Here is a 62,048-nt window from a genome sequence, read left to right on the forward strand (position 1 = left end):
CAGTTGCAGCACGTGGGATCCTTCACTGCAGTGCACACACTCTCTAGTTGTAGAGCTCAGGCTCCAGAGCACAGAGGCTTCATTGTTGTGGCATGTGGGCTTAGTTGCTCCAAAGCCTTGTGGGATCTTAGTTTCCAGATTAGGGATCGAACCTGTGTCACCTGCACTGCGAGGCGGATTCTTAACCACTGGACCACGAGGGAAGTCCCCCAGCCAGAGAGACAAGTGGAATGCCTCTCGGGCAAGAGGAATGTCTCAATTCCTCTACATCAGTGGTTCTCCTCTGGGACAGTTTTGTTTCCCAGGAAACACTTGGCAATGTCTGGAGTCACTTTTGGTTGTCACAACACGGAGAGGAAGGTGCTACTGGCTTCTCCCTGTGAGTAGGGGCCAGAGGCACCTGCAAAATGTCCTCCCATATACAAGACAGCCCTCCCGCAGCAAAGAATCATCCAGGGTAGTCTGTGTTAGTCTGCCCAGGCTGCCATAACAAAACATAACAGACTGAATAGTTTAACAACAGAAAATTTCTCTGTTTTGGAGGTTAGACTCCTTACAGAGAGATGCTGGCAGCTTTGGTTTCTGGTGAGGACTTGCTTCCTGGCTTATAGGTGGCCATCTTATTGCTGTGTCCTCAAAGGGGCTCCTCTCTGTTCAGGTGGAGGGAGAAATCTTTGGTGTCCCTTCCCCTTTTATAAGGACCTCAGTCCTATGGACTTAAGGTGTTATCCTATAACCTCACTTAATCTTGATTACCTCCTTATAGACCCTCTCTCCAAACAAAGTCACACTGGGGCTTGAACATATGAATTTGGGCAGCACACAATTCAGTCCGTGTGTGCTCAGTCACTTCAGCTGTGTCCGACTCTTTGTGACCCTATCGACTGTAGCCCACCAGGCTCCTCTGTCCATGGGATTCTCCAGGCAAGAATCCTGGAGTGGATTGCCATTCCCTTCTCCAGGGATCTTCCTGACCCAGAGACTGAACTCAAGTCTCCTGTGCCTCTCTGCAGGAGACTGCACCTTGCAGGTGGATTCTTTACCTCTGAGCCACTGGGGCAAGAAGCAAGTGTCAGCAGTGCCGTGAATAAAGCAAGGATGCACAAAGGAAGAAACAGCCCAAATATTCCTAAGTGGATGGATGAATAAACAAAATGTAGCATATCTAGACAATGGGATATTATTAACCTTAAAAAGGAAACTCTGACACATGCTGCAAAATGGAAGGATCTTGAACAACACGGATGCTAACTTATAAAAGCCAGAGACAGTAAGACAAATATTGCATGATTCCTCTTATGTGAAAGGTACCTAGAATAGTCAAAGTCATAGAGACAGAAAGTAGAACAGAGATTACCAGGTGCTGGGGGAAAGGGATGATGAAGACTTACTATTTAATAGATACTGACTTTTAATTTGGGAAATTAAGTTCTGGAGGTGAATAGTGGTGATGGTTGCATAGCTGTGAGAACATATGCCACTGAATTATAGGCTTAAAAGTAGTTAAAATGGGATAGGTGATGTCAGTATCACAGTGACAAAGACATCCCTTGCTTTTATCCCTTTCCCTAACCAATAACAAAAATCTGGCATCCATCCATGGACAAAGGTACCATTGAGGGAGCAGTGGGATCCATAAGCCAACAGATGCAGGAGAAGTCTTGCCCACCTGTGCTCAGGCAATAGGCAGACAGACCCTGCTCCCAGCTACAGACCCTGCGATGGCTCATGAACTGGCTCCAGCCTCTCTCTGCTGTGGTCTGGGAGTCCCTAGAATCAACCATGGGTGAGAGAGCCTTGGCGGAACTTTCCAGAGGAAAAGTTCTAGGACATGAAAGGAGCAAAGAGGGACTCTTTTGCTCCTCTGGTGGTCCAGTGGTTAGGAATCCTCCTTGCAATGGAGGCAACACGGGTTTAATCCCTGGTCAAGGAACTAAGATCCGGGCAGAGCAACTAGACCCGTGCGCCACAACTACAGAGCCCACATGTCACAACTAGAGTCTGTGTGCCACAGAGAAAGATCTGGCATGATGCAACAAAGATCCCGCATACTGCTACTAAGACTCGACACGGCCAAATAAATATTTTTTAAAAAGAAAGAAAAAAGGAGCAAAGAAATACAAGTCTGGACACAAAGGAGAGGGTAAGAGGAACCTCTTCACTTTCCCCACATCACTCCGCCCCCAAGGCATTCCAGCTCAAGTGAAAAGAGAGGTTTTCTCGGCGGTGATTTCTCCTGCAAGGAAAGGGAGAGCGTGGGACTGAGTGCCCAGCCTTCCCAGTTGTGCAGGATGTAGGGGAAGGGGCTCATTCCTCTCTCACCCCACCCACAGTTACTGAATCCTGAGCTCCAGGATGGGAGGCCCGGAAGAAGCTGGGTGAGTGGAGATAGGATTCTGAGGGCTTTAAAGGGATGCAGAACCTACTAACTGCATTGGGACTCCATCAGGAAGCCTGCCCATGTGTCGCTGCGAAAGCCCTGCTTGCCAACTGACCCACAGGTGCCCTCAGTGCTCCAGGTGCCTCGCCCAAGCCACCCCACTCCTCTGTGGCCAGGCCCCTGTGTGTGCTCCTGACAGCAGTGGGGAGAGCAAACTGCGGCGGACAGCTAGTGAGAACACTCAGGAAGCCGGCCTCAATCTGTGGGCCGGGGACGGACGGCAAGCTTGGCGGTGCTAAAGCTAAAGCCCCATCTTTGGGAAAACAGGAGAAACTGTCAGAACTTTGCAGGATCCAGAGAAGACACAGAAGCTTAAGAATTCTGCCACAAGAGGGAGCAAGCAGCACAGAGTCGGTATACCCCTATAAGGTCTGAGAAAGCCTCAGAATCGGTAGTAGAGCCAACAGAAGGCAGTAAAAACTGGAGAAGATGACCGCTACTTTACGTGTGAAACAAGCAAAGCAAAACTCTAAGGAACAGGAAAGGTCAAGGTAACATCACACCACCAAATGATCACAAGAAACTTCCAGTAACCAAATCCAGAGACACGGAGATCTTCAATTCACCCAATAAAGAATTCAAGTAGCTGTTTTAAGGAAACTTAGTGAGTTTCAAGAAAACACAAAATGACAATTCAGTGAAATCTGGAAAACAACATACAAACAAAATGAAAGGTTTAACAAATACATAGAAATCACAAAAAAGAACATAATGAAGTTCTGGGGACTTCCCTGGTGATCCAGTGGTTTAAATCCACCTGCCAATGTAGGGGACTCAAGTTTGAGTCCTGGTTGGAAAACTAAAATCCCACACATCCAGAGGGCAATTAAACCCTGACGCAGCAACAACTGAGCCCACGTGCCACAACTACTGCATCCCACGCACTCTAGAGCCAGTGCCCCACAACTAGAGAAGCCCACAGACCACAACGAGAGAGTAGCCCTGGCTTGTTCGCAACTAGAGAAAGCCCTCGTGCAGCAATGGCAATGAAGATCCAGTGCAGCCAAAATCAATAAATACATACATACAAGTTCTGGAGCTGAAGCATACAATGAATGAAATGAAAAATGCAATAGAAAGCAACCACAGATGGATCAATAGACGATTCTGTGAGACAGAAGACAGGAAATTAGAGCTTATCCAGTTAGAGGAGATCAAAGAGAAAGGAATGAAAGGAACCTTTGTGGTCCATGGATCCACCAAAAAAAAAAGAAGTATTTTCCAAATTATTAGTTTCAAAAAGAAAAGAGAGGGGGAAGAAGACAGAAAGTTTATTTGAAGAAGTAATGTCTGAGAACTTCCTAAATGCAGAGTGATCTGGATATCCAATTTTGTGAAGCTCATGGGTCACCTAACAAAGTCAGCTTAAAGAGATCTTCTCCAAGGCACAGTTTTAAAAAAACTATCAAAACTCAAAAACCAAGAGAGAATCTTAAACACAGCAAGAGGAGGGTGGGGAAAAAAGCCTATAACTTACAAAGGACCGCCCTCAAGCTACCAGTGGATTCTCAGCAGAAAACTTAAATGCCAGAAGACAGTGGGATGATGTACTCAAGAGTGCTGAAAGGAAAGGGCAAAACAAAACCTGCCAACCAAAAGTGCTTTACTGGCAAATCTGTCCTTCGGGAACGAGAGTGAGATAAAGACCTTCCCAGAAAAACAGAACCTGAGGCAATTCATCACCACCAAACCTGCTTTATAAGAAATGCTGAAAGGAATTTTCCAAGCTGAAATGCAAAGATACTTGTTAGTAACATGAAAACATGTGAAAATATACAACATACGGATAAACGTAAGTATACAGTCAATTCAGAATATCTGAATACTGCAATAGGATGGAGTGTTAACCACTTAGCTCCTTTTGGTTGGCAGGTTTTGTTTTTTCCTTTCAGCACTCTTGAATATATCATCCCACTGTCTTCTGGCGTGTAAGTATTCTACTGAGAAACCACTGACAGATTAAGGGAGTTCCTTTGTTATTAAGGTTAAAGAACAAGAGTATTAGAAATAGCTATAACTATAATAATTTGTTAAGGAATATCCAAAATAAAAGAGGTAAATTATGACATCAAAAAGATAAAAGGGGGAAGTAAGGGGGAGAGTTTTTGTCTGTGACTGAAATTAAATTGTTGTCAGCATAAAATAGATGGTTATATCTATAGGACATTATGTGCAAATCTCATGTGCGAGCCTCACGGTAAACACGAAGCAAAAACGTACAGTAGATTCACAAAAGATGAAAATGGCTTTAGTGTAGCCAACAAAGCAGAAGCAGTCAACAAAGCAGAAGTGGATGTTTTCCTGGACTTCTGCTTTTTCTATGATCCAGTGGATGTTGGCAATTTGATCTCTGGTTTCTCTGCCTTTTGTATCCATAACGGAAAATAATATAAAATATAAAATATCTTCTGGCTCAGCTGGTTAAGAATCTGCCTGCAATGTGGGAGACCTGGGTTTGATTCCTGGGTTGGGAAGATTCCCTGGAGAAGGGAAATGCTAGCCACTCTACTATTCTAGCCTGGAGAATTCCATGGACAGTATATATATTCCATGGGGTCGAAGAGTCGGACACGAGTGAGTGACTTTCACTTCACTTTCATATACAGCAGAAATTAACGTTAACATTGTAAATCAACTACATACTGCAATTTTCAAAGTGCAGCTTAAAGTATGTCACATTACATCATGGTATATTTCTTGTTGTTTAGTCGCTAAGTTGTGTCTGACTCTTTCGTGACCCCATGGTATATTAGCACTATGTAAAACCAAAGAGAGATCAGCACCTCTCAACTAAAAGGCATTATCATGTAAAAGAAATCTATTATTTCTGAGATTTAAATCCAGGTAGTATCAGAGAAGGCAATGGCACCCCACTCCAGTACTTTTGCCTGGAAAATCCCATGGATGGAGGAGCCTGGTAGGCTGCAGTCCATGGAGTCGCTAAGAGTCGGATACGACTGAGCGACTTCACTTTCACTTTTCATTTTCATGCATTGGAGAAGGAAATGGCAACCCACTCCAGTTGTTCTTGCTTGGAGAATCCCAGGGACAGGGGAGCCTGGTGGGCTGCTGTCTATGGGGTCGCACAGAGTCGGACACGACTGAAGTGACTTAGTAGCAGTAGTAATATCATGTTAGCTACTGGAAAGTTAATAAGCAGTTGCTCATTTTTCTTCTGGTTGATGAATGCCTTCCCAGCCAATAAAGCAATCAATAAGTTAATTAAGTTATTGACTTACTAAAGAAAAAAATACTAATCTGGGGTGTGAAAATGGCTTTCTCTGAGAAACTATATTGTTATAATTACCTAATCCCTATCTCATATCAAGGACCTGCCACACCATTGATTTTTAACAATCCACTTCTGAAAGGCTTTGATCTGTGCTCCTGTATAAGAACTACTTTTTACTATCAGGAAGTAAAGCAAACATTTCTTCCATAAAAAGAATAACTTAAAAAAATTATTTCCTCAAAAATATCCTGTGGTTTGTAACTTCTCTGGTAGTTCAGTGGTAATGACATGGTGCTTTCCCTGTCAGGGTCTGGGTTCAATCCTTAGTAGGGGAGCTGAGATCCCATAAGCCCCTGGGTGCAGCTTGGGGTGGGTGGGGAGATGTTAATGAGTTACTATGTTGAAAAACTGTAAAATGAGGCAATTTTCCATTTAAAACAAGATACACTAAGAAGTGTATTTTAATAGTATTATTGTTTGTTTCCATTAAGACCACGAATGTAAAATTGTAACAAATTCTGGTTTTGTTACAAATACTCTACAATAAACTCAAAACAATGTAAATTAAATACACCCATTTTTCAAATTTTTTCAACTAATTTAACACTATAAGGAAAATTAAAATTTCCTTGGTGGTCCACTGGTTAAGACTGTGCTTCAACTGCAGGGGGCAGGGTTTCCATTCTTGGTAGAGGAACTAAGATCCCACATGCCTCACGGAGTGGCCAAAAAAAAAAAAAAAAACAACCCCACCAAAATAAAACTCAAAACTAAAAAAATTGGAAGGAAAATTAAAACAGAAGAAACTTAAAAGACGGGGGAGGGGCGGGGGAATTCATCTCTAGGTCTGCTCTCCAGGCAAGCAAGTAATCGCCCAGTCACTAGGAGGCAAATAGCTAAGATCTGAATTAAGATATCTATCAACAGACCCTTCACCAAAACCAGGGGAAGCCTTTAACTCTGAAAGTGGTAGCACCTGACACCAAGCTGCATTCCTAGCTGGGAAGTGGAAGTTACTGACAGAGTCCTTGCCCTTTGCTCTCCTTCAGGATTTCGCCCCCGTTCTAGAAGGCGGGGGCTCGAAGGAAAGAATGTAGATGTCTTCCTACGGCGGGGACACAGAGCACGTGAGGTGAACTCTTGGCTCTCCGAAGGTCCCAGGCGGCACACGCACACGCGACTGGAGCACGCCGAGCAAACACTGCGCGCGTGGGGAAAAGCGGCCCGGGTCGGGGGCGGGGCACCGCCTTGGGACGGACCGCCTTGGGGCAGACTGCGCATGCGCCCGGCTCTGGAGCGACGCCTCCCCCACCCCGCCCCGCCTCTCCGCGCAAGTGGGCGGCGGCCGAGCTTTCCCGAACGCTTGTCCTGCCTCCTTCTTGGCGCGCCCCCAACGCGTCGCCGTGGCGACCCAGCGGCCCCTGCCGGCCTGTGGCGACGCCGCTTGCCTGGTAGCTTCTGCGGACCCGGCGGCGGCGGCGACAGCGACAGTCGGGGCTCATGGAGGTTTCGGTTAACCACGTCGCCAAGATCGAGAAGCGGTCGTGCTTGGGCCGCTGCAAGCATTTCTTTTGGCTGGGCATCACCTTCGACACGGTGGGCGCGGCCATGCTGTTCACCGGGGTCTTTACCCGTATACTCTACTATGACATGTTGCTCTACCTGGGTGCCAGCATCGTCTTCCTCAGCCTCCTCTGGTGGACTTTCTGGTACAGCGGTAACATCGAACTGTCTTCTGAAGAGGCCTTCAACAGCCCCTACCGCCTGCCCTCCGCCTACACGCTGGAAGTCCTGAGCCAGACCATCAGCAACCGCTTCACTTTAACCATAGGCAGCGTTTCCAACACCTTTATGCGGATACGGCGGCGGCGGCGACAACGCCAGAGGTTCCTGAAAGGGCGGACATCTCTGGATATGACCGTCACGGGCCAGGTCGAAAGCCAGCTAGACCAAGACGAAGACCGGGCAGAAGGGGCTGCGGAGAAGGGCGAGGCTCAGGACTTTGGCAGCAAGGATCTCCCCAAACCTGAAGCTGTCAAAATTTTAAAGGAAGCTGGCTCCCAGGTGCCCGATGCTGGTGACCTGGGCCGTGAGGCTAGTCTCCCAAAGTTCGTTAAGGGACCATCGACCAATCTGGTGCAGCCATTTACGCCATCTCCTCTGGAGCAGGCTCCAACTCCAGTCATCCTGACTTCTAAGAGCCTGCCCGTAGTCTCCTTGGCCTCTATGAGCCAAACTGCCCCTATTCTGACTTCGAAGAGCCAGCCTGTAGTAGACTTGGTCTCTACGAGCCAGCCCCTTGCAGTGACTCTTGTCTCTGTGAGCCAGCTTGCAGCCCCTTTGGCCTCTACTAGCCAGCCTCCACGTCTCCTGACTTCTAAAAGCCAGCCTGTAGTTTCCTCTACAAGCCAGGCCCCTGCAGTCACTCTTGCTTCTACAAGACAGCCTGTTGTCCCCCTGACTTCTACTATTCAGCCTCAGGTGGTCTTTGCCTCTAAGAGCCTGCCTGTTGTCTCCTCGTCCTTAGCAAGTCAGCCTCTGACCATCCTTACCTCTCAGAGCCACCCCCTGATGCCTAGGACCTCTCAGAGCCAGCTCCCAGTGCCTGTGGCCTCTGAGGGCCACCCTCTGGTGCCTGTGGCCTCTGAGAGCCACCCCCTGGTGCCTGTGGCCTCTGAGAGCCACCCCCTGGTGCCTGTGACCTCTGAGAGCCATCCCCCGGTGCCTGTGACCTCTCAAGTCCAGCTCCCGGTGCCTGTGGCCTCTGAGGGCCAACCCCTGATACCTGTGGCCGCTAAGGGCCAGCCCCTGGTGCCTAGAACCTCTCAGAGCCACCCCCTGGTGCCTAGGACCTCGCAGAGCCACCCCCTGGAGCCTAGGATCTCTCAGAGCTACCCCCTGGTGCTTAGGACCTCTCAGAGCCAGCTTCCGGTGCCTGTGGCCTCTGAGGGCCACCCCCTGGTACCTGTGGCCTCTGAGGGCCACCCCCTGGTGCCTAGAGCCTCTCAGAGTTACCCCCTGATGCCTAGGACCTCTCAGAGCCATCCTCTGGTGCCTGTGGCCTCTCAAAGCCAGCTCCCAGTGCCTGTGGCCTCTGAGGGCCACTCCTTGGTGCCTGTGGCCTCTCAGCAGCAGCTTCAGAATCTTTTGGAGGTCTGTCAAACTGGACCACCACCTCTTCAGGCCTCCCAGGCCCAGAGTCTGGCCACCATCTCTCTGCTCCAGGTTCTGCCCACCGAGTCTTTGCAGACCCAGCCTGTGGACCTTCAGGTAGTCCAGGCTATTCTGGACCTTCAGGCCACGTATCACACCCAGCAGGCCTCCCAGAGCAGCTCTTTAGTCCAGGAAATTAGACCAAGCCAGCCTCCATCTGCCTGGGAGTTTCACACACAGCCAGTTGATCTTGAGACCCCGCCACCAGCGGACCAGGAGCTAAGTCAGAACCGTCCTGACGCTGCAGCCCTGCCTCCTCAGTCTCCAGCTCCAGCTGCTCAAGCCCAGCAGTCAGTGCCCTCCGGGAGGACCCCCACCCTGGCCCGAGGGAAGAAGAGTCACTCCATCTAGGACAGAAGCAGACCCCAGCCCTCTGAGTGGCCCTCAGGCCTCGCCAAGTAAGTGATTTAGAAGGAATACCTTCAGTATTCCTTAATTGTTTCCAGGTCCGTGTCCTGGTGGTTTCCTCAACCGCCTCTGTTCAGACACACAAAGTTACTGGAGGTGAACTGGCCTGTTCCTTCAGCGATTCGATTATTTGAACTTAGGTAGGTTTTTGAATAGGACTTCCCTGGTGGCAGTAGGTTTTTGAAACCTAGTGCTCTGAGTGGATGAGTTGTTGTTAAGGCTTTATGGCTCTACCAGCCGAAAGGTGTTAATTACCTTCACTCAGGAGTTCTGAGGCTTCGGGGGGTGTGAAGGTGGGGAGATTCTACAATGTTTCTGAAACAAGATGAGTTTAGGTGGTACAAGACACAGCACAAATAGCAGTGAGCCTTCCGGTGGGAAAGGTCTTTTCAGTTCTTTTTCAATCTTTTTGATTATATGAATATATTTTATTAGTTTGGGGTTACTGATCTCTAACACCTCTGTAAGGCTTTGGTAGGCAACACCGGCACCTGGCTAGGACTTAATACCATTCATATTAACAAAGTTATTTTAGTGGATAACTTCTATCTATGCCCAGTATTATAACAGTTTCTTTGTTTATGGTAGTGATGGTTGCTTTTTGAAATCCATTTACTTAAGTAAAATTATTTTACATGTGTCAACATAAAGGTTAAAATTAATCATGGCCTGAAACTTGTAAAGATTCTGAGATTTGGAAAACATTTTGTTATTTGTATTAAATCATATATGCTTATGTACCATAGTACACATGTGGTTATGTGTACTGAATCACAAGACCCTTTATGCTGACCTATGAGATGAATGTTATGGTTAAGACAGCTGAGGAGGAGGTTCATTTAACTCCCAACTGACCCCCTGTCAGTTAGAACAATAGGAGAGATCATGTGAAGGTCAAAATTGGTGACCTTTAAAACACTGCTTCTCAATGGTTTAAGTGCAGTGTGTCAGTATACTGGTCTTTGTCTCTGACCCCATTTGATAAATTCCTTGGGGGGCAAGGAGGAAGAGCATGGAGCAGAGCAATACCTTGAGATGATGTTAATGCTCCTGTTCACATGCTACCAACATATTCAAGAAGGTGTTCATATTGACTGGTTTCATCTCTGACGTGAAATACAGCTATTAGGTGGAAGTCAAACCCTTAATTTCCTTACAGTTTTCTCCAATTCACCTTTAACAGAATGTGTAACAGTTTCTAAACACACACACACACACACACACACACACACACACACATATTCTATAGATAATCATAGGGGCAAAGCATTTTAGCTTGTTTGATTTTTGTACAATTTGGACTCGTGGATTCTAAAATGAAACACACTCAGTGATTTAGGTTTCTTTTTTTTAAAGAGCAAAATAGTAACAAATTGTAATAATTCCATAAGTTAAGGATTTAGTGTTATTGAAAAAGATCATTTTCCCATTAATCGTATGATTGAAGTAATTCTCCATATAATTCTTGAAGGAGCATTTACTAAGTGCCAAGAATAATGGTGATCACAAATAAACACAAAGGTTGCAGACCTTGCCATCAGAAAGCTTAGAGACCATGTTCTCTAAAGAGAAGAACCACTTTAGACAAGGAAGAAGAAGGGGTAGCCTTGTGTCTACCCCTTATTTTTGACAGGAACTGCCATGCAGTGCCTTTCAAATAATTAATTCATTGGCCTGGCATTTGTTGAATTTCTGTCAAGTGCCAGGCATTCCATTAGGTGTTAGAGATTCAGAGATAAGGTGCCCCTGTTCTCCAAGCACTCACTGTTTATCAAGGGAGGCAGATCTAGAAATAATTACACAGTGAAGATCCCCTGGAGGAGGAAACAGCAACCTACTCAGTATTCTTGCCTGGAAAACCGCATGGACAGAGGAGCTGGTGGGCTACAGTCTATGGGGTCGCAAAGAGAAGAACATAACTGAGTGACTGAGCACACATACACACAGCAAGTGCTGTAACACAAGTCTACTCAGTCTTCCAGAATACAGGTGTGGGCTGGGTGAGGGATTTTTGATCTAAAGCCTGTGTGTAGCAACGAAGACCCAGAGGTATCCATTGGATTAAGAAGACGGAAAGAACATTGCATGCATGGGGAAAAATCAACAGAAAGGCTCAGAGGTTTAACAGTCCATGACCTGCTGGGGACACACTTGGGAAAGGATAATCTGAGGCTGTAGTCAAGAGTGCTTGGGGATTTTCGTTCCTGGTGGTCAGTTGTCGAGGTTAGTGGGCAGTAACTGAGCCAAGGTGCTGCAGTATCTGCTGGCTCCTTGTCAGATTACCCAGAGGACCATGAGTACTGCTTCACACAGGCAGTTTGAGCATAAGGTTCCAGGGAAACAAAAGCTGTTTCAGGAAGGTTAATGGCATTCCAGTGCATCTGAAAGGTGGGATAGCTGATGCTGTCCTGTATAGAGCCACCATGATTCTTAGAGTTGATGGAATGGCATATGCCATATATCAACTGACTATGACTTCATTTCCCAAGAGGCAGGATTGGCTTCAGTTTATCCTCCCAGCAGTCACTTGACTCAACTCCGTTCAGCTCACTGTGAACCAGTAATCTGATAAATAACTGAGTTTTGCGGGGATCAATATTTATTGACTTGTACTAACCGCCACCAGATTGCTGGAAGAAATATCAATAACCTCAGATATGCAGATGACACCACCCTTATGGCAGAAAGTGAAGAGGAACTAAAAAACCTCTTGACGAAAGTGAAAGTGGAGAGTGAAAAAGTTGGCTTAAAGCTCAACATTCAGAAAACGGAGATCATGGCATCCGGTCCCATCACTTCATGGGAAATAGATGGGGAAACAGTGGAAACAGTGTCAGACTTTATTTTTTTGGGCTCCAAAATCACTGCAGATGGTGACTGCAGCCATGAAATTAAAAGATGCTTACTCCTTGGAAGGAAAGTTACGACCAACCTAGATAGCATATTCAAAAGCAGAGACATTACTTTGCCAACAAAGGTTCGTCTAGTCAAGGCTATGGTTTTTCCTGTGGTCATGTATGGATGTGAGAGTTGGACTGTGAAGAAGGCTGAGCGCGGAAGAATTGATGCTTTTGAACTGTGGTGTTGGAGAATACTCTTGAGAGTCCCTTGGACTGCAAGGAGATCCAACTAGTCCATTCTAAAGGAGATCAGCCCTGGGTGTTCTTTGGAAGGAATGATGCTAAAGCTGAAACTCCAGTACTTCGGCCACCTCATGTGAAGAGTTGACTCTTTGGAAAAGACTCTGATGCTGGGAGGGATTGGGGGCAGAAGGAGAAGGGAACGACAGAGGGTGAGATGGCTGGATGGCATCACTGACTCGATGGACGTGAGTCTGGGTGAACTCCAGGAGTTGGTGATGAACAGGGAGGCCTGGCGTGCTGTGATTCATGGGGTCGCAGAGAGTCGGACACGACTGAGCGACTGAACTGAACTGAACTGCCACCAATAAAGCAGTCTTTACCATGAAAAAGAGTGCCTGGGACTCCAAAATTGAGGGGTGAGAAATCTTTGCAGGCCTTCTTTTTAAAAAATTGCTTATTTATTTTTGGTTGTTCTGGGTCTTTGTTGCCCTACATGGGCTTTCTCTTGTTGCAGCAAGCAGGAGCTACTCTTCATTGCAGCAAGCAGGAGCTACTCTTCATTGCAGCGCACAGGCTTCTCATTGCAGTGGCTTGTCTTGTTGCAGAGCGCAGGCTGTAGGCGCAAGGGCTTTGTTGCTCCGTGGCTTGTGGGATCTTCCCACACCAGGGATTGAACCGGTTTCTCCTGCATTGGCAGGTGGATTCTTATCCACCGTACCACCAGAAAGTCCCCTTGCTGGCTTTTTAAGAAGGGTAATTATGTTCGTAATTCTACCTGTGTGCTCTGTTATAAAGTAATGGCAGTAGGCCAATAATTAGCGAATAATTGCTGAATTCTCTCCCGGTTAGTTCTAAGCTGAAAATAACCCTCTTTGATGTTAGCAACAGTTTCTAACTAGAGTGTAGGCTCCATGGGTATTCATCAGGTGTTTATTTACTTGGGCATAACACTTTACTTTGGCTACAAAGATTGTTGCCAGGCCCTTTCTAGCTTCTTGGACAGTACTACCATAGAAATGAGTATCGTTTCCCCAAGGAAAGGAAAGCTTAGGCAACAAAAGCTTTTATATATATATATAATTTATTTACTTATTTCTGTATGTATTTATATTTTGGCTGTGCTGGGTCTTCGTTGCTGTGTGCAGGCTTTCTCTAGCTGCAACAAGTGGGGGTCACTCTCTAGTTGTGCACGGGTTTCTTATTGCAGTGGCTTCTCTTGTTGCAGAGCACAGGCTCTTTGGTGTGGGGGCTTCAGCAATTGTGGCTCATGGGCTTAGTTGCTCCATGTCATGTGGAATCTTCCTGGACTGGGGATCGAACCTATGTCCCTTGCATTGGCGGGTGGATTCTTATCCACTGTACCACCAGGGAAGTCCCAAGAAAAGCTTTTTATTAAAAGAGATAGCTTGTGCACAAAGGAAAAAGTGGCAACGAAAAAAACACACAACTACAAAACAAAACTCTCAGCTCCTGGAGTAGAAAGGGTGAGTTGCTTTTAGGACAAAAGGGAGGGTTTGTCTGATAGAGCACTGAAGACTTCCAGAAATTGTCAACTTTCTTTGATTATCAGCAGGTGGCTCTGTGATGGCTATCAGCAATAGGGAGTGCTTCTGTGAGGGGGAAGAAATGCATGAGAATTTTCTGTAGGAAAGCACAGGAACAGATAAGGTTACAATTTATAGTTGAGCTTCTTGTCTTGTGGCAACTAGGTATACTCCTTAGTGTAACAGAGATAAAGTTAATCTTTCGTTCCTTCCGGTCCCTGTTTTTTGTCTCTGGGCCCCAGACCCCTGGGGCCTTTGTTCTTAGCTCACAAGGCCTGTTTTTCTCAAGGCCCTTCCCGGTCCTTTTCCAAAATGGCTATGCTCTTGTCTTCCTGTCTCACGATACCATCAGGTAGCATGACACCGTTTTGATACATTTTTCTGTATTGACAGTAAGATGAGTGCTTATCTAACACGGAGCTGAGACTTCCCTGGTGGGCCAGTGGTTAAGGCTCCACGCTTACAATGCAGGGGGCCCAGGTTTGATCCCTGGTCAGGGAACTGAGGTCCTACATGCCATGCGGTGAAAAATAAATAAATAAAATAAAATGGAGGCTGGCAATATTTTTTTCTATAAAAGCCCGGATGATAAATATTTTAGGCTCGGTGAGTCAAAAGGGAAAATCTGGGCTATTACGTGGCTGCTTATATAACAAGAGAGTAACTGCTCCCGCGCACCCCCACCCCCATTCCTACTCACTGGGCGGTGGGTTGTACAGCTGCTTTGACTCCAGTTGCCTCAGCTGGAATCATCCACCTGACCAAGAGCAGCTGGCCTAAGGCAGAAGGAGACTGGCCTGGCCAGTCAGGTTCACAGGCAAAATGCTGTACTTGACTCTGCCCCAGTGACACCCAGGTCCCAGGGTGCCATTCTCTCCTCTCGGAGAAGCTGGCCCATCTCCTGGTCATCTGCTGGCTGGAGGAGATCTGGTCTGCCCAGTTCCTGACTCCCCGATTGCGATTCCACCATTGGATGCCTGCCATCTGCCGACAGTGGAGTTTAGAATGTTCAGGTGGTAATGTTCAGGCCCTGAGCAGACCGCTGGCCAGACAGGCAGGCCCTGGGAGCTCTGGGGAGAGCAGGAGTAGAAACTGAAGCCTGGGTTTGGTCTTGGAGGCTCGCAGCCACAGCCCACAGCAGTGCAGATGTGGAGAGTGGGAAGAGGTGCTGCTGGCAGCTGGTGAGTGGAGGCCAGAGGTGCTGCCAGATCCTAAACTGCTCAGTTCAGTTCAGTCGCTCAGTCATGTCCGACTCTTTGCGACCCCATGAATCGCAGCACGCCAGGCCTCCCTGTCCATCACCAACTCCCGGAGTTCACCCAGACTCACGTCCATTGAGTCAGTGATGCCATCCAGCCATCTCATCCTCAGGCCAGCCCTTTCGCAGCACAGAACTATCCAACATCATCAGTATGAGGTTGAGAAACCCTGATCTAGAATAATAATAATAAAAATTATGCTATAATTCATAAAATGCTTAAAGAAAAATCTTGATTTGATCCTCAGATGACTCATTGCCTCTTTTCTTCTTCTTTAAAAAAAAAACACAACATTTATTTGGCTGCAGGGGATCTCTAGTTGTGGCATGTGAGATCTAGTTCCCTGACCAGGGATTGATTCTGGGCCCCCTACTTGAGAACATGGAGTCTTAGCCTCTCGACCCCCAGGGAAGTCCCAGATTCACTGCCTCTTTAATATAGTAGTAGTCACTTCTCCACTAGACCATGAGGATCTCATTCACCATTGTTTTATTCATCTTTGTGTTCCCATTTTGTATAATTCAGAATCAACATACACATACACGGGGCATTTGTTAATAATAGTAGCTAGCATCAGCATTTATTGGGTGTTCATCATACATTACCCCCTGTGCCAAGTAACTTACAGGCTTTATCTCATTTGTCACAACAGAGACAGGCACCACTCTTATCTCTACTTTAAGGAAAGGAGATTTGATTTTGGAAGGTTATGTAATTTTTTCAATGTCATATAAATGGAGAAGCTGGAATTGATATATAATTAATGTATAATTTGTTATAAGGTGTATACTATACACTTTTCCTGCAAGCAGTAGTTATTAATGAGCTTTTTTCTTAAGCCTGTTAGTCATAACGAGCTGTAATACCCCAGATCAGTCTGTGGCTTAGTTCTCCATTTAAAGCTCTACTTCCAGAGAGAATGAAAATCAACAACTCTTTAATTTTTTTGTTCCACTCTCATCTCAAAATTGCTTTTTTCTTTCCAGAACCCACCAGTATTCCTTCAGATTTCAACACCAAGTTTATAAAAGCACAAATACTTACCTTAACCTCATTTTGGAAACCTCCACCCGGAGTCCTGACCTATCTTAGACCAGCAAACGTAACCAGACTGCCTCTGCCAAGTATACATTTCAGGGTTGGGGAGAATATTCCAGCCTCAGATAATAAAGACATTATCAGAATTTTAAGCTATAATAAACTGTGCCAATGAACAGTTTGTTGAACAGCCAAATGAACTTTGTTTTAAAATAAGTTGATTTTTAAAATAGATTTCTCTTGTGGAAGCATTCCAGCATTCTAAGTGGAAAATAACATCACACACTTTGGGTAAAGATATAAGTACAAATCCCACAGAAATGGACATTGAAAAATGTGGCTTCTTTTTTAAGGATATCGTGTGGCCTCATCAAGCTATCGGAAAGATTAGTACAATCAATGTATTATAATTTGTATGTTCATTTTTTAAATAGCAGGAGTTTCTCTTTTTCCCAAGGATTTAAAACTGCTGATTTGATTGCATATATTAATGATAACTTCCAGATGTTCAAGCTGGTTTTAGAAAAGGCAGAGGAACCAGAGATCAAATTGCCAACATCCGCTGGATCATCAAAAAAGCAAGAGAGTTCCAGAAAAACATCTATTTCTGCCTTATTGACTATGCCAAAGCCTTTGACTGTGTGGATCACAATAAACTGTGGAAAATTCTGAAAGAGATGGGAATACCAGACCACCTAACCTGCCTCTTGAGAAACCTGTATGCAGGTCAGGAAGCAACAGTTAGAACTGGACATGGAACAACAGACTGGTTCCAAATAGGAAAAGGAGCATGTCAAGGCTGTATATTGTCACCCTGCTTGTTTAACTTATATGCAGTGTACATCATGAGAAACGCTGGGCTGGAGGAAGCACAAGCTGGAACAAGATTGCTGGGAGAAATATCAATAACCTCAGATATGCAGATGACACCACCCTTATGGCAGAAAGTGAAGAAGAACTAAAGAGCCTCTTGATGAAAGTGAAAGAGGAGAGTGAAAAAGTTGGCTTAAAGCTCAACATTCAGAAAACTAATATCATGGCATCCAGTCCCATCACTTCATGGCAAATAGATGGGGAAACAGTGGAAACAGTGTCAGACTTTATTTTTGAGGGGCTCCAAAATCACTACAGATGGTGACTGCAGCCATGAAATTAAAAGACGCTTACTCCTTGGAAGGAAAGTTATGACCAACCTAGACAGCATATTAAAAGGCAGAGACATTACTTTGTCAACAAAGGTCCGTCTAGTCAAGGCTATGGTTTTTCCAGTGGTCATGTATGGATGTGAGAGTTGGACTATAAAGAAAACTGAGCACTGAAAAATTGATGCTTTTGAACTGTGGTGTTGGAGAAGACTCTTGAGAGTCCCTTGGACTGCAAGGAGATCCAACCAGTCCATCCTAAAGGAGATCAGTCCTGGATTTTCATTGGAAGGACTGACATTGAAGCTGAAACTCCAATACTTTGGCCACCTGATGTGAAGAGCTGACTCATTTGAAAAGACCCTGATGCTGGGAAAGATTGAGGGCAGGAGGAGAAGGGGACAACAGAATGAGATGGCATCAGTGACTCAATGGACATGGGTTTGGGTGAACTCCAGGAGTTGGTGATGGACAGGGAGGCCTGGCATGCTGTGGTTCATGGGGTCGCAAAGAGTCAGACACGACTGAGCGACTGAACTGAACTGATGAATGATAATCAAAATTAATGTGGGACTGTTCTCCTTTTATGTTCTGCCTTTGTATCATTGGATTATTTGTGCAAGAATGCTCTAATATAGGGATAGTTTCTTTTTTTAGATTTCCAATTACAAGCAAAAGTATGTGATATGGTATGTTTTATCAAATCTTCCAAAAATGTTAGTTGTTTTTATATTTCTTCCCATTTTCTGTCCCATGCTTCAGTATTTCTGTGTTCAGAATTTTAAAAAATTAACTCAAGCTGGAAGCCTATATGCATTGCAGATACTTGGAAAAAAGAATAATGGCAGGATATTAGGCTAAGTGAAATAAGCCAGTTACAACAAGACATATGCTGTGTGAGTCCACCTATATAAGATTTCTCATGTCAGAGAATCAAACTCACAGAGACAGAAGAGTGATGGTTTCCAGAGTCTGGGGATAGTTGGGGGGATGGGGAGTTATTTAATGGGTACAGAATTTCAGATGAAAAGGGTTATGGAGATTGATTGTACAACAGTGTGGATGTACTTAACACTACTGAACTGTACTTTTGAAAATGATTAAGATGGTAAATTTTATGTGTGCATGCTTGCATGCTAAGTAGCTTCAGTTGTATCCAACTCTTTGCAACCACATGGACTGTAGCCTACCAGGCTCCTCTTTCCATGGGATTCTCCAGGCAAGAATATTGGAGTGGGCTGCCATGGCCTCCTCCAGGGGATCTTCCTGACCCAGGGGTAGAATCCGTGTCTCTTATGTCTCCTGCATTAGCAGGCAGGTTCTTTACCACTAGCACCACCAAAAATTTCTGTGTATTTGACCACAATCCAAAAAGAATAATTGGATTAAACCAGCAATTTATAAACCATTTAATATTTATAGATTTATTTTTAACTAATAAATATACGCAACTGCTGAGCTTCTGTATATAAAATGTACCAGGTAAGCACAGTTGTTTTGTTGTTGCTGTTTTTAATTTTATTGATTGTTTGTTTATTTGGCTGCACCAGGTCTTAGTCGCAACATGTGGAATCTAGTTCCTTGACCAAGTATCGAACCCAGGCCCCCTGCATTGGGAGTGTGGAACCTTAGCCACTGGACCACCAGGGAAGTCTCAGCAGAGTTGTTTTAAGAATTGAAGAGCTATAGTTAGGAAGTCAGAGAAAAATCAGCTTTAATGTAGTGCAGAATAAGGGACCAAGTAAGTGCAAAGGACATTCTTGGAGGGCAGAGGGTGTGTACATATGCACGTTTCAGGAACCTGCAGAAGAGCCTTTTATCTTGCAGAGGCTAATCAATACTCGTATGATTGGATTTTATCTTGGGTAAATAGAGTTGGTTCTTAAGAATTGTGATTAGTGAACCTCAAGCGTCACCAATGCTGAGCAGCAGATAGTCACCTTGAAAGAAAAATAGAAACAACTTTATAATCATCTTAGTAAATATAGGTACTTTGGTATTTTACAAACACTAGGTCCCCAAGTGACTGACTACCTAGAGCAGAGCTGCACCCCCAGCCAGGACTCCGCACAGGCCTTGACATGAAGGAAAAATAAATATTAAAAACATAAATGTATAAATCAATCAATCAATATATAATAAAGTAAAAAACACTAGACTCTTCTGGTTTATCTTACCCTCAATTTAAAAGAAGTATTTTTATACTATTCAGCCATTAAGAATAAAATTTTGCCATTTGAACACCATGGATGGACTTGGAGGGCATTATGCTAAGTGAAATAAGTCAGATAGAGAAAAACAAATGCTGTATGATATCAGTTGTATGTAGAATCTAAAAAAAACACAACAAACTAGTGAGTATAACAAAAAAGAAACAGACTCACAGATACAGAGAACAAACTAGTGGTTACCAGTGGGGAGAGGCAAGACAAGGGGTAGCGGAGTAAGAGATACAAATTATTATGTATGAAGTAAGCCATGAGGCTATGTTGTACAGCGCAGGGAATATAGCCAATATTTTATAACAACTCTAGATGGAGTATAACCTTAATTAGGTACCACTATACTGTACACTTGTAACATATCATATCATATATCAACTACAATTTTTAAAAAGTGACATAGAAATAAAACATTTTATAGGATGAACACATTTTTAAAGTTTAAATCTTTGACTAGGTAATGTAATTCCATATTGCAAAATCCAAAAAGCATAAAATAGCACATATTAAAGCCTCCCTTCAACCTTCAGAACATTGTTACTGATAGACATCAAAAATGTTATTAGGGGCTTCCCAGGTGGACCAGTGGTTAAGAATCTGCCTGCCAGTGCAGGGGAGATGAGTTTGATCCCTGGTCCAGGAAGATCCCACATGCCACAGAGCAACTAAGCCTGTGCCACAACTCCTGAAGCCCTCACTCTCCAGGTTCAGAGCTCGGCAACAAGAGGAACGACTGCAGTGAGAAGCCTGAGCACTGCAACTAGAGAAAGCCAGTGCAGCATCCATGAACACAGTGCATCCAGAAATAAATACATAATTTAAAAAATGTTACCGATTTCTTATAAATCCTTTCATTCAAGCACAAATATATAATGATTCACTGTATACATATCATTTATATATGCAAAGTGCTTATACATTCTGATGTTTCTTTACAGGCTTTTTTAAACTTAATATGTATCTCAGAGATCTTTCCATTTTGGGTGTCAAAGAGCTTTCTTATTTTTTTTTTTTATGAACACAGTATTCCATTGAATAGATGTATCATAAATTCACTTGTTTCCTATTCATGGACATTTTTGTGGTTTCCATTCTAATAAATATTTAAAAGCAATAATAAATTTGGACCTAATAAATATATATTGACCAATCAGCCACTAGTGATTGAGCGTTGACTTTAACAATTCCAAAGTTTGTTTAGTCCATTCCCTGCCCCAAACAAAAAAATGAAAATCGTAAGTGATCTGTCTGTACCTAGTTAGTGGCAGAGACTGGACTAAAATCTGACCGCCCTGAGTATGAGTCCTCCTCCTAGCAAATCAGTATAATTATTTCACTGTGTTGTAGTTTCCTTAAAAAATACATTATCTCAGAGATTTGAAGTTGAGCTCAGAAAGGACAATGAATCTTTTTACTTTATTACCAGAAATTTTAATTTTTTTAAGGATGGAGTACATGAACATGGTTAGCAAAGAAAAAGGGAAATAGTACTAAAAGCTATACAGCGAAAAGTAAATCTTCCTTCAGCTTTTGAACCCCACACCCCTGCTCCCCAGTCCTTAATGGCCCTTTCCCAGAAGCAATCATTGTTTTTAGTGTCTGGAACATCTATCCAGAGTGTCTGTGCAAAACCCAGTATATATTTTTATACAAGTCTGTGCGTTTTTAAAAAGTGACTAGCAGGATACTATGCATCTTTTTCAATACCTTCCCTTTTTCTGTCCCCCTTCCCTTTTAAAGTTTCTCTAAAGTTGTTAACAAAGGTATGTATGATCAAAGCTATGGTTTTTCCAGTAGTCATGTACAGGTGTGAGAGTTGGACCATAAAGAAGTCTGAGCACTGAGGAACTGATGCTTTCAAATTGCAGTGCTAGAAAAGACTCTTGAGAGTCCCTTGGACTGCAAGGAGATCAAACCAGTTAATCCTAAAGGAAATCAACCCTGAATATTCATTGGAAGGACTGATGCTGACGCTCCAATACTTTGGCCGCCTGAAGTGAAGAGCTGACTCATTGGAAAAGACTCTGATACTGGGGAAGATTGAGGGCAGGAGAAGAGGGTGGCAGAGGATGAAATGATTAGGTAGCATCATTGACTCAATGGACATAGATTTGAGCAAACTCTGGGATTATTTTTTGGTTCATGGGTCTGCCTTCTCCCCAAGATTGCCATCCTCCTCGATAAAGCTGTCTTTCCTTTTACCTGACACTTGTCTCTTGGTATCGGATTCTTGAGCAAGGAGCAGGTGAACCTGAGTTCAGTAACAGTATGGAGAAGATTTTCCAGTACCATTATCGTATTATACTATGGTGAAAGTGAAAATCGCTCAGTCGTGTCCGACTCTTTGTGACCCCATGGACTGTCCATGGAATTCTCCAGGCCAGAATACTGGAGTGGGTAGCCTTTCCCTTCTCCAGGGAATCTTCCCAACCCAGGGATCGAACCCAGGTCTCCTGCATTGCAGGTGGATTCTATACCAGCTGAGCCACAAGGGATGCCCTATATCATGATGAACTGCTATTAAATAATACATTACTTCTGAAATTTAGCATTCACTCAGCTTAGATTTTTGTACTTTGTGTCTTGCATTGCAAAAAGCTAACATATTTGAATATTAAGAAGGGAAAGGAACACATGTTTGCATTACAAAAGGATTCCCAATCATTCATTTATTTCAAGATTCCAATTTTGACTGTTTTCTCAATGGAGTCTCTTCTCAACCACCACCACCTTCCTCCAAAGGACTATTACCTTAACCCTGGACTGTTAAACTCAAATCCTAACTCATATCCCCTATTCTACTCTTGCCATGGGGTCTTGCACACCTTTCTCCTTGGTTTAAATGCACTATCCCCACATAGCCTGTTGACCCTTTCACCCTTAGTGATTTTTAAAATTTTGATTCAATAATCACTTTCTTAGGGAAACTTCCCAGAATGCCTCACAGATGTAAAGTATGCACTTTATAGAACCCAACAGCAAGTACCATGTTGTCTGCTTTAAAGGACTTAATAGATTTGTGCTTGTGTGCTAAGTCGCTTCAGCCATGTCTGACTCTTTGCGACCCCATGGACTGTAGCCCACCAGGCATCTCTGTCCATGGGATTTTCCAGGCAAAAAAACTGGAGTGGGTTGGAGATCTTCCCAGCCCAGGGATGGAGCCCACATCTTCCAAAGAATATTAAATGCAAAAATGGAAACTGTATGACTGTTTATAATATAATTTTGTATATTGTTTTACCTCTTTGTCCTCCAGTTGTTTCATACATGTTTTGTGTCTTCAACTGGACTAAAAGTTCACCTCATTGTTGTTCAGTTGCTCAGTCATGTTTGACTCTTTGCAACCCCATGGACTGCAGCACACCAGGCTTCCCTGTCCTTCACTATCTCCCTGAGTTTGCTCAGACAGATGTCCATTGAGTTGGTGATGCCATCCAACCATCTCATCCTCTGTCAGCCCCTTCTCCTCCTGCCTTCAATCTTTCCCAGCATCGGGATCTTTTCCAATGAGTCAGTTCTCTGCATCAGGTAGTCAAAGTACTGGATCTTCAGCTTCAGCATCAGTCCTTCCAATATTCAGGGATGATTTCCTTTAGGATTGACTGGTTTGATTGCCTTCTCCAACACCACAGTTCAAAAGCATCAATTCTTTGGTGCTCAGCTTTCTTTATGGTTCAACTCTCACATCCATACCTGATTACTAGAAATACCATAGCTTTCACTATATGGACCTTTGTTGGCAAAGTGATGTTTCTGCTTTTTTCCCCCCTCCAAATTCCTGGTTAAATAAGGACTTGTTTATTTTGAGGGAAGAAAAAGGCCCCAAATATCAGGCTGTTCACAAAAATAACCCACAGTATCAACTTTAAAAAACAAACCTTAAGACTATTACACTAGTTATTTTTCTAGAGGATGCATTTAACATGCCAACTCTCATTCACAAAAGTACATTGTTACATTTGTGTTGAACAGCCCCACATAGCACTCTTATGTGGGGTGTAACACACATACCTCTAACTCAAAGCTGCTCTCAGGTTCTGCTCAACTAATGAGATTGCCTTTGTAGTTAGCGAAGAAGCTACTGTATGAATGGAAAGAACTGTACTCCCTCTATAGCAAGAGATTATTTTGGAGACAGTTGATGCTGCTACTGCTGCTGCTGCTAAGTCGCTTCAGCCGTGTCTGACTCTGTGCGATCCCATAGACAGCAGCCCACCAGGTTTCCCCATCCCTGGGATTCTCCAGGCAAGAACACTGGAGTGGGTTGCCATTTCCTTCTCCAATGCATGAAAGTGAAGAGTGAAAGTGAAGTCGCTCAGTCGTGTCCGACTCTTAGCGATCCCATGGACTGCAGCCTACCAGGCTCCTCCGTCCATGGGGTTTTCCAGGCAAGAGTACTGGAGTGGGGTGCCATTGCCTTCTCTGGAGACAGTTGATACATCCTTTTTATTGTTAAGTCATAAAGACGTATCAAAATTAAAGCAAAAATTACAGGGTAAAGACTAAACGTAACTACTAGGAGGGTCAAAGGAAGTGAAAATGGGCAACATGAATTAATGAACATGGGAAGGACAAGGGTGGGGAGAACAGTGAGCATGTGCTGAAGATACTAGGGGAGAGGATCTGGTGAAAATTTTGATCTTAGACAAGCATCTAGGTAAAGAAATAATGGGACAAGATTTCTAAACCCCACTATGTGCTGAAGAGTCATCCTCGCCACTGGCGCTGTCTCCATTATCCTCTCTGTTTCAGCATCCTTGATCAACTCCAGCTGGTCATCCCCCCGATCTTCACTATCGTCATCATCCAGTAGGTCCCCCTCCTCAGCAGAGTCATCTGCACCCCTGGCTCAGACTCCATCTTCATTAGTCTCATCTTGCTCAGGGAGCTGCCGCTCTGCTCCTGTTCTGACTTACCCTTCTTTATCTCCACTCCTTGTGTGCTCCGTTCCTTTTCAATTATTTCCCAGGCTTTCCAGTAAAGAACCCACTTTTTGTTTTATCTGAGTTAACTCCTTCTTAATGGTCTGAAGGTCATCTCCTTTCAACTTTCCAGACTTAGAGGGAGATCCCCACTGTCTGCTCTTAGAATTGAAGCCATGTTTGCCCTTTTATGAGGTGTTTCCTGATATCTGCTGGCGTTCTGAGGGCACTACAGCCCGAGCAATAGGAGGAGGAGGAGGAACACGTGCTAGGTAACTGTGCGTCCTGTCGTAATAATCCTGTTGAAAGTCACAGTCCAAGTCAAAAGATGGGCTGAGTGGAGGGGACGGAGAAGGGTGTTCTGGTACTGACCCGTAATCTGCGCTGCAGATCATTTCACACCTGCTTTTCCTCTGTTCACTTTTGGCTCTGCAGCCAGATTAATATCTAAAACCTGGCCAGCAATCATCCTGCCATCCTCTCCTGCCACAGCAGCCCGGGCTTTTCTCTCATTAACACACTGAATGAAGGCAAAGCCCCTATGAACAGAGCAACCCATGATTCTGCTGTATTTTGAAAAGATTGCCTCCAGGTCGGATTTCTTGACCACAAGGGTACTGAGATTCACAATGAATACACGAGACTTCATGGAACAAGGATCCATCTTGTTGATAACATTACTGGCCATTGTCTTTGATGATACGGTGCCTCACAAAGCTGAAAAACGTAGCTGAAGATCAAGAAAAATGTCACAGGAGGGGGAAGGGAGAAGAGATTCGATTCTGAATCTCCTACCCCCGAGTTCTACGTGGAGAAGCCGATTCCTGCTGGAGGTTGGCAACGCAGTTGCAATCACTCAGTCTTTGCCTCTTCACAAAACGTGTCTCTGCTTTTTAATACGCTGTCTAGGTTTCTCAGAGCTTTACTTCCAAGGAGCAAGTGTCTTTTAATTTTGTGGCTACAGTCACCGTCTTCAGTGATTTTGGAGTCCAAGAAAATGACATCTGTCACTGTTTCCACATTTCACCCATCTATTTGCCGTGAAGTCATGGGACCAGATGCCAAGATAGTTTTTTGAATGTTGAGTTTTAAGCCAGCTTTTTCACTCTCCTCTTTTGCCTTCATCAAGAGGCTCTTTAGTTCCTCTTTGCTTTCTGTCGTTAGTGTGGTGTCATCTGCATATCTGAGGTTGTTGATATTTCTACTGCAATCTTGATTCTAGCTTATGTTTACCCAGTCTGGCATTTTGCATGATGTACTCTGCATAGAAGTTAAATAAGCAAGGTGACAATATACAGCCTTGACGTACTCCTTTCCCAATTTGGAACTAGTCAGTTGTTCCAAGTCTGGTTCTAACTGTTACTTCTTGACCTGCATACAGGTTTCTCAGGATGCAGGTAAGGTGGTCTGGTATTCCCATCTGTTTCAAAATTTTCCACAGTTTGTTGGGATCCACACAGTCAAAGGTTTTAGCATAGTAAATGAAGCAGAAGTAGTTTTTTTTTTTTTTTAATTCCCCTGCTTTTTCTGTAATCCACCGGATGTCAGCAATTTGATCTCTGGCTCCTCCGCCTTTTCTAAATCCAGCTTGAACATCTGGAATTTTTCGGTTCACGTATTGTTGAAGCCTAGATTGAAGGATTCTGAGCGTTACCTTTCTAGCATGTGAAATGAGCACAGTTGTGTTCATTAAGATCATGATTTATACCAGTGGTTCTTAATTTTGGCATTATTGTCTCCCTGGGGTATTTGGCAGTGTCTAGAGATCTTTGCCGGAGAAGGCAATGGCACCCCACTCCAGTACTCTTGCCTGGAAAATCCCATGGACGGAGGAGCCTGGTGGGCTGCAGTCCATGGGGTCACTAAGAGTTGGACACGATTGAGTGACTTCACTCTCACTTTTCACTTTCATGCATTGGAGAAGGAAAAGGCAACCCACTCTGGTGTTCTTGCCTGGAGAATCCCAGGGATGGGGGAGCCTGGTGGGCTGCCATCTATGGGGTCCCACAGAGTCGGACATGACTAAAGCGACTTAGCAGCAGCAGCAGAGATCTTTGCTTGTCACAGTGGCACAGAGGGGAATGCTGCTGTCACCTAGTGGGTGAAGACCAGAGATACTGCTAAACATCCTGCAATTCGCAGGACAGTCTCCTCTCATAAAGTATTATCTGGTCTAACATGTCACCAGTGCCAAGGTTGAGAAACTGCTTTATATTTCTCTGGGACAAGGAAAGCTCTAAATTAATGGTCTTTGGATATACTTATATTATTTAATCATATTAAATACATTAATTTTATTGTATATAATTTTATATTACATACACATAATATATGAATATTTATGATTGCATACATATTATGTGGCTATGACATATTAGTAAATATATATACATTATTAATATTCATTAACTACATGAAAGATATACAGTTGACATCTTGTGTTAATGAATGTTTTTATAAAGATAAGTGACTCAAAATAACTGTTGACTCTTTGGAAAGGGGAAAGGAACAAATCAGATATTTATTATTGGCTTTGCTATTTAGAAATTATTCATTTGGAACGTCCCTGCCATTCAGTGATTTGAAAAACATTTCTGGAGCATTGATAGTGACCCTTTCATCTACAGCAAAAATTTATTGGAAGCCATTTGGTACCATATGACCTCATCTCTCTAGACTGGGTTAGAGGAGGGCTTATTGTTGTTATTTAGTCACTAAGTCATGTCCTACTCTTTGCGACCCTATGGACTGTAGCTTGCCAGACTCCTCTGTGCGTGAGATTTCCCTGGCAAGAATACAGGAGTGAGTTGCCATTTCCTTCTCCAGGGGATCTTTCCAACCCAGGGATCATATCCATATCTCCTGCTTTGGCAGGTGGATTCTTTACCACTGAGCCACCAGAGAAGTTCCTGACTCAAATTTGGCCAGTGAGAAATTCTTTTTTGGTGCTTTAAGATATCCTGTAACCTTAGAACAAATTCTTCTTTTCTGCTTAAACTAGCTAAAGATAGCTTCTGTTACAAAGCCACGATTGTGGCTTTGCCCAAAGAACTACTCTGGGGATGAGTGTAAAATTCATCTCTAGAGGAAGACTGCTCTTTTGAAAAACAGTTTAATGGGTCATCTGGGTACACGAAAGTAAAATTTCACTCTAGAGTGAAGAAGCTCAGAGCAATTATGAACAATGATAATACCCAGTGATACGAAAGGATGACTACATTGTAGGCGAGGTTGTATCTTTGCAAGCACATGTTCCTATTTGTTTGCTTTCTGTTGTTGTCACAGTTGGAGAAGGAGGGGTCTTTATTAGTACTGGTACTTTTTTTTTTTTTTTTTAAGAGTTGGAGACAAAAGCCATGAGAGTCTGAGGAAGGCAAGGCTGGATAAAGAAGGCTTTTTTCCTGTCACGCTGAGATGGCCCATGAAACAGAGTGAACAAAGGATCCACAGTGAAGGAGCATGACCCAAGAACTCCCACAGATTATGCCACTTAGTTTTAGGATTTTTCCTGTATTGTGCTCAGGTGTTATTGAAAAAAAATTTAACATAGAAGCCTTGTCTTAACTGTGCTTTATGAAAATAAGGAAGAAGCTGTGTTCAAGCTTATGGACGAAGTATTGCAGGGAGTCGCACAACTACTTAGGAAAGTTCTTTGACTGTGTCTTGTATACCTCCAAGAGCAACTCTGCTGCTGCTGCTGCTAAGTTGCTTCAGTTGTGTCTGACTCTGTGCGACCCCATAGACGGCAGCCCACTAGGTTCTTCTGTCCCTGGGATTCTCCAAGCAAGAACACTGGAGTGGGTTGCCATTTCCCTCTCCAATGCATGCAAGTGAAAAGTGAAAGTGAAGTCGCTCAGTCGTACCCATGGGGTCATAAAGAGCTGGACACAGCTTAGCAACTAAACAGCAACAACCGTGATTTATCAATCCATTTTCCTGTCTCCAATATTTAGAAGTCTTACACAGCCTCCTAAATATTTGAAGTAATTTTATCATTGAAAGACAAGAGAAAATAAATAGTATGCTTGTTGTCTGGGAATATATATGGTAATTGCATTTAAGAACTCAGGATAGTGGTTACCTTGAGAGGAAGCAGGCAGAGGGTGGGGGTCTGGAAGGAGCACATAGAAAGCATCAATATTACAGGCTGTTTCATAAGTTGGTTGTACATTCACAGGTCTTTACTATGTTTAATAACTTACATTAACATATATTCTTTAATACATATCAGACTTTTTACAAGTGAAGGAATAAAGTAACTGTCAAATTCCTTGACAGTACAGTTAAACTTATACTGGCTGAGAGTGCAAAGAATTGTGATTTTTTTTTTTCTTTCTAGCTCTGCTTTGTGGGTATAGGGGAAGAGATTCCCACTTAAACAGCTATCTTGAACATCTTTGTGAGCTACCACACAATTTCCTCGGTTCCTGGGACATGGATGATTTCTGCCCAGCATTCCGCAGGAACTCGGAAGCAGAGAGGCAAGAAATGGTGTGCCCATATGGAGGCAGCAGAAGGACAGTAACTGATTTTACACTGTGGCCAAAACAGAACAATGCTTTATATTTTAAAAGTTGCTGTACCTAGTTTATGCCCTTTTGATATAGTTCTATACAGTTTCCAAAGGTTGCAACAATTCTCCCTTCATCCCCTTTTCCCTCTGCCTCCTTCCTGCCCACCCTGCCTTGGCACCTGTTGTTCCCTATGTTTGCAAGACCCTTTCCTGCTTTGCTGGTTTGGCTGACTTGGTACATCTTTAAAAATTGTAAGTTTAAGGGTTAATGCCTTTTGAACACTGTCTTCTCTCACTCTTTGATTTCTAATCCCAGAATTATCACAGCTCTAAGATTTTTGGATAAGATGTGTCATCAACCCCGTTTCCAGGAGGGTAAGATTAGCTTGGGTGTTTGTGAGAAGAGCCCAGTAGGTAGGAAGAAGCAGGTTTCTGGGTCAGGCCGACTTGTTCAAATCCTGACCCTCCCCATCTTTCTGTGGGTTTAGATTAATCACAGGGCTTCCAGTTCTTCATTTCTATTATTGATTTTTATTGGAGTATAGTTGCTTTACAATTTTGTGTTATTTTCTATTGTACAGCAAAGGGAATCAGCAATATGTATACATATACCCACTCTTTTGCAGATTTCTTTCCCATTTAGGTCACCACAGAACACTGAGTAGCATTCTCTATGCTATACAGAGGGTTCTCATTAGTTATCTGTTTTATGAGTGCCTGCATGCTAAATCTCCAGTGTTCTTGCCTGGAGAATCCCAGGGATGGTAGAGCCTGGTGGGCTGCCATCTAGGGGGTCGCACAGAGCTGGACATGACTGACGCGACTTAGCAGAAGCAGCAGCAGCATGCTAAACTGCTTCAGTCAGTCAGTTCAGTCGCTCAGTCGTGTCCCACTCTTCGAGACCCCATGAATCGCAGCACACCAGGCCTCCCTGTCCATCACCAACTCCCGGAGTTCACCCAAACGCATTGTGTCCAATTCTCTTCGACCCTATGTACCTTAGCCCTCTAGGCTTGGGTTCTTCAGTTTGACTGAGGGAGGCTGAAAGAGATGGGAATACCAGACCACCTGACCTGCCTCTTGAGAAACCTGTATGCAGGTCAGGAAGCAACAGTTAGAACTGGACATGGAACAACAGACTGGTTCCAAATAGGAAAAGGAGCACATCAAGGCTGTATATTGTCACCCTGCTTATGTAACTTATATGCAGTGTACATCATGAGAAACACTGGGCTGGAGGAAGCACAAGCTGGAATCAAGATTGCTGGGAGAAATATCAATAACCTCAGATATGCAGATGACACCACCCTTATGGCAGAAAGTGAAGAGGAACTCAAAAGCCTCTTGATGAAAGTGAAAGAGGGGAGTGAAAAAGTTGGCTTAAAGCTCAACATTCAGAAAATGAAGATCATGGCATCTGGTCCCATCACTTCATGGGAAATAGATGGGGAAACAGTGGAAATAGTGTCAGACTTTATTTTTCTGGGCCCCAAAATCACTGCAGATGGTGACTGCAGCCATGAAATTAAAAGACGCTTACTCCTTGGAAGGAAAGTTATGACCAATCTAGACAGCATATTCAAAAGCAGAGACATTACTTTGCCAACAAAGGTCCATCTAGTCAAGGCTATGGTTTTTCCAGTGGTCATGTATGGATGTGAGAGTTGGACTGTGAAGAAAGCTGAGCTCTAAAGAATTGATAGTTTTGAACTGTGGTGTTGGAGAAGACTCTTGAGAGTCCCTTGGACTGCAAGGAGATCCAACCAGTCCATTCTGAAGGAGATCAGCCCTGGGTGTTCTTTGGAAGGAATGATGCTGAAGCTGAAACTCCAGTACTTTGGCCACGTCATGCGAAGAGTTGACTCATTGGAAAAGACTCTGATGCTGGGAGGGATTGGGGGCAGTAGGAGAAGGGGACGACAGAGGATGAGATGGCTGGATGGCATCACCAACTCAATGGCCCTGGATTTGGGTGAACTCCGGAAGTTGGTGATGGACAGAGAGGCCTGGCGAGCTGCAATTCATGGGGTCGCAAAGAGTCGGACAGGACTGAGCGACTGAACCGAACTAGAACTGGACTGACTCCTAGAACTTAAAAGTCGACAGACCAAGCCACTGATTGGCCCCTCCGGGTGTCCCCGCCCCTTCTCTGGGAAACTCAGGGCTGGACAGACACCTCCCAGGCAACTCTCCAGTCTCATTACAGTTGTTGTTCAGTCGCTCATTCATGTCCGACTCCTTGTGATCCCATGGACTGCAGCACGCCAGACTTCCCTGTCTTTCACCATCTACCGGAGCTTGCTCAAAATATGTCCATTGAGTCAGTGATACCATCCAACCATCTCATCCTCTGTCGTCCCCTTCTCCTCCTGCCCTCATTCTTTCCCAGCATCAGGGTCTTTTTCTAATGAGTCCGCTCTTCACATTAGGTGGCCAAAGTATTGGAGTTTCAGCTTCAGCATCGGTACTTTCAATGAATATTCAGGACTGATTTCCTTTAGGGTTTACTGGTTTGAGCTCCTTGCTGTCCAAGGGACTCCCAAGAGTCTTCTGCAACACCACAGTTCGCCTTCTTTATAGTCCAACTCTCACATCCCTACATGACTACTGGAAAAACCATAGCTTTGACTAGACGGACGTTTGTTGGTCCAACTCTGAGTCAAAGTTGGCTCAGTATAGTGCACTGGCTAAGTCGCTTCAGCCGTGCATTCTTCGCGACCCCACGGACTATAGCCCCCCAGGCTCCTCTGTCCATGGGATTCTCCAAGCAAGAACACTGGCGTGGGTAGCCATGCCCTCCTCCGTCCGACCTTCCCGACTCAGGGATCGGACCCAAATCTCCTGCATTGGCAGGCGGATTCTTTACCGCTGAGCCACCAGCGGAGCCCACAGCCGCCGTCAGCACTTCGCTTGGCGGGGAAAGTCCTCCAAGAGGAAGAAGGGGCCTGATTCACGGCCGGGATTACGCCTTAGCGGCGCTCTAGCTTGGACCGGGGTAACTCCGCTCTCCCCGCGTGGGGCTCCTGATTGGCTGAAGCCCGTTGCTCTCACGCGTGTCTTCCGGAACGGAGGCGGGCCTAGAAAGAGAAAGACTTCCGGCATAAGCCGCAGTCGTCGCGTTTGTCCGGCCGGATGGCGGCTCCTCTGCTTCACACGCGGTTTCCCGGAGATGCGGCCGCTTCGGGCTCTGCGGTCAAGACGCTGGGCTCGCCGAGGACCGGGTAAGAATCCAGGACGCTTCCTTCTGTGCGTCCGGGAGCAGAGCACTGGACCGGGATTAGGAGAGCGGAGCTGAAGGGTCTGGGCCAGAGATCATGGAATGGGTGGGAGCCGAGAGAAGAGGGTCACTTTAGGTCGTCAGGAGTGAGCCAGTGACCCTTGGATGGGTAATAAAGGTGGCAGAGGGGCTGGGGAAAGGAACCTCCTCGGTTCCAGAGTCCCCTTTTCTCCCCACTGGGCTCCCTCATATTTTTCCAGGCCTGGGTACTACTACCTTATACTCTTTTACTCTTCTTCCCTCCTTCTTCGACTGGATTCAAAAAGAGATACTTGGGCTATTTGGATTATTAACCAAATGATGCCACTGATGGCAGATTGTGTCTTTGAGTTTTTGTTTGCTTGAAGGTTATTTGACGCACATTTGCTTAACAGTGTTTTATATCTAGCTCAACTTTTAAAACCCGTAACTCCCATAAAACACTTTGGGGTTTAACTTTGAGAGTCTTTCAGTTCAATTCAGTCGCATAGTCGTGTCCGACTCTTTGCGACCCCATGAACCACAGCACAGGCCTCCCTGTCCATCACCAACTCCCGGAGTTCACCCAAACCCATGTCCATTGAGTTGGTGATGCCATCCAGCCATCTCATCCTCTGTCATCCCCTTCTCCTCCTGCCCTCAATCTTTCCCAGCATCAGGGTCTTTTCCGATGAGTCAGCTCTTAGCATCAGGTGGCCAAAGTATTGGAGTTTCAGCTTCAACATCAGTCTTTCCAATGAACACCCAGGACTAATTTCCTTTAGGATGGTCTGGTTGGATCTCCTTGCAGTCCAAGGGACTCTCAAGAGTCTTCTCCAACACCACAGTTCAAAAACATCAATTCTTTGGCGCTCAGCTTTCTTTATAGTCCAACTCTCACATCCATACATGACTACTGAAGAAACCATAGCCTTGACTAGATGGACCTTTGTTGGCAAAGTAATGTCTCTGCTTTTTAATATGCTGTCTAGGTTGGTCATAACTTTCCTTCCATGAGAGTCTTTAGCAAGATGCTATGTTTTTTTCACTGACCTGTTTAAAAGAAACAAACTTTGTGGAACTCTTGGCATAATATCATATATATGTTTTTTAAAGTACCTACTTTGGATGTTAGAGTTGGTGACAGTATATCAAAAGAGACAAGGTCCATGCTCTCAACCGAGTTTAAAGTCTGAGGAGGGAAAGACAGTAAGTCAGCGATAATTTCAGATAGTGGTAACTACTGTGAAGAAATAAAATAGGGTGATGGTAGGGAAGAGGGAGAGGATAGGTACTTAAGATTTCTGATGTGGAAGGTCTCTCTCACAATTAAGCTTCAACTTGAAAGAAGACAAGGGTCCAACCACGTATACATCTGGAGAATGAGTGTTTCTGACAGAGGGAATAGTAAGTTATATGGGAATCTGATTGGTGAACTTGAATAGCAGAAAGGACTCTGGCTGCAGTATGTAAGGGTTGGAAGTGAGATGAAAAGGATAGGTAGGGGCTAGATTAATGTAGGACCTTGAAGTCTATAAGTTGTTTAGGTTTTTTTATTTTAAGAGAAGTAGGAAACCTTTGGAGAATTTAAGCAGAAGAGTAGCATGATCTGTCTTTTTTAAGTTTAAAAAAAAAAAAAAATACTGGGTTGCTGTGAGCTTTCTCTAGTTGCAGCAGTCAGGGGCTGCTTTTGTTGTGGCGTGCAGGCTTCTCGTTGCAGTGCCTTCTCTCGTTGCAGAACACAGGCTCTGGGATGCCCAGGCGTCAGTAGTTGTGGTGGCTTATTTAATTGCCCCTCGACATGTGGGATCTTCTCAGACCAGGAATCAAATCTGTGTCCCCTGTATTGGCAGGCAGATTCTTAACCGCTGGACCACCAGGGAAGCCTGCGTTTAGTTTTTGAAAGATTTTTAGATCACTGAATGAAGAATGCATTAATGGGGGATTCAAGTGGGAGGAGGGAGGCCAGTTAGGGGGCTTTAGCAGTGGTCTCACCGAATGATGTTGGATTTTATAAATTTTATTGTTGCTTGTCATGCACTTAATGGCTTGATATCTTTGGTTCTGTAGGCTTTCAGACATGCTTGCATTAGAGAATGATTTCTTCAGTTCTCCCCCAAGAAAAACTGTTCGGTTTGGTGGAACTGTGACAGAAGTGTTACTAAAGTACAAAAAGGTAAGAGGGGATACTGTGAGGTTTGGTGGGTTTTTCCCTCAGATTTATTGAAATATAATTGATGTATTGAGGTTTGATTTTTGGTGGTCAGAATACAATTACAGCTATTATACTAAAGACCAGTAGACAAGATGGATTTTAGACATCAATATTGAAGTCAACTCAGTTTAACAATAGCATGGTGCTGTCCGCTCACAATTAGAATAGTAACCCCTTTTCTGCGGTTTTATACCTTCAGATGCTTTATTTACCTACTGTCCTTTAAAATCTTTAGCAAGTGGTATAATTAAAAAAAACCTATTAGATCAGAGCATTTTATTTCTTAAATAGTTACATAAGCATTGCTTTGGGATAATAAACCAGCTCTATTAATGGGGATATTTTGGGGCTTTGTTTCCATGTTAGTTTAGAAGCGATTCTCCTGTGTCTCAGGGATGGTGGGAGAATGTGCTGTGTACTTTCATGTGTGACCTGCATTTATACCCATATGTATGCATGGGTACTGTCATGGTCAGATGTCAGTGCACAGGTGTACACAAGTGTACCAGAACACCCCAGAGCTGAGGTGTCAGTGGTACAGGTTTCTTTTTGTAATGGTTTAAAGTCCTGCTGTTGGTCTTTAAAAGGAAAACCCAAGCAAGCAAAAATTCATTTTTTCCCCTTCTTCTTAAGGGGGAAACAAATGACTTTGAGCTGTTGAAGAACCAGCTGTCAGATCCAGAGATAAAGGTAACTAATTTTGTGTTTGATTATTAGCAAAGTTGTTACCACTTTGTCGAGATGTTAATTTGCACTTGTTGTCCTGTTCCATTCTCTAGAACTTACTTTGTGATCCTGCTTTAACGGTTCTCAACCAGGGGCACTTTCACCCCTGAAGGGATTCAGTGATGAATGGAAGGGAACAGCGGTACTGCCACCCAGTGCGTGGGTGGTAGGGGTGCTGCTGAAAGCCGTACATCACACACAGCAGCCCTTCACGACACTGAACCATCTGGGCCCAAATCCCAGCAGTCCTGGGGCTGGGAAACCCTGCTTTAATTTGCCTTTTTAGAACCTGTCTTCTGTGCTGCAGGCAACTCTCCAGTGCTAAACAACAAAATGAAACCAACAAACGATGACTTGTATTTCAACCTGCTACTCTGTTTCCGCGTTTTTGGAAATGGTTCGAGATTTGTACCCATCATGTAAATGTTATTCCCTTTCTTCCTTGACTGCCCAGTTATGGGAAGAATAGTCTGTTAATGTGGGCATTGGTGGTCAGATTGCCTGGGATAGAATCCCAGCTCCATTGTTTCCCAATGTGTGATCTTGGGCACATTCTTTAACCTCTTTGCCTCTGTTTCCCTCCTTGTAAAACCAGAGAAATAAGTTCTTTAAGCGTAGAGGTCTTTCAAGGATCCAATGAGAGCAGTCTCTGACTCAGAGGACTTTGTAATTGTTCATGTTGACAGTCTGCACTTTCTCATTCGTGTTTAAATCCACTGTGAAGTCCACTGCTGTATATACTGTGACAAAGGTTACTGATGATTTCCTACATTCTGATTTCATGGACTTCCTCTTTCAGCCCCATAATAATTTCTTGTAGCAATTTGTACAGTTGACTGCCCATTTCTTAAAACCTTTCCTTCAGTTTCTTTGATCTTCCTGTCTTCTTACTGCTTATCTCTCATCACTCTCTTGACAGGTTCTTCAGAAATTTGGTATTGATTGGATTTCCTAACTTACCCCGTCCTCACTTTACAGATTCTTCCTGTGTGATTCCCCTAAGTTCTCGTGGTTTTGGGATTTATCTGTGTCCTCATAATAGAATTATTTGCATTTATAGATCAAATTGCTCTTGTGGGCTTCAGACTTTGTTCTTTCTTTTTTAATTTTAATATCACTTATTTTTTTATCAAAGTATAATTGAATTACAGTGTTGTGCAGACTTGTTTCTTAACTGCAAACCCACAGGTGTTACGGGTGCCCTGGATTTAGCATTTTCTCTCTTTCAAATCCACTCTACAGGCTTTATGTGCCTAAATGATTTATTGCTTGTCTGTCTCACGTACACGTCCCCTCCACCCCTTATATCCTTAACAGTGCATTTGAGTCATCGCTAAAGCACATTCTAAAAATGCCGTTGCCCTCTTCATGCCCACCGAGGAATAGAGGACCAGCCCCTTAGCATGGCCTGCAGCAGACTTAGACTGTTCAGTCTCGCTAGATACTCTGTTTCTTGAATTTGCCACTTTACGGCTTTGCATATGCTTTTTCTTTCTGGCTGTGAGAGATTCTCGGATCCACTTTGCTTGCTGCCTGTTTGAGCATGGGCTCTGGTTACATCACCTCCCTCTCTTACTGGCTTTGTGATTGAGGGCGAATTACTGCCTTTCAGTGCCTAGGTGTCCCCAGCTATGAACCAATGGTAGTTCTCCCTATCTCATGGAATGTTAAAAGTCTTAGAATAGTGCCTTGCACTTAGTCTTATATTAATGTTTATTATTATTATTACTGTAATTATAAAACTATTCTTTGAGACCCAACTGAAATGTCATCTTCACTAATGAACTTTCCCAGATTTTGTCTAAGCACATGATTGTGCCTTCATTCAGACCATGCCCCACCGTACAAGCAGATCTCTAACTAGAAATCTGGCTTACAGGGACTTCAGTGATATGTCTGGTCCCTCTTTGTTCTCCAGATTGATCTGTTGGCTTGCTTGCTCACAGTATACTCCAGCCAGACTAAACTGCTCTTGGTTTTCTGAAGACATGCTTTCACCTTTGTAAAGTGTAGAGCCCTTGAGAGTACTCAGTCTGTTTAAAGACAGTGGAAGCATCGCTTCGTCTTTAAAGCTTTCTCTGACCTGTGCCTGCTTCCCCGGCTGCACATTCTTTGTGTTCTACTGTATTTCATATCAGCACATCTCCAGGGGATTTTTACAGACCCAAGAATCACATCAGTTATGTTTATGTTAGTTCAGAGGAGTGTTGAAATAATTTGTTTCTAGTGATTGTTCAGTACCATAGTCTCTGACTGGTTTACTTAAAAACTGGAGCATTAAATGTCCTTATGATTTTGTTGCACTCGTTTTAGTGGAAAAGTGACAGACTAGAGCTAACTTTGGAGAAGGCAGTGGCACCCCACTCCGGTACTCTTGCCTGGAAAATCCCATGGATGGAGGAGCCTGGTAGGCTGCAGTCTATGGGGTCGCTAAGAGTTGGACACGACTGAGCGACTTCACTTTCCCTTTTCACTTTCATGCATTGGAGAAGGAAATGGCAACCCACTCCAGTGTTCTTGCCTGGAGAATCCCAGGGACGGGGGAGCCTGGTGGGCTGCCGTCTATGGGGTCACGCAGAGTCGGACACGACCGAAGCGACTTAGCAGCAGAGCTAACTTTGTGTGTAACTTAGCTTGGCCTCTCTGCTTAAGTCTTGTTATCCTTAATGAGTGTGGATATTATGAAGTTACTGTAGTGCAAATGAGTTGTGACTTTATTTTCCTGCCAGGTTAGTTAGGGTTTCATCGGCAAATAGTGTCATGGAGGTTTGTCATATAGATAATGCATAGGAAGCTCTCACTGGTTGAGTGGAAGATGGGGAGCTCACTCTGTGGGGCAAGGCACTGTGTGAAAGTGGGCGGGGCATCGATCTAGGCAGATGGGTTTGAACCTAGTGTTTTACTGGTGAAAGTGAAAGTGAAGTCGCTCAGTCGTGTTCAATTCTGTGACCCCATGGACTGTAGCCTACAGGCTCCTCCATCCATGGGATTTTACAGGCAACAATACTGGAGTGGGTTGCCTTTTCCTTCTCCAGGAGATCTTCCTGACCCAGGGATTGAATCCAGGTCTCCTGCATTGTAGGCAGATACTTGACTGTCTGAGCCACCAGGGAAGTCCTTTTTACTGGTGCGGTGGGCAAATTAATCTTTCTTAGCCTCAGTTTTTTCATCTATAAAATGAGAATAACAGTAATCCCTTTGCAGCATTTTTAGGATTAGGGAAAGGTGTATAAATATATGTTGGAGAAGGCAATGGCACCCCACTCCAGTACTCTTGCCTGGAAAATCCCATGGACGGAGGAGCCTGGTAGGCTGCAGTCCATAGGGTTACTAAGAGTCGGACACGACTGAGCGACTTCACTTTGACTTTTCACTTTCATGCATTGGAGGAGGAAATGGCAACCCACTCCAGTGTTCTTACCTGGAGAATCCCAGGGACGGAGGAGCCTGGTGGGCTGCAGTCCATGGGGTCGCACAGAGTCGGACACGACTGAAGCGACTTAGCAGCAGCAGCACATATATACGTATGGTGTTAAGCACTGTGCCTGGCGCGTGGTATGTGCTCCCTATAAGTAGTCTATGGCTGTAGGTCCAGTCCTGTCTGTTAATAGTTTATCACTGGGGGTTCAACACTGTCTGTCTGTAGTCTGTTGCTAAAGGTGCAACACTGTATTATTTTTGTTTCTTTATTTCTCTTTTCCCCTAGTGAATATCATCATCAATCATTTTCTTTAAAAAACTCGGGGCTTGTTTTTTTTTGGCCATACTGTGCAGCTTGTGGGATCTTAGTTCCCTAGCCAGGGAGTGAACCTGCTCCCTTGGCAGTGAAAGCAAAGTCTGGACCGCCAGGAAGTTCCCCAGAATTAGGGGCTTTAATTTTTTCTTGCACATGTGTGTTGTATATATGCTTGAATACAAGCAATATCTATTAAGTATCACTGATACCTTATTCTCTACATGGCCTCTTTTTTGAACTTAGCAGGTTTTCCTGTGTCATGGAAAGTATTATGAATAGTAATTTTATTGTCTGAAAAATATTTAATGGAGTAGTGGAACCATCATTTATATAGAACACATTTTGATTCCTTTAGACCCATTTGCAAGTTGGGTTAAAAAAAAGTTACGTTTATTGATGACTCTGGTTAATCAGCTTAGACTGAATATTATCCACGTGCTTGCAGGTCATCATGAGGATAGAGGAAGTAGAGGTACCTATTGGTCTTTGTGGCCTTAGACTATTTGATCTGTTAGAATTCACTTTAAAAAAGTTCCAGGTGTCAACATTTACCATTTGAGGTGTTCTCACTTTTCTCGGGCCAGCAAAAATGATTAGAATTAAACATTGCACTTGATTCCTTTCCCTGGTATCAATTACTATATTACTTCTTCTTCTTTGTTTTTAGAAAAAAGGAAAATTTATTGTAACATCTTTTTGTATTTTGATACAAACTAAGAAATCTTCATCCCAATTTTGGCTTAAGTCCAAGTTTGTGACTTTTCCCCTCCTAATTTAAATATTGCTGATAGATGACCAATGCCAGGTAATATCATTTCTCTGTTATTTTAGAGGACTTGTGATTTTGAAAGTACTTTTCTTTTTTTAACTTAAGGATGACCAGATCATTAACTGGCTGCTTGAATTCCGTTCTTCCATCATGTACTTGACGAAAGACTTTGAGCAGCTTATTAATATTCTGTTGGTAAGTTCACCATTTATTTCAATGACTTATATGTAATTCAGTACTTTGAAAATAGTATCTGTTGAAAATAGTATATATTGTATATATTGAAAATAGGATATATTGTATCAGTAAAATGTTTCTTTTGTCTTTCCCTCCCATCTCTAGAGATTGAAGTGGTTGAACAGAAGTCAGACAGTGGTGGAGGAGTATTTATCCTTCCTTGGTAATCTTGTATCAGCACAAACTGTCTTCCTTAGACCATGTCTCAGCATGATTGCTTCTCATTTTGTACCTCGTAAGTCATTGCTCTTTGCTTGCTTCAAGTTTTCTTTTTAAAAATATCTCTGTTAAAAAGGCTGCCTTCCCACTGTATTTTGGAGATTATGCCACCATGGAAGAGGCCAGGATACTTACTGGAGCAGCAGTAGTTCTGGTACTTGTCTGTTCCCTATAATGATCTCCATGGAAGTGTCTGGATTTATTTGTTGCTGTGATTTTTATGGATTTAATTCCCTTTAGTGAGCTTCTGGTGAAGTCTTGGAATTCAGGGATTTTTAGCTGCTTAAACTTCATGCCCACATTGTAAATTTTATTGTCTTAAGTTTGGACAACAGAAAAATTGCTTTTTTTATGTAGCTGTTGCTTGTTTAGATCAATGTTAGAAGTATAACATATTTTCTTTTTTCCTCAAAAGCCCGAGTGGTTATTAAAGAAGGTGACGTAGATGTTTCGGATTCTGATGATGAAGATGAGAGTAAGTACAAAGAGGGTTAAACAGAGGCCACCTCTTGTGTCTGAGTATCCTTGTTCCTCCAGGACTTAGTCTCACAGATAGATGGTAACAAAGGGCAACCTTTGATGGAGTCTTTTTGTTATATATCTAACAAAAAGAATCTCAGTTATATTTAACTGATTACTATGCAATCAGTTGCAGTTACTGGCATTATTTACAGTCTTCATTGATAATCATGGAGAAAAGTCTTGGGATTATTATTTTGCTGACATGTGATTATTTAACTGACAGATGATTCAGTTTTGGTCATCAGGGGATTTTAGCCTTAAGTAGGTAATTTTTCAGTTTTCAGTTTTATCTTAATGCTCATGCTCTCCCTTTTCACCTGTAGATCTTCCTGCAAATTTTGACACCTGTCACAGAGCCTTACAGATAATAGCAAGATATGTCCCATCGTGAGTATACTTCAGTTACTTTTTTGTATTGTGGTGTTTAAGTCTCAAGAAAATCATGATCAGTCAGAAAATTATAAAATCTCCACAGCATCAAACCTCAAATTGTATGCAGCATGTTTTTGTATCTCATTGCTGTCATATCACAGTTTAGAAAAAATGGCATTTCAGTTCTCTATTCATTGTCTTCAATTATTTTTCAAAACCTGTATGCCAAGTCTACTCTCCAGCTTTTTATGGTGGTTGGACTTTTGCTTTTAACTTCAACAGACAAAATAGCCAAAATTTTTCAGTGAGAACCGCCTGTGTGTTTGTGTCTTGTCTTACGAATAAAAATTCGCTCTATATGTAGGTTTCTTTCGGAGGGGTGAACTTCAAATTCCCCCAGTAAGTTTAGCACATAAGCTAACTTTAAAAAGTCCAAGTTGGTAATTTTTTCTCCTTTTAAAAATAACACGTGTAGTGGGAAGTGTTTAGATTTTAAACTGAAGCTCTTTGTTAAAACCTTTGTAGAAAAAAAAGAATCCTCCTTTAATATCCTGATGATATCAAACTCAGCAGAAGCTTATTTTTCCCTAAGTTGTTACAGATTTTCTCTGAGGTGTTTTCACTTCCAGTTGCTTGAGGTAGGAGTCGCCTTTTGCCTCTTGTATCCATATTTGCTCTTAGAATGGGAATGTTACCTTCTGAGAAAGTCTCCTTATCATGGATTTATTGAAATTTTTTTTTTTTTTTTTTAAATAGCACACCATGGTTTCTTATGCCAATACTGGTGGAAAAATTTCCATTTGTTCGAAAATCAGAGAGAACATTGGTAAGAAATCTTTTCATGGGGGAAATAATGGAAAAGTTGTGTGGTTTAGTTTTAGGTGAATTTGGGTCTTTTTCTTCAAAGTTTTGTCTGCTGAATTTTAAACTCAAGATTAAGAATTTGACTCATTCCTTTCTTAGCAAGCCACTGACTGAGGATTCTCAGTGCCTTTTCTCTTATTCCTGTGTGCGTGTCAAGGGTAGAGTCCACTTCAGAAATATCTAGATAGAACTTAATGTTAACACAGGTAGGAATTGCTGGAAGATAATAGTTCATTTATTACTAGTTGTAAACATGCCTTATTTGAAGGCAGAGCCTTCTGTTAATGAAGTCTTGGAAGTCTTTTGCATAATATTTAGATCATCTGTGTAGAGTTCAATAACAGTGGTTTCCTTCTAAATACAGAATATTTTTTCCTAAATAATGTATTACAGGTATTAAAGAGTTAATAACTTTTGTTGATATTTGTGAGAGTGTGCTTCAACTGGAATGTTACAAATTCTGTATCTCTTATGAACATAGATGCTAAAATTCTCAACAAAATACTGGGAAACTGAGCCTAACAACATACAAAAAAGAATTATGCACTGAAATTTATCCTAGGAATGCAAAGTTGATTTAATACTCCCAAAGCAAGTAGCATAATAGGCTGTATCAGTAGAATAAATGGTAAATACCACATGATCATCTTAGTAGATGAAAAATGCCAAAACCATTTTGTGACAAAAACAGAAGAGAACTTCCTCAGCCTGATGAAGGGCATCTATGAAAAAAATCTATGAAAAATTCAAAACTTGTCTTTACCCTCAGTAGTGAAAGACTGAAGTCTTCCCCACAATAAGGAGCAAAACAAGGGTGTCCGCTTTTGCCACTTCTGGTCAGTATTTCTCTAGAGCTTCCAGCCAGGGCAGTTAGGCAAGAGAAAGAAAAAGGCGCCCACATTGGAAAGGAGGAGTAAAACTGTCTCTTTTTGCAGACGACATGATCTTATATTCAGAAAAATCCTAAGGAATTCACAAGAATGCTAGTGGTAATAAATGAGTTCAGTATAGTCACAGGGTGCCAGATCAATGTGATCAATAATGATCACATTGATCAGCCGATCAATAGTGATCGGTTGTGTAGGACAGTGGGGAAGAGAATAAACAGTCTTTCCAACAGTTGATTCTGGGGCAGGAGTATGTTCATATGCCAAGAATGAAATAGGACTTCTTTTCACATTATATACAAAATTGAACTCAAATTGGATAAAACTGTTAGAAAAAATGTGGGTGAAAATATTTGTGATCTTAGACAACAATTTCTAGATATACCACAAGAAACCACAGCAAAAACAGTTAAATTGTATTGCATCAAAATTAAAACCTTTTGTGCTTCATAGTCTTCAAGAAAATGAAAAGACAACTTAAATAATGGAAAAATATTTGCAAATCATATATTGGATAAAGGACTTGTATCTAGAATATTTAAAGAACTCTTATTGAACCTAATTTAAAAATGTACAAAGAGTCTGAATGGGTATTTCTCCACAATAGACATACAAATGGCTTAGGAGCACACGAAAAACTAAACATTTTTAGTCATTAGGAGAATGCAAGTCAAAACCACAACGAGATACTGCTTCTTACCTACTAGGATGGCTGTACTCAAAACGATAGATAATAACAAGTGTTGGCAAAGATGTGGAGAAACCAGAACCCCCCATGCTCTAGTGGGGATGTAAATGGTAAATGGTACAGCTGCTTTGGAAAACAGCCTTACAGTTCCTCATAAAAGGTAGAATTGCCATATGAACCAGCATTTCCACTGCTCCCAAGGGAAATAAAAATATGCGTCCCCCTAAAAACTTTGGCACAAATGTTCAAAGCAGCTTTACTCGTAGTAGCCAAAATATGGAAGCCAACTGTTTAGCAGCTTATGAATAAATGGAATGTGCTATGCCTGCATATTGGAATATCAGTCAACAATAAACATGGTTTACTTGCTACAACATGAATGAAGTTTGAAAACATTATGCTGAAACACCACATGTTGTAATATTCTCCTTATGTGAAATAGCTATGCTAGGCAAATTCATAGAGAAAGAAAGTAGACCAGTGGTTACTTAGGGCTGGGAGGAGGTACATTACTGGAAGATACAAGGTTTTTTTTTAGGGTGATAAAAATGTTCTGAAATTGATTAGGGTGATGGTTGCACAACTCTGAATAGTTGAGAACTATTGAATTGTACACTTAAAGTGGGTGAATTGTGTATCAACAAACCTGTTTTAAAAGTACTGTAGGAGTATATAAATCACAATTACGCTGATAGTGTGTATATAAACAGTGTAGTTCCTGTTTGCTTGATAATCTTTTTTTCTATCTTTTTATGTTTTAGGAATGTTATGTTCATAACTTACTCAGGATTAGTGTGTATTTTCCGACCTTGAGGCATGAAATTCTAGAGCTTGTTGTTGAAAAGCTACTCAAGTTGGATGTAAGTATTGGATAATCTGTTTTCTCTTCAATTTTCTTTTCCCAAATATTATGTTATAGTATTTGTTATAATAATTGAAACAATAGTAGCAACAATAGAAAAGAATTTGCAGTTCCACCTTTCATTCATTGAACATTTCTTAAACATTTCCTTTGAACATTGGTGTGTTTATAGACAGTCCTATCTCTCGTGGTTGGGGAACAAGGCATTAATTAGATGGTCATGTAAGTGGAAAAGTATTGTGGTAAATGCTGTGGATGGAACACATGCATTATGAGCTAGAAAACCTGTTGCAGTCAGAAGTTGGGAAGACATTCCGAGGAAGTGACCTGCAGTAAATAAGTTGCAGAGGGAATGAGAAAGTGGTGGATTCTGGTGACACGTGGAAGAAAGGGCCTTGATTGGATTGGAAGTAGAGGAGTGGGGAGGTAAGGGAAAGGAATCCTTCAAAGGTAGCTCCCTGTGGAATGAAAGCCTGGTGTTGCCATAACAGTATTAAAAAACGTCAGGAGGAAGTTGCAGGACGACGAGTTCCTCTTTGGATGGGTTGAGGTGTGGGTGAGGGAACTGGGTGGAGAATTGAAGCTGCAGGTTGAGGACTGAGCAGACCCGACAGGAGAGAGAGAGAGTTAGACTGGCAAGTGGGAGGGAAAGCGAGAGTCTGGACACCCAGGGAGGATTGGCTTCTCTCAGCAGCGTGAGACGTTGCTGGCCTTCTTCAGGAGGTTGAGGAAAGCAGAGTCCTTGGGTGTGGTGTTTCGGAGGCAGTTTGTTGCTGCAGAGAACGTGGCTAGTTAGGAAGCGGGGCTGCTAGAGACCCGGTGAGGGTTTGCGGTGTAGAGAGAGGATGAAGCAGGGGTGAGAGGCGTGTTTCAGGGTTGGGGAGAGGAGGTTTGTGGACTAACGAGATAGGGCTCGATGGGAAGCACGCTGATCCTGTAGTGGGGAGGGAGTTCTAGGAAAGACCAGAGGTTGGGTGGGCTGGCGCATTGTTCACCTGGAGTTAAACCTCTCTGGTCACCTGCATCTATAATCTTCATAAAGTCCTTCTCTGATGTATGCTTATGGAACATTTTAGAGTACATTTAGGAAGAACGTCATGTATATAGACATGTTAAAAGGCATATTTGAGTGGTATGTTAAACAAGTTATCTAGAAATTTTCTGTTGATTGATCTTATGCTCTTATATACCATGCATGTGCCTTGTGCCTAGTAAATGTTGGGATAAATGTTAAATTTTGAAGCTATCTGATATAGACCAACATAGCACAGTTTGTATTGATTTTTATGAAAATATGTAGTACAGGGTGCTTGATTTACAATCTTGTCAATTCTTTCATGACTGAGTTTCATTTATAGGTTTGTGCCATAATTGTGTATTGAGTTACAGTGCTGTATAGGGCACTAGTGTGGATATCTTTAGAACATGTACATTAGGTGAATTTCCAGTTGCTGAATACTGTGGTTGTATTTTATATGTTTTTATTCTTTTTTTTTTTTCTTTGTTATGATGTAGGTGAATGCATCCCGGCAGGATATTGAGGATGCTGAGGAAACAGCAGCTCAAACTGGTGGTGGAGCTGATGCCACAGAAGCCCTATTTAATATGGTCAGCATTTGTGAATGTAGTCAGACATACACCCTCACAGTCCCAGAGGGTGGCAAGAGACAGCTAATGGCTCCTCACCTTTTTCAAGGCTGTGGGTTAAAGCAGTAGTTCGGCAGGCTTGAAAGTGATTCTTTAAATGGGCAGTTGCTGCCTTGTTGCTCATCGACTAGTAGAGTACATTTCCAAGGCTTTGAATTTGGGTTTGGTGAAGTCTGTTTCCCTTTTATTCTTCCGTCTGTTCCTTAAATTTGTTTCTGTACACCCCATATTGTTTGTGGAGGAGTGATACATTGAAAAGCACATCAGTGTGGTTTCTGTGTTCTACAAATTATGTACCTTTATGCAGTGCTTCTCTGCTCGGAGTCGTGTCTTAAGTTGGGTTCACTGGGAGGAGCCTGAGATGGGGATTCAGGTGCCCTTGGGACACAGGGTGTGGGGAAGCAGGAAAGGGCAGGGGAAGGAAGGAGGTGAGATTTGGGGGTTTCGATTGGAAGCCACTGCAGGCTGATCCCCCCCCAGGAGCTCTGGAGCATGAGTTACAGAACAGAGTAGGTCCTACCTTGGGACCGGGGGAATGGCCTCTTATGACGTCATGTCAGTTACTAGGTCTGATTGGGAGGAGCCAAGGCAGTTCTCTGGAGAAGGGGGCAGCTGTGAGTTGGCAGCCAGTGCTTATAGCAGCTGAGGGGGTGGGTGCCCTGTCCCAGGAAAGGAAACCTGGCACCAATAGTTTGTGCCAGAACCTGGGGGAAATCTGTGATGTTTGCATGGCCACACTGTAGGCAGCTCTTGTACATGAGCATCAGAGGCTGGATCTGTGCTTTCCTGTTGGATTCCAAGGGTGATTCTGATTCATGCCTCTGGTTGAGAGCCCCTGCCTGGGAAGATTTCCGGGTTTTCTCTTTGTCTTTTAAAGGAAACAGTTACCTCAGAGTTTTCTCCCTAAACTACTTTTACTGAGTTTTTATAATGTCAGTTTTTACTTTACCTTCAAAGGATGAAGATGAAGAAGCTGACCATGAAACCAAGGCTGATCCAGGAAGGCTCGATCAGATGGTCCATCCCATGGCTGAGCGCCTAGACATCCTCCTGTCTTTACTCTTGTCCTACATTAAGGATGTCTGCTATGTGGATGGTAACAGCCTGCAGAAGTCACAGCTGTGATGCACAGTGCTGGGCATACTGATGGAAAACCACTATAAAAATCCTTGTTTTGAGTATGAGGAAAAGCAAGTTTAGAGAGATTGTTTGCCACCGTGACGTAGCTTGAGAATAGTGGGACTGGGACCCAGACTCAGTTGTTTGTCTTCAAAGGCCTTGGTGATCTTTTCACTGCCTACTGTATTAAAAGATTATATGTGGAGTTTGGACAGTTGAAGGTGGACCTCAAGTTGGAGACATTTAAGAATGGTAAAGTGGATACTTTGGAGAAGGAAATGGCAACCCACTCCAGTATTGGACAGAGGAGCCCGGTGGGCTACAGTCCACGAGATTGCAAAGAGCTGGACGTGACCAAGCATACGCACACTTAGTAGATATTTGGGGCTTTTCAGGCGGCGCTTGTGGTGAAGAACGTGTCTGCCAATGCAGGAAATGTTAAGAGGATGTGGGTTTGATCCCTGGGTCGGGAAGATCCCCTGAAGGAAGGCATGGCACCCCACTCCAGTATTCTTGCCCAGAGAATCCCATGGACAGAGGAACCTGGCGGGCTACAGTCCCTGTGATTGCAGAGTCAGACATGACTGCAGCGCCTTAGCATGCGTGCATGCGCACACTTGTGTTACGCTTGAAATTTACAGTCTGGGTACTTGTGGTTGTTCCAAGTGTTGGTGGACAAATTGATAAGTTTCTTGCCCTAATGGAATTTTTAGGTTTTTAGTCTAGACACTTTGCCTTGAAAAAAGCAGTTTTTTTCTATTTGCATTTCTCAGATTTAAGAATGAAACTTAACCATTCAGAATAATAGGGCTTGAATCTGAGTTGAGAATGTTACTACTTTAACTTTTTTGCTGCTATAAAAGTAATACATGTTGGTTAGAGAAGATTTGGAAAATACAGGAAAGGAGTTTTTAAAAAAAGACAGTTTATATGGTCACAGTCCTATTTGGAGAACCATTATTAGCATTTTTTTTTCTGTTCTATTTGTATGGGTGTATGTGTTTTTCTCAATGGATTTGGGGAATCACGCTGCTGCTGCTAAGTCGCTTCAGTTGTGTCCGACTCTGTGTGACCCGATAGACGGCAGCCCACCAGGCTCCCCTGTCCCTGGGATTCTCCAGGCAAGAACACTGGAGTGGGTTGCCATTCCCTTCTCCAATGCATGAAAGTGAAAAGTGAAAGTGAAGTCGCTCAGATGTGCCCGACTCTTAGCGACCCCATGGACTGCAGCCCACCAGGTTCCTCTGTCCATGGGATTTTCCAGGCAAGAGCACTGGAGTGGGGTGCCATTGCCTTCTCGGGGGGAATCACACGATATGTAGTATTTTATAATCTTCCCTTTTTACCTCTTACGAACATTTTCTCATACAATTCACGGTTCTTCTAAAATAGTTATTAATCATATGGATTTAACTGGCTTCTTATTTTTTCCTCCCCCTGCTGTATTTCCATTATAAGTAACAGTGTAATGAACGTACTTAGACCTGTATTGTCACTTGTCTGCTTGCGATAAATTCCTAGCAGTAGAACTTGTAAATGGCGATTTTCCAGTGTGTAGAATCACAGTGGTGTGTGTGAGATAAGGGCCCACTTCCTTACCAGTCCTGGATTTTTATAATTAAAATGGAAGCTCTGTGCCAGATAAAGATGGCATCCTATGCCCCCACCCACCGACCCCCCATTAGCTACACGGATGAAGTATTTCTTAATGGTCTTGTTTGCTTTTTAAAAATGTGGTAAATGAAACTGGTGGCTTGAAAATAATGTCTTTATAAATAAACTGAAATGCCAAATTTTCTTCACAGGTAAGATTGATAACAACAAAACAAAAGATTTGTATCGAGATCTCATAACCATCTTTGACAAGCTCCTGTTGCCCACCCATGCCTCTTGCCATGTGCAATTTTTCATGTTTTACCTCTGTAGCTTTAAATTGGTGAGTATGTCATTTGTGTTATCATAGCTTCTGTTACTCTTGCCCCAAATTTTCCTTAAAAAAATGAGGGGTGAAGGGAAATGTTGAAGAGGGACCATGAATTGACTACTTCTTTGTCTTGAGCTCATTTTACTTAGTGCCTCTAGTGAAATAGAAAGCCCTTCTCAACCTGTAGAAGGAGGAGAGGGCATTCCTTCACCTGAAGCTGTGCTCTGAAAACGTCATCCTGTGTTTGGTCCACTAGGTGGTGTCCTTCCCTTTAATTCGAGCCTTCACTAAAATCTCATATGGACATATTTGTATGGCAATTATATTCCAATTTTAAAAAACCTCATATACAGTATGCAACTTTATTTTTTTTAATTCTGTTTCAGTTGATATTAACTAGCCCAAACTAAAGTTTTAATCCAGGATTTTAAAACTTAAGAGTTTGTTTTTCTATTTTGAGAACAAAGCAAAACAAAAGAACATAGGACTCTTCTTTGCACTATTTCATAGCTTCCTAGTCCTAGTCTAGGAGAGTACTGGTCATGGGTAGGAAGGTTAAACTCAATCTGCCCCAAAGCATATGTTAGTAGCTTTTGAAAAGAGCTGTTTGAGAGAAGTTGGAGGTTGCATTTTTCGTTGAAAAGAAGGTGAACTGGTCAGTTTTTCCCCTACAGTTAGCATAATTAGTCAAATATCAACTGTACTTTAATCCTCGTTTCTGTTTCTGGTTAAGTTTGTTATGTGCAGTCTGGAGGGTATGGCAAAAGGGATTCCCATGTGAGTGTGGATAAGCACTGCTTTCTAGTTACGGCTAAATATCAGAGTCATAGAGCTTTATTTGTTTATTTATGTTTGGCTGCACCCTGGCAGTGAGAGCACGGGCCGCCAGAGAATTCTCACTTAGCAGAGCTTTTACAGACTGCTGGATCCCAGAGTCCTGTCCTAATGTGTGGGGTTCCAAAGCCCTACGTCTGATGCTCAGCTGGTTTGGGCATCCATTGAATTATTTAAAGCTGGGGAACGCCTTTTGTTTTTGATAGTATTATCTCAGAGTGTTTTCAAAATAAGAACCTTGATGACCCTGTTCATTATTTAGCAGTATAACTGAGATACTGGAGCTTTCCCATGTTGGTGAGTTAAAAATCTTAGAATTCTGCTAGCTAGAATATCTGAAGCATTAGAAAAAGAGGTGACCAACACGTTCTCTTTTTATAGGGATTTGCGGAAGCATTTTTGGAACATCTCTGGAAAAAATTGCAGGATCCAAATAATCCTGCTATCATCAGGCAAGCTGCTGCAAATTATATTGGGAGCTTTTTGGCAAGAGCTAAATTTATTCCTCTTATGTAAGTAACCTGATTTTCCAAGTGCTTTTCTTATCATGCTTTAAAAAAGAATATAGTATTGTCTCAAGTTAGAGAAATAACTGCCTTATTTTTGTGGCCTGTCTTTAAAGTGAAAAATTTGTTTCTCCACTCTATGCAAGATGTTTATATTTCCAAGAGGCAATTTCAGAATAAGATGTCTCATTTTTAAACTGTAAAACCTCACATGCAAAGCTTTTGTCATCTGTATCGTTGCACTTGAACATGAAGATCCGTTTGTCTTCGTGGATGGTGTACAGTGTTGTATACTGTTTTGATTCTTTTTATAGGTTTGTCATTTTTCATTTGCATTCCGAATCAATTGTATCTGTTAAAGCTGAAGAAAAAAAATCCCCTTTGAAGGTAATGGATCTATTTAGGAGGCCAGTGCTGGGCCTGTTTCTTCTAGTGATCCATGAAGATATCCTTGGGCCAGAACACTATTAAAAACCCTTCCCTGACAACTAAAAGCTGTCTGGGTATTCTGTCCTAAATTGTTGACCACAGGACTTCATCAGAACCCCCAGGGGATGGTGAAGTCAGCCAGGCTGTTTTTCTCTTCTGAGATGTGGGTAGACATGCCTCCTCTTTAACCGTTTTCCCTCAAGAGGACTGGGAGGCCATCGGAAAAGCCCTTCTGAGTTGACCAGGAGAAACTGTTCTCCAACTCTTGACACTTTAGGCCGCCTTAGGGGCCTTCCTGTTGTCCTGGAAGGTCCACATTCTTGACTTTGTAATGGAAGGCTGCCTTTCCACCTGCCCATTCTTTCCTTTGCTTGCTTCTCCTCTGTGCCCATGGGTAATAGATAAAGAAGCCAGTGGACAGACTTTTCTGAGTTTGCAATGAGAGGCAATTGTGTGTTTTTGTGTCACTCTAGTGTGTTATGAAGCAAGTGAAGTTGACTTGAATTTTTCTTTTCTCTAGTACTGTAAAATCATGCCTAGATCTTTTGGTTAACTGGCTGCACGTATACCTTAATAACCAGGATTCAGGAACAAAGGCATTTTGTGACGTCGCTCTCCACGGACCATTTTATTCAGCCTGCCAAGCTGTGTTCTACACTTTTGTTTTTAGACACAAGCAGCTTTTAAGTGGAAACCTGAAGGAAGGTCAGTGATGTGGGGTTGATGGATATGAAACTGGATTTTCCTATGTACTAGTTATCCTTCAGAATGAAGATTAATTACTTTTTTGACAAAAATTGTTTGTTAGAAAACTGCATGTGCACTCAAGCTTTTACAAATAATTTCTAGCAGCTTGTGGGCCCCTAAAAGTCCCTTAAGCCGCCTTTTTAACAGTCAATGGATTTGTGATTGAGAAGCTGCGCTTTAGAAGGTGGCAGCAGGAGTCGTTGTCAGATGTGAGCTGTGGCTCAGCACTTGTGCTGTGGCTGCACCGGGCTCGGCGCTTTTGATCCTCAGCCCCCACCCCCATGCCGCCCCCATCCCATCCCATCCCATCCCATCCCATCCTTGCAACGGCCCAGTGAACTGCAAACGTCATCCCTTCTTTACAGACGAGACCAAACCCCAGGGAAGTAACTTATTGGCAGGATGAGAAATTAAAACCAGGTGAGGGTGACCCTGAAGCTTGAGGTTATTCCAGGTATGCTCCTATATCCAAAGACTTGAGTTAATTTACTGGTTTACAGTTTTGCTAATTTCTAAGAGCTAAAATTTGAATCTACCAGATGAAGCTTGTTTTGTGGGTTAGTGTATTACAGCTGAAGGTAGTCCCCAAGAACACCGTCAGTTAAGTCAGTTTAAATTGTTTCATTTTCATGAATAACGCAAATGGTTTAATAGGCTATTTCCTCTAAGCCAGAGTTTCTCGGACTCTGCACTGCTGATACCTTCGGCTGGATGATCCTTTGTTGTGGGGGCTGTCCTGTGTATAATAGGGTGACCAGCAGCATCTCGCACTCTCTACCCGCTTGATGCCAATACTCGCCCTGCTCGTCCTCTGTTGTGACAACTAAAACTATCTTCCAGACACTACCAGATGTTCTCTTGGGGGCACTGTGGCCTTTGGTTGAGAATCACAGCTCTAAACTGAGGCTTGTACATGTTGCATTACATGTACTTTCTTATATCATGACTACTACTAAAAAGATAGGGGGCTTAAAAATAGGTGTATGAACAGTAGTAGGACAAGGTTTTATCACAAGGTAAGTAAAATCAGTGCTTTTCTCTGTAAAAATAAATGCTAAGAGTCTTAGTTAAAGATGATCTATTTCTTGTAAGTCTTTACATTATTGCATTTTTAGTTACTTTTATCAGAATATATAGATCATAGAATCTCCTAACAAAAATATACTTAGACACAAGTTGGTTTGCTCACCTCTTAGAATAAGTGTGGTGTTCTTTTTAATAAGGATAGTCATTGATCCCAAGACAGTAGTATCTACCTAATTTTTCCTTCTACCTCCATGGTTTTGTTATAAAAACAAAAAAACCCTGAAGTACAGTGAATGACACCTGAAAAATAGGCTCAACTTTACGGATAATTTAAGATGTGTAAGTCTTGCTGTTGGTTTTGTTAACTGTCATATTGGTGTGTGTGTGTATATATATATATGGAATTCAGGAAGGAGAAATTCCATACTGTACAGTCATTACCTCGAGGGAATGGAGAATTTACTGTGCTCCTCAGCTGCTTAATAATTCCGTGATTGTTAGCAGAAGTCAGATCACATGGTCTGTGTTTCCCTCTCTGCAGTCAGCATGTGCTGAGCTTGCATGTATCTGAGTGCCAAATTGTCTTATAAGCTCATATCCCACTGGGAATGTATCTTTACTTTCCTGGATCTTTAAAAGAGTAAACTCTTTTCTTTAGAAAAGTTGGTTTGGTCATAAATGCGTGTGGTTAAGACAAACGATGTTCTTTGGGCTTTGCACTATGTGAATATCTACATGAACCTTTAAAGCATTTGTGCAAATACCCTTTAAAAAAATTTTTTTTTTAATATATAGAATAATGAGTGTTGCTTAGACTCATGTGTTTGCACCTTAAAAAAAATTTTTTTTGTTTGTTTTTTAATCAAAGGTTTGAGGTACCTTCAGAGTCTAAATTTTGAACGGATAGTGATGAGTCAGCTGAATCCTCTGAAGATTTGCCTGCCCTCAGTCGTTAACTTTTTTGCCGCAATCACAAAGTAAGTTCTTTCTGCTTTATTTCTGGAAGTTACTTAAGAGTAAGCTTAGGTTAGTATTGTAAAATTCCATTAAATTTCTGTGATATTACTTAACAAAATTCATAACAAAAAGACATTTAAAAACCAGTAACCCAGTGCCTGCAGAAAACACTGCATTGAAGGTATTGTTTTTATACTTTCGGTGGCATTGGAAATTGCTACTGCTTTTTAATCTAAAGAGGATCATTCAGCAGAAGCTCAGGCACTTTGAAGTAAGTTCGCAAGCCAAGAGGTACAAACCACAGATGTTTATTAGAATGACTCCTATAATAGTAATAAAAATAGACTGGACATGAGATAAACATCCAACAAATAGGGAAATGGTTCAGTGGGGGCCTTGTGGCCGCAGCTGATGCATGGCGTCTGTTGTGTGCCCAGCACGGTTCCGATAAGCACTCTACACAGAACTCACCTGTCCTATGACTGTATTACTAACCGCTGTTTATAAATGACAAGGTGGGGTCACAGTGAGATTAAATGACTTGGGAGAAGTCATGGGTAGACTGTGGCAGAGCTAAGGTTTGAATGCCGACAGGCTGGCTCCTTTGTCAGCATTCACTGAACTATCCTGCTTTGTGTAGAAAGTGAATTGGAGACCTTGGGCCTCTAATTAAGATATTGAGGACAGAAAGAAGTATTAGTCGCTCAGTTGTGTCCAACTCCTCTTGACCCCATGGACTGTAGCCCTCCAGGCTCCTCTGTCCATGGGGTCAGATCGTAGCTTAAAATGCTCAACAGATGGTGCTATTAGAAGACAAGGATAATTTCTGCTCCCCTAGACATCAGCAGCCTCATTTTTCCTTCAGTGGGTATCTAGTCTAAGGATTTCTCTCTCTCCTGAGATCTCAAAAATGATAGTAGGAAAATAAGAAACCAACCAGCAATAGTACCCAGCGGGTGGACATTTCTAGCATGTTGCAGGAAGATAGTCTCTGGGAGAATAAGGATGGATGGAGCAAGGCAGAGGCTGCTGCCTGTAGAGTATGTGTGGGTAGGAGTAGGGGCTGCAGCTGAGGGGCAGGCTGGTCATAGAGGCTCGAGATTTGGGGCTGGTATTAGTGGTGGAGGTGAGGAGTAAGATGGGAGGCTGCAAGCAAGGGGTGGAAATAAAGGTTTGTGTCAAGGATCTTAAGTATTACTCTGTAGCTGCTGCTTCTGCATACTTATTGAGTTAACCATGTGGACCCATATGACTGTCTTTTGATGTTGACTGCTGTGTAATGTTCTCGTAATTTAAAAAAATAAATTCTTTGTTGGGATTTAAGGAGAAGGCAATGGAAACCCACTCCAGTACTCTTGCCTGGAAAATCCCATGGGCGGAGGAGCCTGGTGGGCTGCCGTCTATGGGGTCTCAAAGAGTCAGACTGGACTGAGCGACTTCACTTTCACTCTTCACTTTCATGCATTGGAGAAGGAAATGGCAACCCACTCCAGTGTTCTTGCCTGGAGAATCCCAGGGACAGGGGAGCCTGGTGGGCTGCCGTCTATGGGGTCACACAGAGTCAGACACGACTGAAGCGACTTAGCAGCAGCAGCAAGCTGCCTTAGTTTTCCAGTGTTGGGAACATGGTTGTATGTGTGTCCTGGCGCACAGGCAGACTGCTGTCACCAGAAGTGCAGTTGCTGGGCAATAGAAGTACACACCTTCAGTTTTACCAGATACTGCAAAGTGCAGTTTTGCCTTACTACCTTCCCACCAAGAGTCAATTGTGATCCTTGGCTAATGGAACCGAAACAGCCATATGGCACTTAAGATTGCAGTAATGAGCTGAGAGCCTGAGAACAGCTGCCTGAATGAGTACTGTGTGAGGGAAGCGGGGAGCCGGGAGTTAACAGAAGTGAGCTAAGTCCTCATCTCAAAGAAGCGGCCCGGTGGATGATCGTGAATTGCTAAGTCATAACCCGAAGAGGGATTGACCGCGTCTTGGTCCCATGGATTTTTATTGCAAGGTCTTCTGTCCACTTAAGTGTTTTCACTCCCTGTTCCTTTCTTTACCATTTTCTGAGGTTGGGATTCAGTAAACCCCATGTCTCTCCCTTAGGACCCGTCTTAATTTCTTCAGTAGCCAAGTCTCTCCATCAACAATGCGTATTTTCTCTCAGTGAAATCCGAAGCCCTTTTTTCCACCAACCCACTAATTTTCTTACAAACAGTAAAAATAAGTAGACAGCTACATAATTTTGTAAATTATAACAATTACTGTGAACCCATTTGTTTTCAGTGAGTGGTGCCTATTAATAATCTAAGTCCACTCTCATATTCTTAAAGTGATGGTACATTTTCTTCCTCCTTTGCCAGTTGTAAATAGTAGGCCCAGAGGACTGTTCCCAAAAAGGATTACTTTCTACTTTATGCTGTTTTTTCTTGCAGTTGTTATGTTCAGTAAGGTCTATGTGTTGGGGTGGTTGTCACACAGAAATGGGCGTGTCCATACAGAGTAACTGTGGCACAGTAATGCTTCTGTCGGTGTTGGTTTTGTTCCACAGCAAATACCAGCTCGTCTTCTGCTACACCCTCATTGAGAGGAACAACCGCCAGATGCTGCCCGTTATCAGAAACACTGCTGGGGGGGACTCGGTGCAGACCTGCACGAACCCACTGGACACCTTCTTCCCCTTTGATCCTTGTGTGCTGAAGAGGTGAGTCTTACACAGTTGACCTTTCAGTGGTGAATTTAAATGTGGTGTGTATATGCCTTTCCCAGGATCAGCATTTAGCGTTTCTTTGTCGTGTGTGGCTCTTCTAGCCTTTGATAGGGTCTCGTGGTCTCCTCGTGTGTATTCCAGGCCCAGTGTGGAGAAGCCGGTTTGAGGCTGCTGAGGGTCTACTTCAGTAGGAGCCCAGATTGATACCAAGGGGTTTTTGTCATCCTTGAAACTTGTTGGTTTGAACATAAAAGAGGCTGGAGAAGGAGGATGCTGCCTTTTCTTTGCTCATAAATTTCTCCCAAATGACTCGTTCCTTCCTCTAGAGACCACATCCCATAGTCTTGCATGATATAAGCAAATGCCAAATGATTTTTCTGGATGGATAATTACAGAAAACCTCAGGCCAGTCTTAACTTCACATGTATATAAGGAAGCAGAATTTCTGTTACAACAGTCTGTAACTAGCAGCAAAGGAAGTTCTAGAATAATAGAGTTTGACCTTCAGTTTGAACATACTATAACTCACTGTCAATCTTTGCACAGTCGAAGTAGTTTTCACTTGAAATGAAAAGATGAGAAATAGTAGGTATAATACTCCATCTATGTGAGTGGATGTGCTCTTACAAAGAAGGAGCCATGTTAACAGATCCTGCGTAGGATATTTTTGGACACTTGTTATTTGAGTTATAGTTTTTGCTTTTTCATTTTGGATCTTGTGAGAAAAGAGCTAATAAATATATGACTTTCGCTGTTAGTATTTATTTAATTTGATTTTGAAATGTGATCTTTTTGACAGGTCAAAGAAATTCATCGATCCTCTTTATCAGATATGGGAAGACATGAGTGCAGAAGAGCTTCAGGAGTTTAAGAAACCGATTAAAAAGGTAAATAAAGTTGTGATTTCAATACACTTTTCTGGGAATCTCAAAGAGTTAAAGGCAGTGTTATATTTGAATACTACATTTGTTCATTCAGCCATTACAGAACACCAGACGCAGGTTATGTTCTTGTGAGAAGAGTGTTTGCCTTTTTTTTTGTTTGTTTGTTAAAGATTTATATATTTATTTTTGGCGGCGCTGGGTCTTTATTGCTGTGTGGGTTTTCTGTAGTCGCGATGTGCAGGGGCTACTCTGTTGTGGTGTGTGGGTTTCTCATGGTAGTGGCTTCTTTCGTTGCGGAGCATGGGCTCCAGGTGCGCAAGCTTCAGTGGGTGTGGCACGAGAGCTTAGTTGCTCCACAGCAGTGGGATCTTCCCAGACCAGAGACTGAACCTGTGTCTCCTGCGTTGGCAGGCGGATTCTTAACCACTCGACCACAAGGGAAGTCCTGCTTGCTTTTTAATGAATTGTTCAAACCATATAGCTCACATGCTGACTCTGGGACGTGAAGGATAATTAAAAATCAGCTTAACAAATTTAGATCTTTACCACTTGATAGTTACCACCAAGAAACAGTCTCAAATTTGCTTATTGCTGAAACGTCCCCAGAAGTTCACACTAATTTTGTAGGTCTTCATGAATAGTTGGTGAAGATAGGAATGTCACCATCTGTTTCTTTGTGGCACATTCGTTTTTCCATTAAAAATCAGATTTAATGTGCCTTGCTTTTTCATAAGTTATCATTGGAATGCTTTTTATTTTTATTTTTTCTTTAAATTTTGCATTTTAGGAAGGTGGTTATTCATTCCATGTTATGTTAGATTGAGCAAGAGTGATATATCATGTTACCTGTCCTCCTTGAACTTAAAATCTGTTTTAAAAAAAAATCAGATTTTAAAGAGATGTTCACAATGTGTCATGAGCAGTTGTGTGAATGGTTTGTAATAAAGAAGTATGCATCAGAGGGAGCCTTCAAAATGAAGGTTTTTTTTCCTTCACTTTTTTTTTTCTCCAGAAGTAGCACATTCCTGAGGAAAGGAATTCTTGAAAGCATTTCAAACTGCTGCTTGCAATCTTGTTTGTAATCTTTGTTTTTGTGCAGGAGGTGGTAGAAGATGAGGAAGATGATTTTTTGAAAGGTGAAGTTGGAATCACACCGAGCTCCTTTGACGCGCATTTCCGCAGCCCTTCAAGTAGTGTGGGCTCCCCACCTGTCTTATACCTGCCGGACCAGTCCCCCCTGGTCACAAGGATTTGTGACTGAGGCTGACATTCCTCCCGTAGTGCCCTTCAGTACTGGGTTTCATCCTGTTTGAGTGTTTCTTTGAACTTGAGCGAGTACATGCTTCAGGCATCTTACTTTCAAGTTAGACTTACTCTGGTGTCTGAACAGATGTGGTTGGGTTTTTTGTTTTCTTCTTTTTTTTTTTCTGTTTTGTTCCTGTAGAGACTAAAGGAAAAGACAGAGTATCATGTGCAATATTTTACAGTGGAGTTGGTGATAAATGTTGAAAGCTTGGCTCATACTTACAAGACTTTGTTGACACGATATCTTTTCACTGAAAAGTCCTCTAGGACACTCTTTAAAGTCTTCAGAATGAGTTTAACTATTTTGGATACACTGTGTACCCTCTGCCTAATTGCATTTGTGTTCTGGAGTTTCAGTGGGGTGCAGGGAACACAGGAGGACAGATGGGGGAGGTGGCCAGGGCTGGTCCTGGATGCTACAGGTTGGAGCTGGCACTGAAGGAGATCTCCAAGGACTTCAGAAACCAACAGACGCCTGGAGGGAAGAGAGAGAGGATTTAGAGAAGCAGAATCAGACAGATCATACATTTGTGAGTGTAAAAATGGATTTAAGAGGAAAAAAGGAGTTCTGGGTTAATGTAGTTCACATTGACTAAAAGAGGGGTTGAACTTTTATAAAACACAGTATTTTATCTTGAGGCTCCCAAGAGTGCTATTAGAACTGGAACTACTTGTTGGCGGTGGAATGTTATGTTGGTAACTGAGAATTCCTTTGTCCAAAAGTGGGGGAAGAGGGGATTTTAGTTTATTTGGTGGAATGGTTTTGCTAGCAACAAGAGGCCAGGGTTACAGCGCAGTCCCTGTCTACTGGCTATTCATCGTATCATGAATTCCAGCTCACTGAAATCCTCCTCTCTTGAGTCTCTTTTTGTATTTTTATAACCAAACACTGAGAGAGAGGAGTCTAAACAACATTGCTGTATAACAGACTTACGCAAGCGCTGCTAGAGTCATTTTGAAGCTCCTGCATATTTTAGCTTCATTTGTTATCTGTGTACTTTTTTGTTATTTGTGAAAATGGACATCTTTAAATATATTTATTTTTCGGTCACTTTTCCTATTCTTTATTTAAAGTTAAGCGATATTTTCTTGATCACAAATATTTTGTAATGAAATACTTTTCTCTTTCCTAGGGCTTTGTATGCTCTTGTATATTACATTGATGGCAATGTAGAATTTGGAGTTTCAGTCTGTAAATACGTTTTTGAAAAACAAATTTTTATTGTTATAAAAAGTTTTGGATATTGGTGATTTTCTTTTGGTGACTTGGTAGAAGGTCCTTTGAGAGCCTTTAGGTTCTCTTTTTAACTGCTGACAGAAAGATAGGATTTTTGTATAGTGCATAAAATGAGTGATTGAAAATGTGTCCATAGAAATTAACAGTGAGTGGAGTCTTTGTGAGTTGGGGAATAGCTTTAATGTAGAAGGATATATTTACATAGAAGTCTAAAATTTCAAAGGAGTTGGGAAAAAAATCTATTGTGAGAATAAAACAGTGACGTGGTTAACTTGGAACTTTTGTTACACTCTCTGAGCTCCACTTTGAAAATAAAAGTGGAGCTACTTGTGAGGATTTGATGAACATTCATGTCGGTTGTTTCACCACCTTGGGTAAAGGGAGATACCCCGATAAAGAGGCTTGTCACAAAAATGTTCTTCTGATTTCTGTGTTTTTTTTTCTTAATTGATCTACTGTATTAAAGCACCGTTTTTCAATAGAAAACTGAAATTGAGACTTTACGAAATTGAGACTTTATTAAAGAGGCAAAAATAATTGTCAGTGTGTTTGCAAGTTGTTGTTCAGTCACTAGGTTGTATCTGACTCTTTTGCAACCCCATGGACTATAGCTCAAAGCCCACCAGGCTTCTCTATCCATGAGGTTTCCCAGGCAAGAATACTGGAGTGGATTGCCGTTTCCTTCTCGAGGGGATCTTCCCAACCCAGGGATCAAACCCACGTTTTCTGCATTGGCAGGCAGATTCTTTACCACTGGGGCACCAGGGAAGGTCAGGTTGCAAGTACTCAGAAATTGTTGCATATTGATGATGAGGATCACTTCTAGAGGGCATCCCACCCAACTGGTCCAAGGAGAACAAACACTTCCAGAAAGTTACAGGTTTTTAAGGAACATCTGTGAAAAAGACACGACTGAGCAACTTCACTTCACTTTTCACTTTCATGCATTGGAGAAGGAAATGGCAACCCACTCCAGTGTTCTCGCCTGGAGAATCCCAGGGACGGGGGAGCCTGGTGGGCTGCCATCCATGGGGTCGCACAGAGTTGGACATGACTGAAGCGACTTAGCAGCAGCAGCATGAGTACTGGCAACCCACTCCAGTACTCTTCTTGCTTGGAAAATCCCATGGACGGAGAAGCCTGGTAGGCTGCAGTCCATGGGGTCGCTAAGAGTTGGACACGACTGAGCGACTTCACTTTCACTTTTCACTTTCATGCACTGGAGAAGGAAATGGCAACCCATTCCAGTGTTCTTGCCTGGAGAATCCCAGGGACGGGGAAGCCTGGTGGGCTGCCGTCTATGGGGTCGCACAGAGTTGGACACGACTGAAGTGACTTAGCAGTAGCAGTGAAAAAAAAGTTGTTTAATCTCCTTCGGAATTATGTGAAAACAGGATTTTTCTATTCCTCTTACTCAAAAGCAGGCTTTCAATGGAGTAGGAATCCCAGGGTCCATCATTTTGTCTGCCTGCTACGGGTGGGCCTTCTTTAATGAGAAGTGGCTAATTCTTACAGATGTGAAAGGACTTGTAAAGTGTCGAGGGTGTCAGACCTGTCTTCTTTCTGAGGAACTGTGTGACCCTGAGCAAGTTACCTAGCCTCTCTGAGCTCCACTTTGAAAATAAAAGTGGAAATTACAAATAACTGCTTCACGGTTGTGAGGATTTGATGAACGTTCATGTAGTCAGTTGTTTCACCACCTTGGGAGAAAGTTATGCAGGAAGCATGGAAAAGTCTTTTCAAGGCAAAGATAACTTCCATTTCTCCCATGTTTACCTATTTGGTACCAACTTAAACAACCTCAACTGGAGGAGAAGGGTCCGAAGGTTCTGCTTGCCAGGCAGTGCTTACTGCAGCATCCTATGCTATGCTATGCTAAGTCACTTCAGTCGTGTCTGACTCTGTGCGACCCCATAGACAGCAGCCCACCAGGCTCCCCCGTCCCTGGGATTCTCCAGGCAAGAACACTGGAGTGGGTTGCCGTTTCCTTCTCCAATGCATGAAAGTGAAAAGTGAAAGTGAAGTCACTCAGTCGTGTCCGACTCTTAGCGACCCCACGGACTGCAGCCTAACAGGCTCCTCAGTCCATGGAATTTTCCAAGCAAGAGTACTGGAGTGGGGTGCCATTGCCTTCTCCGAGAGACAGTCTAATAATTTTTGCTCTGTGTGAAGTGCATCCCCCTTGATCATCTTACCATTATGACTTTTCTAAAATTGTTTCATTCATTGTGGAGTCATCTATTTGAATAGTATTGGCTCCAAGGTGAGAAGCCTCGCACCAGTGTACCTGTCCTCAGTAGGTTCTGTAGGCCATTTTGCTGATCTTCACTCAGCAAAGGCACTTGTAAAGCAAAGGGCTTTTCTTATCCCATCTCTAAGT

General features: G+C 42.8%; 2 protein-coding genes and 2 pseudogenes across 2 annotated transcripts; 3 read left to right on the forward strand and 1 right to left on the reverse strand.

Moving 5' to 3' along the window:
• The first annotated feature begins 7,048 nt into the window (after positions 1-7,048).
• LOC109578855 (proline-rich protein 36-like) lies at positions 7,049-21,787 on the forward strand. The gene is made up of 2 exons (XM_019988369.2): positions 7,049-9,283; positions 16,166-21,787. The coding sequence occupies exon 1, from the start codon at positions 7,173-7,175 to the stop codon at positions 9,234-9,236; it is 2,064 nt and encodes a 687-aa protein (XP_019843928.2). The 5' UTR covers positions 7,049-7,172; the 3' UTR covers positions 9,237-9,283; positions 16,166-21,787.
• LOC139179630 (cytochrome c oxidase subunit 7A2, mitochondrial pseudogene) lies at positions 10,731-12,803 on the forward strand (annotated as a pseudogene).
• A 2,341-nt stretch (positions 21,788-24,128) lies between the features above and the next one.
• On the reverse strand, positions 24,129-25,385 carry LOC109578219 (heterogeneous nuclear ribonucleoprotein C pseudogene; annotated as a pseudogene).
• A 6,698-nt stretch (positions 25,386-32,083) lies between these two features.
• On the forward strand, positions 32,084-60,205 carry RRN3 (RRN3 homolog, RNA polymerase I transcription factor). The gene is made up of 18 exons (XM_070779704.1): positions 32,084-32,237; positions 34,322-34,427; positions 35,100-35,156; positions 39,803-39,892; positions 40,040-40,169; positions 40,569-40,628; positions 40,999-41,062; positions 41,804-41,873; positions 44,248-44,346; positions 45,864-45,956; positions 46,953-47,091; positions 48,920-49,050; positions 50,254-50,384; positions 51,328-51,512; positions 53,449-53,557; positions 56,084-56,236; positions 57,042-57,129; positions 58,226-60,205. Exons 1-18 carry the CDS (start codon positions 32,149-32,151, stop codon positions 58,385-58,387), a joined length of 1,956 nt encoding a protein of 651 aa, XP_070635805.1. The 5' UTR covers positions 32,084-32,148; the 3' UTR covers positions 58,388-60,205.
• The last annotated feature ends 1,843 nt before the right edge of the window (positions 60,206-62,048 follow it).

Source organism: Bos indicus, chromosome 25, assembly GCF_029378745.1.
Source record: "Bos indicus isolate NIAB-ARS_2022 breed Sahiwal x Tharparkar chromosome 25, NIAB-ARS_B.indTharparkar_mat_pri_1.0, whole genome shotgun sequence".
Lineage (NCBI taxonomy): Eukaryota > Metazoa > Chordata > Mammalia > Artiodactyla > Bovidae > Bos > Bos indicus.

What these genes read in the sequence shown, in the direction of transcription:
- LOC109578855 (XM_019988369.2), top strand. Translation starts at nt 7,173, where the DNA reads ATGGAGGTTTCGGTTAACCACGTCGCCAAGATCGAGAAGCGGTCGTGC.
- RRN3 (XM_070779704.1), top strand. Translation starts at nt 32,149, where the DNA reads ATGGCGGCTCCTCTGCTTCACACGCGGTTTCCCGGAGATGCGGCCGCT. An exon ending in CTGGGCTCGCCGAGGACCGG is followed by an intron (nt 32,238 to 34,321) that starts GTAAGAATCCAG and finishes TTGGTTCTGTAG; the next exon opens with GCTTTCAGACATGCTTGCAT. An exon ending in GGATGTCTGCTATGTGGATG is followed by an intron (nt 47,092 to 48,919) that starts GTAACAGCCTGC and finishes TTTTCTTCACAG; the next exon opens with GTAAGATTGATAACAACAAA.